This window comes from Pseudochaenichthys georgianus, chromosome 4 (genome assembly GCF_902827115.2).
Source record: "Pseudochaenichthys georgianus chromosome 4, fPseGeo1.2, whole genome shotgun sequence".
Taxonomy (NCBI): Eukaryota; Metazoa; Chordata; class Actinopteri; order Perciformes; family Channichthyidae; genus Pseudochaenichthys; species Pseudochaenichthys georgianus.
Window position 1 is genome coordinate 18,122,053 of NC_047506.1, and position 72,089 is coordinate 18,194,141.

Genomic DNA, 72,089 nt, shown 5'->3' on the forward strand with positions numbered 1-72,089 from the left:
CTGTTGCACTTAGGTAAAATGCACATTTCACAGACAATAAATCACTGACCACAAATTTAATAAACATTTTATTTTTAACAATTTCACCCCAAACAACATTTTTAAACAGAAACATCAAATGTAAAGAATCAACACAAAAAAAGTAACTATTTACAGTAAAAAAACAATGAACTCAATTGCTCAACTACAATTGTTCGTAAAAAGACTCCTGCCATGCTGAGCTACTGCTGGAGGACAGCATGTCTGATGGCCTTGTAGGTGTTGATTGGGCGCGTGGGGGTTGGGGTACACTTGGTCGAAAGGCTACTGGCCTGGAGGTGTGAATGGAATGTTGAGTGGCGGGGGGATGGTCAATGGGCTGCCAATGTTGCTGGTGTTGGGTGTCTCTTTCCAAGTTGTGGAAGGTGTTTAAAATACAGATGTTTGCCTGATGTTTTCTGTCTTTGTCCAGTCTTTGCAACATGGGCACAAGACTGAGAGCAAAGTAGTATGACTCCTCTAATTCTGAGTCTGGCATGTGTGGTGCAGTTGGAGGTTCCTGCAGTAGAGATATCAGCTGCTCTCCAAGGTCTGTGCTCTGTGGCCTCCTCCTTGTGTCCCGTGTGGAACGCTGGGCCGCTGCTGGTGTGGAAATGGGATCCCTGGGGCTACGGGACCTAGAGGGCCTTTGCCTCTCTGCAGAGGTTGTGGGTACCAGAGGTGGTGGGGCTGTAGGTGGTGGGGCTGGAGATCCACATGCTGTCCTGGCATGTTCCTCTGTTTCCAATGACAGGGGTGTAGATGCTCTCTCCATGTCTTCTACAGGGGAAGGATTGCTCAAGCTGCTTTTTGAACTATATGAAAAGAAACAACATGAAAACAATTAAAACCTTTTTTCTGGGGATTAATTTATGCAATAGGAACATATTTATGTAATTTAAAATAAAGTCTTTCATACCCTTTGCAATACATCATCACAAATTACAAAATTATATAAATTAAAATATGTGCATACATACCTCCTTTGCTGTACATAGGGCAAAAGGAAGGACATTAGGTCTGTATACTTCAAGCCCTTTTGCGTGCCGCCTGCAGATCCACTTGGGAGAGATTTCTTCCTGTTTTGAACAAAAGCATCCCGGAGTGACTTCCATCGTGCCTTGCAAATGTCGACTGAAACAAAGAATAGATTCAGATTAATAACATGATTTCACATATTTTTCTTTGCTTTTTTTTACCCTTCAGATACTTGGCTTCCAGGGACTATTGCCTAGGATGCGCTACTGTGTATGTAATACAATTTATAATAAATGGTTTTGTCTGACAAATGACTGCCAAATTATTCTTGTCTTTCCTCACAATTTATCTGACTATAAATGCAAGGTTTTCCACCACAGCATAAGCATACTGTATTTAAACATTATTGAGAGTATTTTGTGTAGTTGTTATAATAACACATGAATAAAAAGAAATTATAATACAAAAATATAATATCATTATAAAGAGTTAAACACAACTGTATTGATCCCTGGGCGAAATTCACAAGATAAAGTATAGTTAAAAAAACAATATTTATAAAAATATAAATACAAAATAATAATAATATAATAATATTATAATCTTGATATAGGAAATAAGATCTTACTTTATTGTGAAATGCAAGTTTACTGAACAGTTTTTTAACGACTTTCACAAGATGTTAACTACTGAATGACTCTGTACTGTACCTACAAGTATTAATTAACTTTAAAACATTAATATGTAGTTGTTACCTTCCACTCCACAAACTGCAGCGACTAAAAACCAGGCCTTGTCCTTTCTGATGTTGTCCTTGTAAAAAGCATTGGTTACATCGTATAAAATTGTGTTTCTCCACTTCCATTATGAACACCTCGTTGTCCATTGTGCGTATCATAGTGGAGGTGTTGTGATGAAGGAGGGGGGTCTGCTAAATTAGTATATATGCGGGATGGGCCTGGCCCGGATGCTCACCTTTCCACTTCCTGCGAGGGGGGGGGCTGCCTGCCCGACCTTACCTTACGGCTGTGCCGTGGCAAAAATAGGATTCATCCTAATTTTAGAGAAGCGCTGCGCCGAGCCGCTTCTGGGACGCATCTGAGCCATAACGCGGCGCGTGTGGTGGAATAGCACCCATTGACTAGAGTGGCCGCGATCCTTACGACCGCTGCACGCGGGCCGTAACGCGGCGCAGCCGTAACGCGGTGCAGACGCTCCTGGTGCGTTTAGGGGGGTGAACAGTCGGAGCTACGGGTCGTTAAACGCGTCCTCCAGGAGCTTGCGCCGGCCTGTGCGCTGTGCAGAGCCTCGACAGACAGGTTTGTGTCAGCTTGTTGCTGGTGATGGCTGTGTTCCACACCCTCTCCCAGCCAAGTGGTCCTGATTACCGTCTTATTGTTTGTGGCTTAGACTTTCTGGTGACGACAGTGTTCCCGCTTCCTCTCCCCATAAAGTTTGCCCTTATGCCTTTTGAAAGTTCTGCTTGTGGCGTTGTGCCCGAGCTATCATTAGCATTTGAGTCCCAGCTTTGGCTGCGTCCCTCATTCAATTTAGTATGGAAGCCCAGAGGGTCATACTTTAAACCCGTTTTTTCGTTTAGATGCAGAAAGTAAGGTAAGTACTTTTGCGGGCTGTTCTCTTTCTTAAAGCTAATTATCTGGTCTTAACATTGTGGTTCTGACTTGGTTGCTTGATTGTTAGCAGCAGCCGCTTGGCTAACACCTTGCATGTACGGTTAGGGCTTCATTATTTAACTCAGCCGGTGAGGGCAGTGCTCTCGCTGCCGCTCCGGTAAACGCATGGTAATGGTTGCAGTAGCGCTATATCGTTGTATTTACTGCTTCCTAGTAACCTAGCCTCTTAGCACTAGAACGATATGCGAGAAACAATCTTCACTGTGTGTGCCGTGTGCTCTGCAATGTAATGGCCATTAAGGAGGATTTCATCCTCCCAATATTATATTGTCTAGTGGGCAGCCGTTGGCTGACACTTTTAGGCACCGGCCACAGTTACTATTGTAACTAAGGTTCTAAGCCGTAAGTACTGGCCATAATTACTACTGTAACTATGGTTCCAAGCTGTGTAAGTACTGGCCATAGTTAGTACTGTAACTACGGGGTTAAGCCGTAAGTACTGGCCATAGTTACTACTGTAACTACGGTTCCAAGCCGTGCAAGTACTGGCCATAGGCAATACCGTAACTACGGCTCTATGCTGTGTAAGTACTGGCCATAGTTACTACTGTAACTACGGTCTAAACCATGTAAGTACTGGCCATAGTTACTACTGTAACTACGGTTCCAAGCCGTGCAAGTACTGGCCAGAGTTACTACTGTAACTACGGCTCTATGCTGTGTAAGTACTGGCCATAGTTACTACTGTAACTACGGTTCCAAGCCGTGCAAGTACTGGCCAGAGTTACGACTGTAACTACGGTCTAAGCCGTGTAAGTACTGGCCATAGTTACTACTGTAACTACGGTTAGATGCCGTGTGAGCCCTGGCCATGGTTACTGCTGTAACTACGGCTCTGTGCTATTCTCTTCTTTAGAAGCTAGTTATCTGGTCTTAAACATGTGTGTTATTTGACTTGATCTCGCTTGATCGTTAGCAGCAGCCGCTCGGCTAACGTCTTGCGTATACTGTTAAGCTTCTTTATTTTACCCAGCTAGGTGAAGGCAGTGCTCTCCCTCTACCGGTAATGCGGATGTAGCTACATCCCTTTTTCTGTTCGGCGAGTAGTAGAACCGCTCTACTCTTCCCGTTCAGCAGGTAGCTGGTGAAGGCTGTGTTCCCGCACCCGCTCCCGGTTACGCTGCATCTGGCGTTCGACTCTAACTTAACTAGTGAAGGCAGTTCTCGCCCCCGCTCCTGGTAGACGCCAAACTGCCTTGTTTTTCTGTTAAGCAGGTAGCTGGTGAAGGCTGTGTTCCCGCACCCGCTCCCGGTTACGCTGCATCTGGCATTCGTCTCTAACTCGACCAGTGAAGGCAGTGTTCTCGCCCCCGCTCCTGGTAGACGCGGAACTGCCTTGTTTCTCCGTTAAGCAGGTAGCCGGTGAAGGCTGTGTTCCCGCACCCGCTCCCGGTTACGCTGCATCTGGCATTCGTCTTTAATTTAACCAGTGAAGGCAGTGTTCTCGCCCCCGCTCCTGGTAGACGCTAAACTGCCTTGTTTATTCCGTTAAGCAGGTAGCTGGTGAAGGCTGTGTTCCCGCACCCGCTCCCGGTTACGCTGCATCTGGCATTCGTCTTAATTTAACCAGTGAAGGCAGTGTTCTCGCCCCCACTCCTGGTAGACGCTAAAACTGCCTGGTTTCCGTTAAGCAGGTAGCTGGTGAAGGCTGTGTTCCCGCACCCGCTCCCGGTTACGCTGCATCTGGCACTCGCCTCTAGCTCAGCCAGTGAAGGCAGTGTTCTCGCCCCCCGCTCTTGGTAAACTGCCTTATTTACTAATCCAGCTAGGTGAAGGCAGTGATCTCGCTCCCGCTCCCTCTGCCGGTAACGTGGGTGTAATTACATCCCTATTTCTGTTGGGCGAGTAGCGGCACGGCTCTACTCTTTCTGTTAAGCAGGTAGCTGGTGAAGGCTGTGTTCCCGCACCCGCTCCCGGTTACGCTGCATCTGGCATTCGTCTTAATTTAACCAGTGAAGGCAGTGTTCTCGCCCCCACTCCTGGTAGACGCTAAACTGCCTGGTTTCCGTTAAGCAGGTAGCGGGTGAAGGCTGTGTTCCTGCACCCGCTCCCGGTTATGCTGCATCTGGCATTCGTCTCTAACTCAGCCGGCAGTGTTCTCGCCCCCGCTCCTGGTAGACGCTGAACTGCCGTGTTTATTAATCCAGCCAGGTGAAGGCAGCGCTCTCGCTCCCGCTCCCTCTGCCGGTAACGTGGGTGTAATTACATCCCTCTTTCTGTTCGGCGAGTAGCAGCAACGCTCTACTCTTTCCATTAAGCAGGTAGCTGGTGAAGGCTGTGTTCCCGCACCCGCTCCCGGCTACGCTGCATCTGGGTACCTACAGAATGGTTCATTCATGTAGCGCCTGTATGGCTTCTCTTGAGCCCGAGGACGGCCACGACCGCTGCCCCTCCTGCCTCGGCCGCTTCTGGCGGTCAGTGGGGACGAAATTCGAGCATCTGAGGGAGGTTCTCACGGTAAACGCACTGCATGAGCTGTAGCTGCATGCCTCGGTGCTCAGAGTGGCTCGAATCACTGAGGTGGAACGTCTGGCAGCAGCCAACAGACACCTCTCCTTGTCACATCCTCCTCCAGATCAATTAGGCCGTTCCCGGCGACTTGAGGGAGCGATGGCGATGTGTGCTCCCCCCAATAGAAGGACTAGAAACAGGCTGTCCTCTAAAGTGGATCGGCTAGCTGCCGATAGGGGCATGATGAAGTCGCCTCTTGGCCCTTCAGCCTGGGCCCGGTGTAGGGGCTGCTAGCGGGCCGCCTGTCCCCCCCCCCCCTCCTTCGGTTGGCGCCCCTCCTTCGGCTGACGCACCTCCTTCGGTTGACGGAGAGTCCTCCGTAGCGTACCAGTCGAGCCAGGGGAGCTGTTTAGATCAGCTGCCCTGGAGGCACTGGAGCGTGCCGCCCAAGCTAGGCAGACCAGGCAGCAGCACTCGGGTCCTCGCAGACCTGTGCCCACTCCCAGCAGGCCCAGGGGCCGCTCTAGCAGCCACACTCAGCCGCTGGATTACAGGGGTGGTCTGCAGAGGTCTTAGCGGCCCACTCAACCGCCTCCCAATGAATTTCGTGCCCCATGTCGCCCGCCTTCCAGGCGGCCTCGTGCCCCAGAGCCTTACCGGAACCCCCCAAGAGGCTCCAGGGTCCGGGGGGCTGGGCTCTGAAATCCCGGGGGTGGTCGGCGGCTGCTTTCCCAGCAGCAGCTCAGTTTCTGGGCAGTCTGTACTTCCGTCCCTCGGGTGGTTTTCACCTTAACCCAGGGGTACGGACCGCAGCTCCGGCCCCTAGCCTTCGGCTGGGTCTAATTGACAGTCGTCAGCGATCGGGCAGGGGCCATACCTCTGGGCCAAGAGTTGTCCGTCCTTTTGTCCAAGGACGCAATCAACCCAGTAAGACCCTCTGCTTAGCCAGGGGGTTCTGCTCGGCATACTTTATCGTGAGCAAGAAAGTCGGCGGATTTCGCCCGATCTTGGACCTCAGAGGAATCAACAGATTCCTGAAGGTGCTGCCATTCTATATGCTGACTACTGCATACGCACAGGTGGAGTGGTTCTCAACCGAGGGATGCCTACTTCCACGTGGGCCGGGCAAGAGGGTGCCTTATATTCAGTTCCTCCGGCCCTTGGGCAGACTGGCAGCTGCCTCGGCCGCTGGGCCCTTATGCCCGCTGTCGTTGCGCCCCATGCAGATGTGGCTGAACAGCCTTCACTTGGACGCCAAGTGGCTCAGGCACAGTGAAGTCAGGGTGTCGCAGCATTGCTCCACTCTCCGTCACGCTGGAGGGGCAGGGCCTATCTCCTGGTAGGCGTGCCCATGGGCGCCATCCCATCCCGCCAGGAGACCATCACCATAGGTGCATGTCTCTCAGGGTGGGGTGCAGTGCGGCAGGGCAGGACCGTTCAGGGTCAGCGGTCTGCCCAGCAGAGTGCACGCCGGGTCAACGTGCTAGAGCTTCGGGCCGTGCAGGTTGCACTCACGCACTTTCTACCCCAACTGGGGGGCGAGAATGTGCGTGTTCCTTGGGGACAGCATGTACATTGTTACTTAGACAACAGTCCCTTCTAGATAGTGGACATTCTCACTCCACTCTGAATTTATGTGGCTGCGATTCTGCCCGACATGTTCGGGTCGACGGCGCCACGGCGGGGTGCCACAGGTCGGTGTCCCTCTTTATGAGAGGGGCTGCCCTATCATCTCCTCCCTTCGAGCCCCTGGCCCGGGTGGGGCTTAGGTGGCTGCCCACGAAGGCAACATTTCTGCTTGCCATAGCCTCAGGGAAGAGAGTCGGGGAGTTGGATGTCCTCTCCATAAACAATACATGCCCGAGGTGAGACTCTCAGGCGTTGCCCTTTGGGCAAATGTGGCATTCCCGCCCGGGGTCCTTCCACAAACTCACTTCAATCAGCCTGCCCAGCTAGCACGCTTGACATTCAGGAGTACGGCACATCGAAGTTGCTGTGCCCTGGGGGTGCCCAAAGGGCGTATATCAAGGCTACTGCCTGTATACGGCAGGAGGAGCAACTCTTGAGTTTGCCCTGGCGGCACTAAAGGAGGTTAGGCCCTCTAACCAGTGGCTGCCCCACTGGGTTGTCGATACCATCTCACAGGCTTATGGGGCCAGTGGCCACCCCCTGCCATCAGGCTGAGATGCCACTCTACAAGGAGCATCTCAACATATTGGGCTGCCCTGAGAGGGGTGCCCCTGGAGACCATCTGCGCCGCGGCCTCGTGGGCGTCTTCTGGCACATTCTCCAGTTGTCATTAGGTCAATGTCGCCACTCCCCATTCTTTGGGCGTGGTCTTTTTGCCGAGCTCCGCTGCTTCCAGTGGTGAGCAAGGGCTTGGATTCTTCATGACATTGTTGGTATAAGTCATCCAGTGCTAAAGCACCGCCTCTGGCGGTCAGTAGGGACGAAATAGAACGATAGTTACGGCTGTAACTACGGTTCTATGAGTCCCGGATGACCGCCAGAGTTCCCTGTCACTCAGAATTCTTGTGTGCTCGCGAGAAGATTCGGGGAACAGATCCTCTGACAATACCGGCTGATATAGCCGGTGTCACGTGGGTCACAGGTGACTTTGTTGTTATTGGTACTCGAGCTGCGCATGCGCGGGATGGACATATCCAGTGCTAAAGCACCGCCTCTGGCGGTCATCCGGGACTCATAGAACCGTAGTTACAGCCGTAACTATCGATTTCGATGGAACTTTAACTCGTCAAAGACAGAAAACAAAGTCCGGGCAGACTCGGGGATATTAGCATTTGTATAGCCAAAGCCTTCTTGTTCCTTATTGGTTGACCTAGTTGAAGGATGATTAGCACAATCCACGATTCTTTTTCACAGACCCTCTTCCGCATATATCTACGTACATGTTACGCTTACACACACGTGTCGATTGTCATGGTCAGATTCCCTGCACTACATTGACCGACACTTGACATTGTTCGTTTTTATAGGGAGCTTTAATTTTCATCCACTTCCCCATAGTATCTTTGTACCTCAATAACTTCAGAGAATGTGAAGAATTGTTTACCTGGACCTACTAAAGGTGGATTTTAGTTTGACCTTAACGCTCTCAATGTGAGGTGTGTTTTTTTAACCTCGACACACACATACACAGAGAGAGACCTGTATACAGACCTGTGACCAGCTTTAGCAGCAGAGCCCACTACTATCCTCTCATGAAGGTAAACACACATTCAAATAGAAACACTATTCTGACCTTGTTCACACCCTAACTCAACACTTCATTATTATACTGTATTATAGTATTTAAGTATTATACAACATATGTATTATTCCCTTTTATTTTCTAAAACGGAGCATTTCTCAAGGCAAGTTCTACTTCAACAAGTTGCACATACTGCGAGAGACGAGATACTGTTGATAGTGTCGCATCTGCTCGTCTAAATCAGGAAACCCTGAACTTCCTGTGAACACAAGCACATACAGCTGAAACGCAGAAGTCAAAAACGAAAGTCCTGGTTTCACAGAAACAAATGATCGCAAAGAGGAGTTCTGCTGTGCAAAGTAAAAGGTAAAAGTAACAAATATCTTGATATAATGTTTACTATTAAATCTGTAAGTAGAAGCTGTGTGTCAAGAAGTGTCAGGATATTATATAAGGATATTTTTAAGTTGACATACTGTGCTTCTCATTCAGCCACAGCCAACATGGTTTGTCTGATACAACGGGAATCCCCATAAATCTACATTTGACTTATTTAGAACAAATGTTTTGAGTCATGGTAGAGTTGTCGACAAATGTAACATACCATTTGTATTTTAACAACATGGCAACACATTATACATCCAATAACAGTAAAAGTCTGAGCCTCAGTTGTGTAATTAATTAGGCTTTGTATGCTTGCTTGTACAGAAAGGATTAGATGTATGTATGTAAGTAAAAAATAAACAACAAACATTGTTAACAAATAACCACAGTGGTTACATAAAAAGTAAGCAAACAACCATTCTTTAATAAACTATTGATGCAATGTATGCAAATGTAATTTTTCTGTAGAATTGTAATGTTATAATATTTCAACTGAATTTAATGAGTCTTCATGTTTTATAGCATTGTTACTTCCTGTGAGCAAAGACGATGCAACTTCAATGAACTCCTAGGAACAGGGTTTAATGAAAACTAAACAATGACTCAACTACCTGAAAAGTATAGTATAGATATATAATATAGAAATATATTCACAAAAGCCAAAAACTATTTTTATGTATGACATTTCTCAAATGATGTGACCCTATCGAGCCTGTAATCTAGATTTGTTCCTCAGAATTACCCATGGATCTCAGCGAGGAGGAGTCGGCCCCTCTGGTGATCAGAGAGCGGGGGGCAGTCAGAGGTCCAGCTCTAGCACCAGTCCAAGTTTACAAGTGCACCTCTACTTCTTCCCAGCCACAAAGAACGCAACCATAATACATATTACAGCCAGCCAAATTTCTGCTGAAAATGTTTGCATCCAAGCAGGCAAAAAATGTGGTAAGATTTCACTGGATAACCATGACTTAAGGCTTCTCGTACCTAAGTGTATAGGTTAAACTGTGATATTCTATGTTACAATATATAACTTTATGCTACATGACATGACATCTCTTTCTCCAGGAATCTTACCAGTTCACCAAAGTCTTTTTGCTTTGGCATCCTCCGATCTCTCATGTTGGTATCCTCCATCGCACATGTTCAACACAGAAGAAAACCTACAAGTCCACTTTAGAGTCAGGTAGGTGTCTCATTTACCTTATACATTTAACACTAGTATGTTTAAATCATTTATGGGATGGTATTTATTTCAGATTTTTTGGAAAGTCCAGGAATGAATAACGTTGTTGTTAAACTTACATAGTATACCAATGGGTACATTTTAAGAACTAGTCATAATGTCATGCTATGTGGAATTTGGATGTATTCCTGGTGAGCAGGTTTTCCTTTGAAAACTGGTTTGGACAAGGACCAAGAACATCGTACCGCTTCAGTCTGACCAGAGACACAATCAGTCCAGTGCTTCACTACAGTGTCATTGACTATCTCTTTACTCAGGTAAAGTATACAACATGTATTAACTCGCTCGAAAGTCCTTTCATGGTATATTTAACTAATATTAAATAAAAAGATATACCATTAATTAATTAATCAATGAGGTTGTAGGCTATGCTAAATCTTTATCACCCACATTTTTTGAAAATGCAGTTGCATGAAATGGATATATCATGAAGACTGTGCTGTCCATTTCTTTTGGGATAAAGTTGTGAAGTGACTTTATTGCTAGTGAAGCAGGAGTGTGCCCACCTCTGAGTTCCCAGGAGGAATGCCTCGGCCTGGCCGTGCTGGACTTGTGGAGAATGGCTAAGGAGCGTCATCAGAGTGTCAGAGAGCTCTGCAAAACTGTCAGGTACTTAGATTAGGATAATATTTCATTTTCCTTAAACCCGGCCTCACAGTTAAAACTTTGATAGATCCCATTTTTCTCTTTCAGAAATAATGATTATATTGATTTGTGACATATTTGTTTTAGTTCAGAGTCAATACAAGTGTTATTCTCTTCCTCTCTCAGCTACAAATCCTGCCTTCCTAAGTTACATCGTAATGACATCCAGCGACGGAACCGGCTTGATCGTTTTAGAATCCGAAACACCCTCAAGCGTTTCCTGAAGAAGCTTGGTAACTGCTCCATAGATGAGAGCAGCTTGAAGCTCAAGTACCTGATCGAACTGGCCAGCATCGAGCCGTCTCTGGGAAGCGAAACCTTCCAAGTGAATTCTTCTCCCTCACATTCAACGTCAGCTTTCTGTCTTGTGCGTGTCACTGGGGAAACTGGGATTGAAACCAGTAGAAGTTGTCACACCAAGGGTGTCCTGGTAGGAATACATTAGACTTAAGTTAGGTTTTAAATGAGGCATGGTGGTTATTCTTTTATCCCTTCCAGAAGATGACAGTGCTTCCCAGTTTCAGCACAAATATGCTTGGCCTTGCTTCATCTTGCTCTGCATAATTAGCCCTTTTTTCATTTCTTTTTAGGAATGGCAAACGTTCTGTGATTTCAAAGATATCATAGACATCAAGATAAAGAGGGTTTGCCATGAGCAGGTCCCCCAAGACAGCAGGATGGTGACAATAACTCGTAAAGATGACAGATGCTTGGTAAAGGACGTATTTGATTTCCCCAATCATTATGTTTGTTTGAGATTTTGCTATTTGGATTTTATGCAAAGAATGATGTCTATTTATTATTGATTTGCACAACAGGAAGCCAACTTCCAGAGTCTCAAGGAAGCCCTTTCATTTGTGTCTCTTGTCGATGGCTACTTCAGACTGACCACAGACTCCAGCCACTACTTCTGCCAAGACATTGCTCCTCCAAGTATTCTGAAGGGGATCAAGAACCATTGCCATGGCCCAATCACGTGAGTCATTTTGATATTGCTAAATCCAAAGCCATCTTTCACACGAAGCTGTTTTACATATTTTCTTCATATCTTGTTTTATCAGATCCGAGTTTGCAGTCAACAAGTTGAAAAAGTCGGGGTTTAAAGGAAGTGCGTTTCTTCTACGGCAGAGTCCAAAAGACTATGACAACTTCTTCCTTACCGTCTGTGTGCAGGTAAAGATTTTGTGCTGAAGCAACACAATACACAAACTACATTTGATTGAGATATTCATGTCCGTGCAGTGTGCACTTTTGTATGCTTATATGACCAATACAAAGATGCTCTGATGTCCTTTAACTCGATTGGCAGCCTGTTTAAGCAATTTGAAATCACAGGATTCAGTCTGTTGCATGGAAGTTTATCTCTATGCAGATTATGCAATTATTTCTGAATAAAAACAATTATATGTGGGTACTTTGCCACACTTAAATGTGTGCAAACGTAATATTCATTCAGTCATTTTGCCCTCACAACATTTGCACTTTTGCTGGAAGTCTACACAAGGATTTCGTTATAGCAACCTCTTTAGTGTTGATAACATTGTGTGTATATTTACATTTCTGCAGACTCCACTTGGACCTGATTATAAAGACTGCCTCATTATTAAGAATGAGCACTACACTCTTCCTGGTGTCCAGAAACTGTTTTCCAGCTTGAGGGAGCTCACCAGCTATTACCAACACAACAAGCTGCTTCTGGCTGAAGTACCTGTCAAGTTGGGCCGCTGCAGTCCACCCCGACCCAAAGTTGATAATAGTCATGTATCAACTTAACAACTAATTGTATTTGCTGAAATTAGATGTGTGTCTTTATGTCTGTAACCTCAATAAACATAACCATGATGTTTTCTGCTCTTTTTACAGAACTTACACATCTGATAATCATACGCAACAACAGCTCTGTAGAAGCTCAAGGGTCTCCAACGCCTGAAAGAAACAAATTCAGTCATATCCAGTTCCACATGATCAAATGTGAAGACCTTCAATGGGTGAGTGTGTATATAGGACTCCAACTTAAAGATGCCTGTTTCTAAAGTATATCTGAATATCAAGACGAGTGTCTTCTCTTCTAATATGTTGCTCCAATTATCCTTCAATCTTTAAAACTATGATGCAAATACCACTACTGTCTAACAAGAAATGTACTTTGTGTTGATTATGATGGAGGAAACTTTGATGTTTTTTTTCTGTTAGGGTGAATGCCTCGGACAGGGATCCTTCACTCGAATTTTCAAAGGCTATAAAACCGACATTCGTGATGGAGAGAAACACGTGACAGATGTTTTCCTGAAAGAGCTCGACGTTGTTCATAAAAATTGCTGGGAGGTGGGTTTCTTCAGATTAAAAAACACTGAAATGTTTTTTAAATTATTCATAGATATAGCACATTAGTTTGGATATCATACACATTATTTGTTTTCCTTCTCTCAGTCATTCTTTGAAGCTGCCAGCTTGATGAGCCAGATTTCACACAAACATCTCCTCCTGGTATATGGTGTTAGTGTTCAAGGAGTCAAAAGTAAGTCTAAACTCAAGTCCGACTTGCAATTTGCTCACACAAGCTGTGATGCCAAGTCTCCAGGAGCTCGATGACACACTCACAGGCTCACAAGCCGAAAGAACACAAGCATCGCTGTTGCAGCTGGAAACTACACTGCAAGGTTATCCAGACGATTGCTTCATTGCTACAGTTTTACTGTCAGCTTCAAGAAACTAATGTGTATTATGTTTTCTGTGTAAACGTAGAGTAATTTACAAGTCCCTTGATGTGCAAACAACACAATTCAGCCTTCATTTTGATCTAACTTCCATATCTGCAACATTAAGAGATTGTATCTTGCACGGTTTGTTGTTGACTATCCACAGACAGACAGGCACACAGAAATATAAAAAGCTGCCTTCGTACTAAAAACCTCTTTGGTGGAAGGTTCAAAGTAGGTTCCTTCAGGTGCAAATTTTGCTATGACGACACAGCCTCTGGAAAAAAATGTCCTCACATCAGATCCTCATCTGACCCGACTCAGTCTGTTATCTGTGGGTGAGCATTTCTGACCCTGTGTCTGGTTTGAAGTACAGCTGTAGAAACAAACCTCCTTGTGCCTCACAGACATCATGGTGCAAGAGTTTGTCAAGTACGGGGCCCTGGACCTTTACTTGAAGAGAGGGGGATCTGTGTCAGTGAACTGGAACCTTGACGTAGCCAAGCAGCTCGCATCAGCCCTCAACTTTCTGGTAAGATAAACGTTTTAATGTAGAGCATTACTGCTAGACCCAGGATTGGCAAGTTAAACTTTGTCAAAGTTGAACGATGCAGCTCACTATAATATGTCAACATATACTGCCTAACAGGAAGAAAAGAACATTGTTCATGGACATATCTACGGAAAGAATCTGCTGCTGGCCAGAGAAGGTGACCCATCACAGGGCAGCTCTCCGTTCATAAAGCTGAGTGACCCGGGCATCAGTGTGGCCATGCTGGGGAAGAATGGTAAATCTTCAGGGAAGTAGAGACACCTGATGAATGATACTGTAGTTATAGAACCATTTATAGTGAGTGAATGGACTTGCTAAGTGTTTGCTGTATACACACACATACATACTGTAATCTCAAGGTATTAAATAAAAACAAAATGACATCCAAATATGTTTAACACATTTAAGGTTGAAACCTAGTCCATGTGCATTATTTATTTGTGTGTGTGTGTGTTTGTTTAGTGATCCTAGACAGGATCCCTTGGGTGGCCCCTGAAATGCTGGAGGCCCCAGACAACCTGACTCTGGAGTGTGATAAGTGGAGCTTTGGTGCCACTGTGTGGGAAATCTTCAACAATGGGAACACACCACTGCAGGGCTGTGACCTGGATAAGGTACTACTTTTATTTTGTACTTTATATAAACTAACTGGTAGCAGTAACAGGTTGTTGTATTACTCTGCTTAAGCTGCTTATGAGTTCAAGTGACTTAAAGAGCCGGTTCAAGAAAATAACTGGTATTGAAGGTAACGAAACCTGTGAATCAGATCTTAAATGCAACCATGCATTTTACCATCGAGCCTATGGGGATAGTACAGTGAATGATACGAGCCACTGATGTTTTCTGCAGAAGCGACAGTTTTACGAGAGCTTCCAGCAGCTGCCTCCCTCCCAGTGGACGGAGCTGGCCGATCTGGTCAGTCAGTGCATGGACTACCAGGTCGCGTTCAGACCCTCCTGTCGCAGCATCATCCGTCAACTCAACAGTCTGATCACTTCAGGTAATCATGTGTATCAATACTTTGCTCATAATGAATACAACCAGTATAAACCACATATCTTATCAAAGGGTTTAGTGTGTTTCAATTCAATAACAAAATGTATCTGTGATCATTCACAAAATGTGTAGTGGTTTTGGAATCAGGTGAATTGAATACATCAGGAAACCAAAAGTCAGTACTTGTGTTTTGTGTTTCATGGCAGACTATGTGATACTGCACGCCACTGAGCCCGTGGCACAGAGCCCTGTGTGGAGAGCCCTCAGCCCCGATCAAGGCGAACAGACTTTTTTTGAGGAGAGACACCTACGATACATCTCCCCTCTGGGGAAAGTAAGTCTGCAGTGCCACAATAGGACTACAATATTTTGAATTTTGGACAATCGGTGCACTTTAATGATCATGATCTTGTGTTTTGAGAAAATCTATTGAATTTTGTCAAGATACTGTGCTAGTATTGTCTGTATGCCCGGGATGTTAAGACAACTTAAAATACACAACCTTTTTTATATTTGTAATCAACCCTTGTCGTTTTAGACTTCCTCAGTGGTGCACAAGACCTTGTGTTTGATGGACTAACAGGTGTAAACAGGCTGTTGTGAGGGCATGGTGGTGAGGTAATTTAAAAGTTTTTGGGATGTGACTGACTGAACGAGTCAAAACCTTTCCAGGGAAACTTTGGCAGTGTTGAACTTTGCCGGTATGACCCGCTGGGGGATAACACTGGTGAGATGGTCGCTGTAAAGAAACTGCAGCCCAACAAGCTGTCGACCCTTGAGGACTTCAAGAAGGAGGTCAAAACCCTCAGCGTTTTGGACTATGAGTACATCGTCAAATACAAAGGAGTCTGTTATAGCACAGGTAATAAAACAATTATTGCAAACATAGCACACGATGTTCTAAAATGTGGTCATCAACTTCGGTAAAAGAACACATTTGTAAGACTGCTTATTTAAATGTATAATTGATTAATCATATATTCTATTTGGAAAGAGTTTGTTTTTTGTAATCACTGTTTAATAGATGTCTTTGCTCCCTTAAAGGTGGGTAGGTAAGTTTGAGAAACCGGCTCGAGATCGCTAGAATTTGAAAATACACAACCGGAGAAAATCTGCCACTTCCTTATAGAGCCCAGTAGTGATACAAATGCCATATCAATCTCATTAGTATGCAGAAAAAGTGACAGGTCGCCCCGCCCCTTTTGGGCCGGAAGTCCCGCCTTATTTGACCGGAAGTCCCGCCTTTTTATTTTTATTTTGAAAACCGGAAGTCCCGCCTCGTTCGACCGGATGTCCCGCCTCGTTCGACCGGATGTCCCGCCCCCGCTTCCGGCGGATGTCCCGCCCCCGCTTCCGGTTTACAAAATAAAAATAAAATAAAAATTTAAAAAATGAGAAAAATAAAATGCCGTTGTTTTCAATCAATTAATATGTCTAGGATATATGTCCCGCCTCCTAACCACTTCCTGTGTGGTTAATCCTGTATACAGTATCGAATGTAACTTACAAATACTTGCAAATAACATGAAATTAATCAAAAGTAAAAGCATCTAAAAACATATATTTAAACCTCTCTGTTTTTGCAAACAGGACATGACAGGACATGAGGGGAGAAAACATATGGTGAAGGAGGGGGAACACACACACACACACACACACACACACACACACACACACACACACACACACACACACACACACACACACACACACACACACACACACACACACACACACACACACACACACACACACACACACACACACACACACACACACACACACTTTCCCCGCCCCTCACCCTCTCCCTCTGTCTAAATAAAAAGCCAGCGTCTTTGGTCACTCTTAAATATTTTTCAAGTCGAGAGAAAATGGCCAAGAGACGTCTTGATATGAATTTAATCAGCGAGACACTGGTGACAACTTACAGCCATCCGTTGGGTGCTCCAAATCAAAGTAAAGCATATAAAAAACAGATATTTTAAAAAGTCAGCCTTTTTGCTAAAGGATAAGGGAGGGGGGAAAACCCCAAACCCCCTATGGAGAAGCCATAAACCCCCTATGGAGACAAACATGTTGTAAACAGAGGGAGGTAGGTAATATACTTAAATATATAGAAAGTCAGTAGTTTTCAGCGTACGGTTAAATCTTTCTACCATACATGCCTTTATGTCAATGGCGGTTATATAATGTTGTATACCGTTTTTTCTTCAACACGTTTTGAAAAACTTTATTAAAGAATTAGTTGGTCCGTTGGGTGCTCCAGTCCAGAAACGAATGCAGTTTGTATGCCGGGTTCAGACACCTACAGCCGAAGATATGCTTCAGTCTCCTCTGTCTTGAAGGCATTCTTAATTAACTAATTTGAACAGTAATTCACATCATCATCATCTCATAACAAAATAAGCTAAGGCAACTACTTGCATTCAGTGACTTGATTTTTTAAATGAAAACCAGGGATATCTTTTGTTTTGCGGTCCATATCTCATTAAAAATATCTAATGTTAGTAACTAGTAAAGAAAGAATGGGGACAATTCTGTGTTAATGTAGTTTGACCATTGTAACTGCTGTGCAGACATACTGATAAAATAGGGCTTCTAACTAATTACCTTAAATAAAATCACTAATTAATTAAACCAGTTCAATTTGAGGAGATTTCGTAATAATGGTAGTTTGTCATTTTGAGGGTATTTCAGTGAAACAAGGCTGTTTTGAACATTTGACAGATTTATGCTTAAATTCTCTGGGAAAGTTACTGAAAGATACACTTTGTGTATAAAAGCTGAAAAGTAGATAATGAAGTACTTTGTGTCAGTAGATTTCGTTAAGAATCTTTGACAGATTTATGCTTAATTCTCTCAAGAAGGTTACCGAAAGATACACTTTTGTATTTAAAAGCTGAAAAGTAGATAATGAAGTACTTTGTGTCAGTAGATTTGGTTAAGAATCTGACTCTTAATGGCAGTTTGTCATTTTGAGGGTATTTCAGTAAAACAATGCTGTTTTGAACATTTGACAGATTTATGCTTAAATTCTCTGAGAAAGTTACCGAAAGACACACTTTTCTTTTTAAAAAAGCTGAAAAGTAGATAATGAAGTGTGCTTTGTGTGTACAGACACACAGAAAACACTGAAAAACACAACAAGAAGGACTGTAATACACATGTATCAGACACGCCCCCCTTGCTATAATGATGACAACAGTTTTTAGATGTAAAAAAAAACACTTTTTTTATTTTTTCACACACAAAATCAATAGTTATACTGATTGTAGCATCCCCAGGACAGTCTCCAGCATAGAATTCCCCATATTACTGGAGATATTGTGATGGAAGTTTTTCACTTCAGTCAAAATATTCACGTGTATGCTGTTTTCAACACACAGATGCATTACATATACAAACAGAGCATACAATGAGAGCACATGATACACTTTTGATGTTTGTTTCATTTCTGAGATAATGTTACAGAATGTTTCGGAAAATGAAGATTCCAGGACCACTTTAAATGTTTCGTTTACAATGGTTTCCCAATGACCCGGAATAGTACTGCCAGAACGAACGATATCCAAAATGTTTTCTAGTTTACAAACTTCAGCCATTCTGCTTACACGGGGGTTACTACTCGTTCTGTTTTCAATCGTCCCCATCACCACACTTATTAAAAGGGTATTGACTACATTATGATCAATATATACAGAGCGTTTTGCATAGTAGTTTCCCATTTTTATTTTACTTTAAAGAAAAGTCAAAGTATCGGAAAAAAAAAATCCCCCGGATTAGTCTTCTTCTTCTCCATACAACTCGGTAAGGATATTTTCAAGTTTCTCCTTGAATTTTGTCTAAAAGTATCTTAGTAACACAAGAAAAGAGAAAAAAGCCTTGATGTCAACAAAACTGTATTTTTCCACTGAAATAGAGTTAAAATAAAAAAAGTGCCTTTAAAGAAAATGTATTCAGACAAAGTATTTTATTTTCAAAAAAAAAAAAAAGTTTAAGGTTTTGCATACATAAAAAGTGTATCTTACAGTTCCTTTGTGAGAGAATTACACACAAATCTGCCAAGTGTCAGGGAAAATTGTTAAAATCACAAACTTACCTTTTAGAGAAACAGTCTTTAAGAAAAAATCTAATCAGACTGTACTTCATTTTCTAGTTTTAAGGTTTTGCATCCCTCAAAGTGTGTCTAAAAGTATCTTGGCAAGAGAAAAAAGCCAAAATCTGCCTTTAAAAGAATCCGAATTCCTTATAAAGTACTTCATATTCAACCAGTTTCAGTTTTCAGACACCAAACTGTATCTAAAAGTATCTTGGTAACACAAGAAAAAGAGTAAGTGTAATTTATTCGGTAATGTTACAGAATGTTTCTGAAAAATGAAGATTCCAGGACCACTTTAAATGTTTCGTTTACAATACTATTACATATAGAGGAGAGTTCTTCTTCGGGAACATCCTCTCCCCTACTTTGTACCATCCAGTCATTAAGCCCATATCCATTATCCTGGTGATAATAAGGGTAGGCTACATCAGACTTGGTTTTTATCAGATCCATGGCTAGTTTTCAACGGTCGTCTTGGTGGGGTCCTTCGTTTTAGATGATTTGCTGAGTGGGGTGGGACTTATTGCGTTGAGTGGGGGGAGTCAGTGTAGAATTGAGAGTTTTTAGAAAAAAGTTCTTTAAGCGTTGTAGCTTTTTCATCTCATCTCCAGCAATAGGTCATCATTTAAGAACAAGTAATAGTTTTGTCAAGATTCTACAGAAAAAAGTCAAAAAAGTATAGTACGTCAGAAATATATAAAAGTCATATAGTATGTTGAAAATCAAAAAAAAGAAAACTCAATTCAATACAAATTAATGAATATTTTACCCTGTTCTAAAGTTTTGCACCCTTAAAGAAAAACCCCTTCCTTACCAGCTACTTCATATTACACCCTTTGTTAAGTGTTGCGTACATCAGGGTGTATCTCAAAGTATCTTGGTAACATAAAATAACTAAAATATGTAAGTTTATCAGAAAAGAAAAAACCTTGCTCAGATAAATATTCTCTGACTTTCTCTACATTTATTTGTTTACCCATTTCATTCTGTACAGCTCTATGGAGTTTATCCACACCTCCTAAACTCCCTGGATTAGATGGATTGTAATACACCCTATGCATAACACGTTTCTCAGACATGTTTCCTGTTACAGCCCCGATGAGGTAATGAGTACAACAGTTTTTCTTACAATGCATTTTATTGATATGTCACACCCATGTATAGAAAAAACATGTTACAAAAGAAGTAAAATATAAAAACAGATCAAAAAAATAAAACATACTTTAACGAAAAAGTATCAAAAATAAAATAAAAACTCTTCCTAATGCTGCCAGAAGGCCCAAGCTGCTCTTGTAATCTTCATTTGGGTTTCGTCGTTCTCTACCAGCTGTTCGTATAGTTTCTCTATTTTAGCCTCAAAGAGTCTGGTGTTTCTGAGGTTGTGCAGAATCGCCTCGGTAGCTCCAAAGACTCTCCTCTCTGACACATGAAGGTGGTTCTGGTGCAGAGCGTCCCGAATAGCTGGAATGAAACGAACGGTCCACAGTCTCTTTACCACTTCATCATAGTGTCGATCCAAATAGTATTCATCGGTAGGGAATAAACACTCGTGCTGCCTCTGACTGGGGTGATCGACTTGACATCCGTTACATGTTTCCTTTCTGTAAAGGTACACGACTCTATCCAACAGATGAACTACAACCGCTTTTACCGTGTTCAGGAATGCCGATGTCCTAATACGCTCTGTAGCATCACCCTTGGGAGCACAAGGAAAGCATGGTGAATCAATGCCTACTGTTGTTGTTGATTCCTCTGGAGACTTGGATGGAGGTTGAGGCATATCCAGCCACCCCGTGATATCAATGTCAGCCATAGCGCTGTCCAGATCTGGTGTCCAAAATGTTGGTGAGGATGGCGGTCCTGTAGGCGTTTGATCCAGGCTGCAGATCGTGTTTTTTCTCAGATCCATGGTTGCTGCTCTCTAAAAATATCCTTGCGGGGTCCTTACTTTTTAAATGATCTGCTGAGGTGGGTGGGACTTGTTATGTTGACTGGGGGGCGGAGTCCTCTGCAAACGTGAGGGTCTTTTTCACCAGTATAATGTCCATCGATGTCTGACTTTGTTTAAAAAGTTCTTTAAGCTTTGTAGCTTTTCCATCAATCATTTCCATCCATGCAGTCAGAGGCACCCTCAAGGACGTTTGAAATACCCCGCAGGTAGAATTAAAATACTCCAAAACAAAATCATCAGAGGAGTCCTTACCCAACGTCACCAAACGGCTTGAGCGGTAATACCAACGCCCAGAGGGTCCGCTTTTAGTTTCCCAGACGGTGCCTGTCAGGACTCTTCTCCCCTCTGGTTGTGTGGGAATATCTCCTTCTTCTTCCTCCATATTGAGGGGTACGGATGTAGGCTCTTCTTTAATCTCGCATGCTGTTTGTGTTTCTTTGTTTTTCTTTGCAAATATCTTGTACACCTCTGGTTCCACAATGGTTTCTTGATGCACTACTTCTTCCGATACAATGGTTGCGTGTAGATCTCGGGAAGACACCAGAGTTAACACAGCCCAATCTGTTGAGGTCAGTGTCGCTTTAACATTACGGGGTCCATACGTTTCTCCATTCTTCAGATTGTAGAAATGTAGTTCATTAGTCATATAGTTGAATATATAACCCCAAACATCGCCATTTTTTAGAATCCATTCTTCGTGAAGTTCTTCGGCTGTAGGCGTCTGAACCCGGCATACAAACTGCATTCGTTTCTTGATTGGAGCACCCAACGGATGGCTGTAAGTTGTCACCGGTGTCTCGCTGATTAAATTCATATCAAGACGTCTCTTGGCCATTTTCTCTCGACTTGAAAAATATTTAAGAGTGACCAAAGACGCTGGCTTTTTATTTAGACAGAGGGAGAGGGTGAGGGGCGGGGAAAGTGTGTGTGTGTGTATGTGTGTGTGTGTGTGTGTGTGTTCCCCCTCCTTCACCATATGTTTTCTCCCCTCATGTCCTGTCATGTCCTGTTTGCAAAAACAGAGAGGTTTAAATATATGTTTTTAGATGCTTTTACTTTTGATTAATTTCATGTTATTTGCAAGTATTTGTAAGTTACATTCGATACTGTATACAGGATTAACCACACAGGAAGTGGTTAGGAGGCGGGACATATATCCTAGACATATTAATTGATTGAAAACAACGGCATTTTATTTTTCTCATTTTTTTAATTTTAATTTAATTTTGTAAACCGGAAGCGGGGGCGGGACATCCGCCGGAAGCGGGGGCGGGACATCCGGTCGAACGAGGCGGGACTTCCGGTCGAACGAGGCGGGACTTCCGGTTTTCAAAATAAAAATAAAAAGGCGGGACTTCCGGTCAAATAAGGCGGGACTTCCGGCCGAAAAGGGGCGGGGCGACCTGTCACTTTTTCTGCATACTAATGAGATTGATATGGCATTTGTATCACTACTGAGCCCCTCCTCCAACACACACGAACATGCACATGACCAATGAGGGCACGAGATAAGTTTGTGCCCCGATGGAAGGCTGACAGGCAGGTAGGCCATCCAATCCGTTTAGCCGGGCCGGCTAAATTGATTGGTTGTATTTTTTACAGTATTACGACTTCTACAGATGACATTTTTCTATGGATTTTTTGTCAAAGCACTGAAGATATTCATTGCTATCGGGATGTTAAGAGCATTCCATGGAATATAACAAAAAGTGTATCTCGAGCCGGTTTCTGAAACTTACCTACCCCACCTTTAAGTGAGAAGTACACACAAGGAAATACAATTGTGGCATTAATTAAATGTCTTAAAAACTATAGGTTACTTACGTAACCCCAGTGTTCAGAGTAACATGAAGTGAGATGTCTCACTCTGGGATGCGCCTCATCGCGGAGCAAACAGAAGCATCAATCTCATTACGCCAATCCTGATTGGCTGGTGATCTTGACGTCAACGTCAGGGGAAATCACCCCCTATAAGTAGCCTGCGCCACGACGCATGCGTCATTCAAAATAAGCACCTCTTCTCGCTTCACCATAGCAAGGAGGGCCGTCTGGTGAGACATCTCACTTCATGTTACTCTGAGGACTGGGGTTACGTAAGTAACCTATAGTTCTCATTCATAACACTCCGTTCGATGTCTCACTATGGGAAATTGTTGCTCCCATATTGCCAGACGAGCTTATCTCGAAAATCACCAAACCAACCAGAACTCAACAGGTAGAGTTCTGACTCAACCAGGTGCCCAGCACTGCTTGAGTCACACCGGGAGCAGAACGCCCAGCCTGCTAAGAGGCGGACAAAAGTGAGTGGTGAGGACCAGCTCGCCGCTGCACCGATGTCTTGGATGGGAGACATCCTGGACAGAGCCCAGGATGCAGCCAGACCCTGAGTCGAAAGAGCTCGCGGACCCGAGGGTGCCTGCGAACTCTGACTCGTATGGGCCCCAAAGCAATAGCTTCCACAAGACAGTGGGAGAGCCGTTGCTTAGTAACAGGCTTGCCCTGGTTAGCCCAGGACACCAGGAGTTGGTCATTATGACAAGTACCCCTGATCTGTCCATACAGGTGCGTAAGCACGAACTGGACACAGCAAATCCCGCTGCTGTTCCCCGGAGGGACCCAGCGGCGGAGGAAATGCCTCAATGTCCATTGGGTACATGTACAGATAGTGCATGAAAACATTACTGGCTCGCCTGGCGGAAGCCAAGACCAGTAACAGCACTATGTTAGAGAGACCTGGTGTAGGAATCTCTCGCACTCTGAATAGTGTTTATCACCCTATGAGGGAGTCTCACTGTATTCAGGTTGTACCACTCACGGGCCAGGCCCATAAGGCCAAGCGCTCTGGGTGTGGGTGAAAAATCTCCCCCCCCGCCTGGGACAGTATGTCCCTGCGTAGTGGGAGCTGCCATGGCTGCCCGCACAGCAGCTGATAAATCTCCGCCAGCCAGTACATAGCGGGCCAGTGCGGAGCTATCAGGATAAGTGTGTGGCGTTGTTCCCTCACTCTGGCCAGAGTTTGGGGAATCAGAGCCAGGGGTGGGAACGCGTACAGAAGGCCCGAAGGCCAAACGTGTGCGAGTGCGTCCACGCCTAACGGTGCGTTTAAGTCGCGCATCGAAACAGCTGACATTGAGCATTTTCTTTTGATGCGAACAGGTCCACCGTGGCTCTACCATAACGCACCCACAGCTGGCTCACAATCCTTGGATGTAAAGTCCAGTCTGCATAAAGTGGTGTACCTCTGGACAGCAGATCTGCCCCGAGGTTCAACACACCCGGTACGTGCGTCGCTCTCAGAGAGAGGAGACGCCCGCTGCTCCATAAGATCAGTTTGCGTGCCAGCATGTGTAACTGGAGAGAACGCAAACCCCCTTGGCGGTTTATATACGATATTGTAGTCGTATTGTCTGTCCTCACGAGGACATGGTGTCTTCTGAGAAAAGGCAGAAAGCGTTTTAGGGTGAGGAACACCGCTAAAAGCTCTAGGTAATTTATGTGCGCCCGCTGGAGGTCTCTGCTCCAGAGACCCTTCACCGGACGGCCTTCATAAATACCTCCCCAACCTGTCAGACATGCGTCCGTGGTGACCACCTTCCGTGAAAGGACAGCACTCATAGGCACGCCCCGTACTAGAAAAGTTGGGTGCAGCCAGTGGCGCAGTGCCGTTACGCATTTCACAGTAACCATTACCCTTTAGTTTAGTTTTAAGGCGGCTACCCAGCGCTGAAACTCCCTCATGTGTAAGCGTCCTAGTCGTACGACCAGGATGGCTGACGCCATGAGCCCCATTAACCGCAGGCATGTTCTGAAGAGAACATGTTTGCGCAGCTGGAATTGAGCGAGACAAGCTCTGAAAGCTTTCACTCTTTCCGCTGACAAGCGAGCTGAAAAGGGCACTGAGTTCAGGTGTAACCCCAGGAAGAGTATAGTCTGCGCGGGGCACAACATGCTCTTCTCTGTGTTTATCATGAAACCCAGGTTGAGCAGGTGCTTTACGAGGACATTTTTCTGCGTAACAGCCTCCTGCTCCGACTGTGCGAGAAGCAGCCAGTCGTCCAGGTAGGTCGCCAAGCGAATACCCTGTTGTCTTAACGGGGCTATCGTGGCTTCCGTACATCGTACAAACACTCTTGGACTGAGAGACAGGCCGAAGGGAAGCACTCTGTATTTGTAACAGATCCCCTGAAATGCGAATCTCAGATATTTCCTGTGTGGATAATATACTGGGATGTGGAAATACGCATCTTTCAGGTCGACTGATGTAAACCAGTCATCTTGTCGCACGAGATGCAGCAGAGATGTGTGAGTGAGCATTCTGAATTTGTATCTTTTTAGATATCTGTTCAGAACCCTCAAATCCAGTATTGGTCGAATTCCATTCCCTCCTCGTTTGGGAACGAGGAAATACTTGGAATAAAAGCCACTCTGACTCGGCTCGGAAGGTACAATAGATATAGCCCTCTTTTCTAGAAGTGAGAGGATCTCTCTCTCTCTAGAATATGGGCTGACTCTCCCCGGGCTTGTGAATACAAAATGCCCGAGAAACGAGGGGGGGTGACAGCGAATTGGAGTCTGTAACCCCGTGTTACTGTCTTGAAAACCCAAGCAGATGTTGTGAGCATCATCCACTGTGTGCTCCTTAGAGCCAGCGGAGATGTCACATCTCTTACCCTCTGAGACTCTGTTTGTTGTGTTATGGGGCCCTCTAGTGTCTGAACACGGTGGTACCCCATTTCAACAGTCCCCACCGTCACTGCGCACGCGCGTGGCGGTGGCTTCACGGACCCGTCAATAATCCGCCTCTTGAGAGATGCCGTAGCTGCTCTTAAAAGGGGAAGGATTGGCGGGCTGTCCTTTACAGCTCTAGCCGGCACTGCGCATGCGCGTGACGGTAATGCCCTTAAAGCCCCAACCGGCACTGCGCATGCGCGTGGTGGTGGTGCCTTCACAGACCCTTTTATTATCCGCCTTTTGAGAGAGGCCGTAGCTGCTCTCAGAAGGGGATTTATAGTTAACGGACTGTTTATTGTTTTTCTTTTCATTTTTTTGAGCTGCGCCCTTGGACGAAGCCTGGATGCGTCAGCGGAAAATGGTTTATTCAAACAATAAGGATGTGACATGTGTTTTATCCGGACTTGAGGATGACGTTGAGGCATCTCTCGAGGCAGCGGGAACACGTTTCGAGCCGGGGAAGGAACTTCCAGCTCTGTCACAGAGGGGAAAAGGAGGGGCTGTCATGCCGCTCGCTTCTTCCTCCTCGACTGCTGGCCGAAATTCTGGGTTGGTTGCGCCTGGGCTGCAGCCGGAACCGGAGATTTTCTAGGCCAACTCGCCCTCATCTCCTGCCTGGGCTGGGGACTCGGGGCGGGCTGCGACCTCTGCTGACCTGGTACTTTAAACCCAGCAGGGTTCGGAGCAGCTTGGGCGAAGGGCCGCTGTTGCGGAGGCAGCGGCTGGACCCTTCGAGGGAGACAGAGGTGGAGGGCCTCGTCTTCCTTCTTTTTCGACTCGCACCTCCTCTGCATGGAAGCGAGAGGGGAGCCGAAAACCCGAACGATGGGCATATCAAGCACATCTTCCTTTTCCCGGTCCGGGAGGTTGGTGAGGTTGAGCCATCTAGCTCTTTCCTGCACCACCATGATCCCCGTTACCTTGCCCGTGGCCTGGACGGCGCAGCGTTGGACACAGAGACAAATGTCTGTGACCGCGGCTATCTCGTCCAGAGTGGCCAGTCCAGAATTGCTCGACAGATCCTCACAGAGCTCCGCTTGGTACGCGGTTAGCATCGAGGAAACGTTCAGAGCCCTGGCGGACAATGCTGCGGCTTTGTAGGACCGTTCAGTCATGGTCGACTGGAATCGGTCGCTGGCAGTGTGGGGTTCCTGCTTGGTGACGGGCCCATCCTCGGTAGGAGGTGGGTTGCCACCAGCGGTTCCATAGGCGGTATGCAGAGCAGGCCGAGCCTCTCCATACCGTCACAGTCAAGGGAGGAGGCACCCTGGATTGGGGCCTTGTTGCTAAAGGGCCGGTCTCTCCATGAGACCGACACCTCATCCCACATCTCCGGGAAGACCGGGAGGAGTTGCTTCTTTGTCCTCGTTGTTTGGGAAAAATGTTTTCCCTCGTAACGGGACCTGGAGGTCTCCTTGGCCACTTCGGGCCATGGGATGTCTAGTCTGGCCGCAGCGCGCTGACACACGGCTTGCAGGTCCATGTTTAGACAGGGCGAAGCTGGTGTGCTATCGCCCGGGAGAGCAGCCATCGCTCCCGGCTTTGCAGCCTGAGCTGGTGACACGAAGATGTCGTCTTCTTGCTCGTCCGAATCAGACAGGAGGAACTCAGAGGCATCCTCTTCGTCCTCCATGTAATCCAATTCTAGGACATCCTCCGCGGGTGAAACCATGGTGAGGTCCAGTCGGGAGCCCCAGCTTGGTATAGCGTGGGGCCCCGTTCCCGCGTCTTTTGCCGCCACCGGGTCCCGGCCTGATATGGCGCGGGAATCCGGTTCCGCGGCTGCCGCAGTTGATGAGCCCCAGACCATAAAGGTGAGGGACTCAGTCTCTGCTGCGGATGCCCCCCGCGTCTTGATTGCCAGCCGGCCAATCAGTGGACATGAGGGGATCCTGTCCCGACAGGCTAGCTTGTCGTGCTAACTGTCGGCGGAGGCTCTTTATGGTGAGGCGGGCACAATGCCCGCACGAGCCAGGGTTGTCAATAGCCTCCTGGGCGTGTTCCAGCCCGAGGCAGGACGAGCAGACCTGGTGTGAGTCTGTGCCTGATATCTTCAAACCACAGCCGCAGAGTCGAGCCTCCGAGTCCCTGACTCCTCTGGTGTGAGGGAGAGAGGCGTCCATCTCGTTCGCCGCGAGGCATGGAGAGGACCCGCTCTTAACAGGTACGTCGAGAAAAAGTGTTCCCAATCTGTCTTTAATCCGGAGAAAAAAAGGCAGTGTGGGTCTTTTTTTCTCAAAGAATATTACCTGGTGTGGCAATATTCTTTTAATCCTTTTCTCCTCCGTGAGAAGAGAAAAGAAAAAACGTCCTCGCTACCGTGGTGTCGGCAGTGAGGGAAAAAAGCACAAGCTAGCAACTGGTGTGTTGCTAACTTGAAAGTCAAAATCTTACCTTAATTCCAGAGGAAGAACGGCGAGGTTGACTATAATTCTAACTGGTGTGTTAGTATCATACTCTTCTGTAAGGCAGAATAGGGTAGCCGGCTAACGCCCGTCGACCGAAAATTAGCTTTGGTTCAGTCTGTGGACTGTTAAGCTAGCCCGGCTACCATTAGAGATGTGCTCTGAAGCGAGAAGAGGTGTTTGAATGACGCATGCGTCGTGGCGCAGGCTACTTATAGGGGGTGATTTCCCCTGACGTTGACGTCAAGATCACCAGCCAATCAGGATTGGCGTAATGAGATTGATGCTTCTGTTTGCTCCGCGATGAGGCGCATCCCATAGTGAGACATCGAACGGAGTGTTATGAATGAGAACAGTTATTTGCCAGACTTGGTGTCATTTTTTGTTATACTATACTATAATTATTATATACATCTTCTGCATAATCCAGGATTTACATTTTACTTCACATTTTAAATCACAGTGTTAGATCATGGTGCCGAGGGACTTATACAGATACAAGAGATACAATTAGAAGTGTTATTTTTCAAGGTTTGTAATTGATTGGGTTGAATAAATTCAATGTTTGTTTGTTCACAGGTCGCCTCAGTATGAGTTTGGTGATGGAGTACCTGCCCTACGGCAGCCTTATTAACTACTTGGATAGTAACCGACTTTGCGTCAACACATGGCGTTTGCTGCTTTTTGCTTCTCAGATCTGTAAGGTAAGAGTCAGATGTATGAACTCAACTCATGCAAACAGTTAGAATTACAACATTTGAGAAGGTTCTGTTTGAATTGATAGTGATTGAATTATTGCCTGACAAAATCTTGCCACTTTTACATGGATCTTTTGAATACTAAGACCTGAGGTCTTTTCAAAACAACCCTGTCTCCTAAAAATTACGTTCCCACAGAACTAAACTGCATTCTCAAGTACGTTTAGCTAGAAACGTATTTTCTCCCACGTTACGTTTGTTATGAACGTATCTCAAATACGTTTATTTTCTACATATATTTGCCATTTATTGTCTTGCTTATAATAATGATAATAGTCATTTATAAATATCATTTTAGAGCACACCTTTGAAATCGAGAATCGGGCTTGATATATGGTTACATTAAAATCAGTAGGCGAGGCTGTAATTTCGCCAGCTGTTACTCTCATGAGCGAGGCAGAAAATAATAGTTTTAACATGACAAAAAGTTGCTGTGTCGTTTATTGCACCTCAAACATTAAAACAAATCCAGAGTTACGTGTTTCTGTACTTCCTCTTAGAAGAAAGGACAGTAACAGAATATATCTGTGGCTTCAGGCTTGATCGCCGTTCAAATGACAGTGTTGGTTTCCCAAAAAGTGGGCGGGGCTGTAAAGTGACGTAGATTTTACTCTCCTCTATTATTCAAAACCATTCTATTTATTCTAACGTAAATTACATGCCAGTGTTTTATCTTTTTATTTATTTGTTTTTGTTTTAAATTGTATAATGTCGGACTTTTTTTCCGTCTGTGAGGAAAAGAAATGGGGCTTAGAGCCTCAAAATACTGAAATCTGTATTTTTTAAAAATCTTTTCCTTCTAATTTGTTATTCTTTTCTAAATAACACACTGTTATTTACTCAACAATAACACACAATTATCCTTGTTTTTATTTATTCATTTAATTCTATAATCTTGGGCTTTTTAGCCGTAAATAAAGTCACCGGAAACAGACGGGACATTTCGAGCGATACACACCACAAACCCACCAAACTGATTACCCAAGATCCTCAGCTTGAAGCTTGTTGATTGGATGTTTTAGCCGCAATGCACGCTGGGATATGGTGTTAATAAGATATGATATCCGACAACGAAAAATAAAATAATACCTAATTCAGAGTGTGCTTGCTTTTCTCTTTGGAAGTCATCACATAACGGCATTGTAATACACGGTTAGGCTGCATTAAATGTTACATATCTGCCGTAGTTCTTTATTTATAGAGCCCTGATGAGAAGACTTCTGGACAAACAGGAGAACTGCTGCCAAAACTGAATACTTGACGTGGATCATAAATATATCAACAATTAAACAACATCTTGCATTTCTTTTCACAAAATACGTCTCCTTGCAGTATCAATAGTAATTCAGCTGACTTTTATATTTGATCCAATTGGTATATAGGTTATATTTACACCATAATGGTGCACAGCTGATAGAAAAGGACTTGTAGTTTTTAAAGATATTACTGATTTTCTTTGAATATCAGAATGTAAATACTGAGTTGAGAGAATAGTCAGGGGATTTGGGTGATGGGAGACACATCTATGGAATCACAATTTCAATAGCTTACCATTAAATGGCGGATATGCCTTTCTGTCTGTGATGTTTTACAAATCAGATATTAATGTGTAGAAGTAAAACAAGAGAAATAGTATAGCAATATCCTGTAAAATTATGTAAAAACATGAATAAAACTACACATCTTCAGATGTTATACATACATAAGTGTCTACACTAATAATACAAAGTTATTATTAGTATGCTGTGTGTACCTTGTGTGCACCGCCTAGTGGTTAAAGCATGTTATTGAATTATTTTTGTTGAATAATGTTATTTGATTAAAACAATATTAAGAGTACATACTTTCATAGGGGGAAAGTAAAAGGTCAATGATAGAAATATAGAATATAAAAAGTCAAGAAGATACTAAGTGATCTCTACAATAAAACAGTTTAGTGCCGGATGTACACGGATATTAATAGGAGGATGTGCAAAACAGAAAAACGAATTAACCTTTATTAACACATTAAAGAATACTTTAGGTTAAGGTATTCTTTTAAACAAGAAAAAAGCTTTGGGGGTATCTATCTACAGATGAATATTAAGCCTGACAAAGTACTTAACGTCTAAAATATTGCTTTCCTGCAATGTTAACTATGTTGAAGCACTTATTTTAACTGATATTATGCACATTAATTATACTCTTATGTATGTAGTAGATAGTATAAGAAATGTGCAGAATATGACAGTTTAATGGTGGAGGTACACACATATTGATAGATGTCTTGTAATGCGCTGTTGAGGAACCTGCGACCCAAGTTGTGTATAAGATTACACCTTAGAACATCTTGAAATCTTGAAAGGGATGTGCAAAATAGCCATTTTACAGTTTTAATTAACTATTAGTAGAGAATAACGAGTAATGAATATACTTTATAAAGATCTGCAGATAAATGTTTAGTCTTCTCAAGCACCAACTAATATCTCTCCTGATTGTTGGCACTTGACAATCACCTTCCCTGAATTTTACTCAGGTGTAACTAAAGTCTGCTTTAAGGGTTGTTTATATTTTACATCATTAATCAGAATCTGCAAAGTAACTAAAATAAATGTAGTGAAGTAAAAATACCAGGTTAACCTCTGAATTGTAGTGGAGTAGAATTACAAAGTAACAATGAGCTGTCATGTGGATATATATTAATGCTGCCCATTATGGATACAAGCGATTTTCACCCATTTAGTAATTACCATGTTTTAAATGTGTACACACCAATGTGTTTCCTATCGCCTAAACCTCCAGGGCGTACACAGTTTAATACTATCAACTTCTAAATTTGGGGAAAACGTCTTTTAAAACTACAATTCCCAGTAGAGACGTGCCATCGAGAACATGTTGCGAAATACAATAGCCAGCATGTGTAGTTCTGGTGGGGCGTTCGAGTCCAGTTTTGAATAGTCTGCCGTGGTTTCGTTCCATTTCAAAGAGCTTGACGCTCGGCGTAACCTTGGCGCAACATCACGGGGTTTGTCAACGGGACTGTAGTCCCAAACGATAGCTGGGGATTATGGGTAGTGTAGTGTCTTCGGCCATCCTAAATCTCGAAATGTCCCGTCTGTTTCTGGTGACTTTATTTACGGCTAAAAAGCATGCTAAAAAGCCCAAGATTATAGAATTAAACGAATAAATAAAAACAAGGATAATGGTGTGTTATTGTTGAGTAAATAACAGTGTGTTATTTAGAAAAGAATAACAAATTAGAAGGAAGAGATTAAAAAATTAAGATTTCAGTATTTTGAGGCTCTCAACCCCATTTATTTTCCTCAAAGACGACAAAAAAAGTCCGACATTATACGATTTAAAATAAAAACAAATAAATAAAAAGATAAAACACTGGCATATAATTTACGTTAGAATAAATAGAATGGTTTTGAATAATAGATGAGAGTAAAATCTACTTCACTTTACAGCCCCGCCCACTTTTGGGGAAACCAACGCTGTCATTTGAACAGCGATCAAGCCTGAAGCCACAGAGCTGATAGGCTTGTTTGAGACAAGCAAGACCTGCGCAGACCTGCGCAGTTGCGATCAACGTCTTGCTAGTGCGTTGCATGATGGTTAGTCATTTTGTCAGACTTGCTCTGAAGGCTCGCCCACATGAGACTTTGAAATCTCGCGGGACAAAGACGCCCGCAGCCTTGAGAGCGAGGCGAGGCGAGTTGGCGCAGTTGCTCTCCACGAGCTGCGGAAGCGAAATGCTTGATGGGAAACGGCTCGCTGGTATCTCGAGCTGAGCGCTCATTGGTGGTTTTTACCATGTGCTGCTGATGAAACTCTCCAATTGGCTGGCAAAGTTTGTTGTTTTGTGTCAGTTTTACGTCGCCACATCCATTCCCATTTTTCATCATTGTTCCACAATGTTTATTCATCATTCAATTCATTCTATATGTTATTCTGTAGATTGTGTGCATTACTTTCCACTTCACTGCTTGTTGCACCTGGTTAGAAGCTAAACTGCATTTCGTTGTCTCAGTACCTGTAATATGTGCAATAACAATAAAGTTTCTCTTTAAGTTAAACCAAATCATTAAAATAAAATCTATTGTAATGTAATGATTTGGTGCCCGAAGGGCAGCAGCCTCATCCGTGGCCGAGGCAAAGCAGCGGGTGTGGGAGAAGTTTGGAGAAGACATGGAGAAGGACTTTCGGGCGGCACCAAAGTTGTTCTGGAAAACTGTCCGACACCTCAGGAGGGGGAAGCAGGGGACCATCCAAGCTGTGTACAGTAAGGATGGGACGTTGTTGACCTCAACTGATGGAGTGTTGGGGCATTGGAAGGAACACTTTGAGGAACTCCTGAACCCGACAACTCCGCCCTCTATGTTAGAGGCAGAGCTGGAGTATGACGGGGGATCAACACCAATCTCCCGGGGGGAGGTCACTGAGGTCGTCAAACAACTCCACAGTGGCAAAGCCCCGGGGGTGGATGAGATCCGCCCGGAAATGCTGAAGGCTCTGGGTGTTGAGGGACTGTCATGGTTGACACGTCTCATCAACGTTGCGTGGAAGTCGGAAACAGTACCGAAGGAGTGGCAGACCGGGGTGGTGGTTCCCCTTTTTAAAAAGGGGGATCAGAGGGTGTGTGCCAATTACAGAGGCATCACACTACTCAGCCTCCCCGGGAAAGTTTACTCCAAGGTACTCGAAAGGAGGGTCAGGCCCAGGGGCGGACTGGGACTACAAATCAGCCCGGGACTCTCGACCGGCCCACTTCGGTACCGCCGGCCCACCGCGGTATACCGGTGATTGTCGGGGGGACTGGGGGGGGTAGACAATTTACTAGCGGTAGACATTAAGGGTAAATAATGTCTACCTCCGGGCCGGTGGACTTGTATTATCACTGGCCCCACCATTGTAACCACTGGCCCCACCATTGTAACCACTGGCCCGGAGCATTCGTCCAAAAAAAAAATCGACTAATAATGAAGAAAATTAACACGTGTGTTGCAATAGTAATGTATGCACTAACTACATTACTACTTGTACTACAACATTTTAATCATCAGTTCTTCCTCATTTTCCTCAATTGTTCATATTTGGTTTATTAAAATAATGATATTGTGGTCATTGTTAAAAAATATCTGCTATTATTATTATTTGTATAATGCACTTTCTGCCTTCCTGTCATTAGGAGTTAGACATGTAATGGCTATGTACTAGATTTGATTAGAACCTTCATTATCCTAAACTGCTGGGACATTTTGCCAATACCTTTATATTGTCTACTCTTCACTTACTTGTCAGCATAGGTCGGCATTGATGTACAGAGCCGACAGAAGACCTTGTTTATATTGGCATCATATTGAGAGGTGCAGCCAGTGACACGTCCTAAAACCAGGAAGTCAGCTGCTGGTTCCCTCGACAAGGGTTTTGGAAAATAGCTGGAAATAAGGTCTGTGGAAAACAAACCCGTTTGATAAATGCACGTTTTGTTCAGCCGGATAATCTCCACATGTCTACCCGACTTTTATAATTGTCGAATCATAATCATGCAGCCAACTCCATCGATCAAGCTGGCTGAAACTTTCTCTCCCTCTTCTTCACATACTCCCTGTCACTCTCCTTTAACTCCTCCGGTGACTTTCTTTTATTTGAAGATTGTGTTTTTCCCGGCGCTTGGCCGGCTACCGCTGGTATTAAAAACATTTGGCGAATGGTTAGGTGGCGCGATAGTCTGTAGTGAAGCAGCGCTTCACTCCCGCTGCGCTCCGGAGCAAACAGCTGTTTGCTTTTCACCCAACAACAACAACGACAACCGACTCACGGAACGCTATGTTGTAGCGTTGATAAACGAAACAATTTAACTAAATTGCTAGTCAAAATACCAATACCACAGGACCATTTTTATATTTTTAGTGGCCCGAGCGGGCAAGTGGAAAGTACGTTATGCTGGCCCGGGGTGTCTAAATAGTGCCTTCGGGCCAGCGGGCCATTTAATGTCGAGCCCTGCCGGTTACCGGCCGGCCCACATCGTCCGACCGGCCCACTTCAGTACCGGCCTATCGGGATTCGTCCCGAACGTCCCGATGGCCAGTCCGCCCCTGGTCAGGCCGATTGTCGAACCTCAGATTGAGGAGGAACAATGCGGATTCCGTCCTGGTCGTGGAACGACGGATCAGCTTTTTACTCTCGCAAGGATCCTGGAGGGGGCCTGGGAGTACGCTTATCCGGTCTACATGTGTTTTGTAGACTTGGAGAAGGCGTATGACTGAGTTCCCAGGGAGTTACTGTGGGAGGTGCTGCGGGAGTATGGGGTGAGGGGGTCTCTGCTCAGGGCCATCCAATCTCTGTACTCCCAAAGCGAGAGCTGTGTCCGGGTCCTCGGCAGTAAGTCGGACCCATTTCCGGTGAGGGTTGGCCTCCGCCAGGGCTGCGCTTTGTCACCAATCCTGTTTGTAATATACATGGATCGGATTTCGAGGCGTAGTCGTGGGGGATGGGGTCTGCAGTTCGGTGGACTAAGGATTGCACCACTGCTTTTTGCAGATGATGTGGTTCTAATGGCTTCATCGGTCTGCGACCTTCAGCACTCACTGGATCGGTTCGCAACTGAGTGTGAAGCGGCTGGGATGAGGATCAGCACCTCCAAATCTGAGGCCATGGTTCTCAGCAGGAAACCGATGGACTGTCCACTCCAAGTAGGGAATGAGTCCTTACCCCAAGTGAAGGAGTTCAAGTATCTCGGGGTCTTGTTCTCGAGTGAGGGAACAATGGAGCGTGAGATGGGCCGGAGAATCGGAGCAGCGGGAGCGGTACTGCAGTCGCTTTACCGCACCGTTGTGACGAAAAGGGAGCTGAGCTAGAAGGCAAAGCTCTCTGTCTACCGGGCCATTTTCGTTCCTACCCTCACCTATGGTCATGAAGGATGGGTCATGACCGAAAGAACGAGATCACGGATACAAGCGGCCGAGATGGGTTTCCTCCGCCGGGTGGCTGGTGTCTCCCTTAGAGATAAGATCCTTGTGTAGGACTAGTATTAAAAAGGTATTTTATTTGTCACTTTTTCTACCTAGCTCTAACAAATATATTGCAATGTTAAGGTAATTACAATGTAAATCATCTTTGGGGTAATGATGTGGCCTCTGTTTTATACAATGCAAGTGTTGCTCAAAATGAAAAAATCATTATGCAAATATTTATCTTAATTCTGGAAGAAAATTACAAGAGTCTTTGCTGTGGATGAAATGTGTTGTAAACATTTTGCCCCATCTTGTTGGACTAGTCACTACAACTCTCATACAAAACCATTTAAATAACAGTTATTCGCTTTGTTGAATATTATATTTTTGTCATTTATGACACCAGGTGTACAGTTTGATGAGGCAGTGCTGGGCGTACGACTTTGAGGAGCGACCTTGTTTCTCCGGCCTGGGAAACCAAATTGAAGCCATCATGCAGGACGAGAGAGAGAACCCTAAAGGCTGACAATCCCTTAAATCCCTTTTAGATTAGCTTGAAAATGCATTGTCACAAAGCTAAAACTGCTATAGACATTTGGTAATATAGAATATGAGGCATCGCTGTAGATTAAACTACCCAGCAGTATATAAAGGAGTTAAAAATAGCACAATCTTACATATTCAGATACACATTAATGCAGCAGTAACATTAATATAGAACATCATATACAAGAGACAGAGACCATCTGACTGCACAAGGACTCAAAGAATCTGTGTATCAGTAAGAGGTCTCTATAATAACAAGGATCATATAGATCTACGCTCTGTACTCTACTTGCTGAAGGCAAGCGCAGTCCAAAAGTCCTAAAGCCCATATGAGAAGCAGGACTTAGTCCTGCTTTGGCCAGACACATCCCCATGTAAACATCGTCAATGGGAAGAATGGTAATAGACCGAGACATCTTGTATATAACCATAGCTGTATAACCAGACAGGAGGAAGCCCCCACCACCACAGTAAGAGGGATATGACTCTGACTCCTGCACCTGTACTGGGATATAGTATTTGTTTTCTTTCTCCCGCACAGGCCCATTGCCCGCGATCAGATGTCCAGCAAAGAGGTGTTTGCTTCCATCGTTGTCCTTTAGGCCTTGGAGATACTCGACCATGACCAAAGACGTCATCGTCACCATTCAGAAGGAAGCGAGTGTTTGGACAGTTTCGTTCCATCCATTCCAGGAAGAGGATCTGCTTCAAGGTGAGGTTGAAAAATGAATCATGAAAGTCCCATTGGATGATGTCATTGTACTCACGTTGCTCCATTTCGAGAATTGTGTTAAATCTCTCTTTCTCAAAACCAGTATCTGTGGTCCCTAAGATGAAGACCCTCCGGATCCACACACCATTGTGTAGCCTCTCTTTAGCCCAGGTTTTACGCAGCACCTCTCGACGGTCGTAGTTGCCAGGGGAACTTTTAATGACCAGCAGAAGGAAGACTTCTGCAGATTTATCAGCTCCTCCACATTTGTAAGGAAGGTCCAGTAGCATGGGGAAATGGTGACAGTGTCGATAATAGAGAAAGTCTTGGATGTGCTGAGGAAGAGTTTTGAAGCCTGTGATGTTGGCGGCAGACATATTTTGTTGACATTCTTGCCAGGAATATACATAGGTGGTTTTTTGTATCATGGTTGACTTCTTCTGACTGTCGTCCATTCTGACTTTAACTTGTAAGTGGTTGGATGTATGGTGAGTCAAAACACCTTTCCAGACATTGAAAATCAACAAACCAAAAGCTCCACATATAAGAAGAGCTGTTGTCCCATTTTCTCTCATTGTTCACTCTCTGCAAAACAAAACACTTTTTATATCAACAAGTCTCAAATCAGTATGAACATTATAATACATTTGAGCAATAAGTCTATACCTATTGCATAGTAACAATAGGCTGATAATATTCAGAATAATAAGTAAGAATAAAACGTTAATCTAAGCAGTGGTGGCCTAAAGATTTGAGAAGCGAGCTTGTGCTGAGAAGCTCATCATCTCAATATACTGGACTTTATATAGTCTAAAAGTGAATGGCAGCCTACACCCTACATATGAGATTCCATATCTATGGTTTTATACTTTCATAATGTGATTTTATGAGAGCTCTTAGTAAATAAATGAAGACTGCAGTATTCAGTATGTAGGGAACAGATTGCAAGAGCAAGTTAATCAGTAACTAACGTTTAAGTTCCTTAAATGCTTGTAAAACTAGAGTCAAGTGAGAGGTAACAGTTGATCATGAGATCAGCAGTGTTTAACTGAAATAATAAACAGGCAAGAAACTCTGAAAGTCCTTCAAAGAACAACCATATTTCTTTTCTCTCCATGCAGCATAAGTCAAGAGGACTGATCCCAGTCTGTCATTTTTAAGAGAAATAGCAACCCTGGATATCTCAAAAATAATTCTCCGACACATACTGACTACTTTTTTAACTCATTATAATTCACCATTACTTATATCGTAAAGGGAGATTTTCAAGATTCAAAGTCGAGGAAAGGCTCATATATTCTATCATTCATTTTAATAGTTCTTATTAAACAAAGCAACATTTAGATGATTACTATAAAGTAAAGTTGTACAAACCTTAAATGTGTTGAGCTGTGTTTGGATTTGACGCTTTCGCTGGTGCTTTTTATCACAAATTAATCCACTCTTCTATTTCCCTCGACAAGTAGAGCATGCTGGTATGAAGGGTTGCTTTGCTGCCGCTCCCTTAAATGCACCAATGAATATGTTGATAGCAGTGATAACAGGGTTGGCTGTGTGATACATGAAGACGTTTATTGTTAAGGCCGCCCTAGAGCATATTGGACTTTGTGTTAGAATGTTTTTGGATTGTTTTAAATGCGGGTTTATGTTATTCTCTTTATTCTACTTCTATTGTAAAGAGAATCTTATAATTCATTATATTTTCTTAAAAAGGAAGTCGTTTATTTTGTAGTTTTTAAGATGCATAGATGATGCAAAAAAGTTGAATATGTATGTCCAACAAAACATTAAAAGAAAAAAAGAAGGTGCATATAGACAAAATCTATTTGCTTGACAAAATGCTATAACGCCTGTGTTTGAATCAACCTGATCTCACCAGAATGCGTGACTCCACCACGACTCCTTAACACCGCATTGCGTGGTGGTGTCACGAACTTTGTTACATTTACGTGTCTGCACCACGCAAACAACCCCAATGTAAAGTGAATGAGGCTCCTTTGTCGTGGTGCACAAACACATTTCTACAACGTCCCGCAGTGAGCTTTTATTCTATACAACGTTTTTAAAATCTACTTTATAGCTTGTAGTAACTCACGGGAGGCTTCTTTTATTTTATTTGTATTCATAATAATTTTAATTTTTCGACAGAATGTATTATGGTGCATTAGTTACGATTTTTTGTTCTCAAAAAACAGTGCATTGTGTGTAATACAACTGTGATTTGTATTAAATTAGTTTGTTTTTAAGGAAGGCCAGAGCTTCAACTGTGTCAAATAGATTGTTCCCTTTAGTTAACGTTTTTTAAAAGAACATTATATTCCGATTTGATCATGTCCCCTTTATTGTATTACGGAGAGCAATGTGAGCATCCATTCCCATTGGATAACGCAGGATTTTACACCCGGAAGTAAGTATTCTCTGTCGATTGATTTCACAGTGCTATCTGCACTACTCATCAACTAAAAAACACCAGATTATCTTTGTTGATTACACAACATTGATTGGTTTAAATTGTGTACAATGCTTTTGTAATTTTCCCCTTCGATTCGGAGAAACAAACATTTGTTCAGTTTAGGATGGCCGAAGACACTACACTACCCAGAATCCTCAGCTATCGTTTGGGACTACACCATGTGCTTTGCTTGACAATGTTGAAGTTTACGCTGAGCGACAAACAGCATTTTGAAATGGAATGAAACCCATCGACGGCACACTATTCAAAACAGGAATCGAACGTCTCCTCCCCCCCCTCCCCCCCTTAGGTTACAGGCTCCTCCAACAGTGCAACACAATAAAACAGATAAACAGAAAAAATAGTGCAAGTCAATACAAAAAGAAAAAAAGTGAAATAGTGCAATAAGAGTCTATACAAGTGATTGGAATATGATATATTAGACAAATCATTTCTAAGTATGGATGTTATTTCAAAGTTCAGGTGTTTAATAGTCTTATGGCCTGTGGGATGAAACTGTCCCTGAGTCTGGTGGTTTTGGTCCGGATGTAAGATAAAATAAGATAAGATAAGATGGTACTTTATTGATCCCAATTTGGGACATTGTTTTTGTTGCAGCAGGCATTTTACAATAAAACAAAACCACAAATAAACAAGAATAGAAAGAAAAGAAAAGAAAATAGAAAATATACGTGTTGAAATAGAAAATATACATGTAGATATTATATATGCAAATATACATATTCAAAAATATATGACAATGGAATATGGAATATCAAATATTGAACAGATTATATATGTGTACAATGTACAGCGAGGTTGTATTAGAGAAACTATGGAGCAGAGAGTTCTCTTCCAGCCAGAGGTGATTTATTGTACAGAGTTATGGCAGTGGGCAGGAATGTGTTCCTGTATCGGTCCTTGTGACAGCGGAGCTGCAGCAGTCTGTTGGAGAAGGAGCTCCGTTGACTGTCCAGCTGCAGGTGGAGAGGATGGGTGGGTTATCCATCATGGACAACAGCCTGTTCAGTGTCCTCCTCTCCACCACAGCTTCAAAGGGGTCCAGCTTGATGCCGATGACAGACCCAGCTTTCCGGATCACTTTATTGATCCTGCTGGTGTCACCGGCTCTGATGCTGCCCCCCCCAGCAGACCGCAGCAAAGAAGAGTGCACTGGCCACAACAGACTAGAAGATCTCCAGCATCTTGCTGCACACGTGGAAGGATCTCAGCTTCCTCAGAAAATAGAGTCTGCTCATCCCCTTCTTGTACACAGCGTCAGTGTTGATCCTCCAGTTCAGCCCATAAGTGCACTCCCAGGTACTGTAGTCCTCCACAACAGCCACATCCCCTCCTAGAATGCGGCTGTTGTGCCAGATGGCAGCAGACAGAACAGTTTGTGGCTGGGGTGATGGGGGTCTTTTATAATCCTGAGGGCTTTCTTTAAGGTTAACCAGGTATTTTTACTCCACTACATTTATTTTAGTTACTTTACAAATTCTGATTAATGATGTGAAATATAAACAACCCTTAAAGCAGACTTTAGTTACACCTGAGTAAAATTCAGGGAAGGTGATTGTCAAGTGCCAACAATCAGGAGAGATATTTGATTGGAGGACTGGCTTATCTAAAGTCAGTTGAGTAGCACTTGAAATGTTTTTGCTCTATGAAGCCTGATGTACTTTATGATTCTGTTTTCTTCAAGCTTGTATTTTGTTGGTCGAACGCACTTATTGTAAGTCGCTTTGGATAAAAGCGTCAGCTAAATGCAATGTAATGTAATGTAATGATTGTTGGTGCTTGAGAAGACTAAATATGTATCTGCAGATCCCTATAAAGTATATACATTACTCGTTATTCTCTACAAATAGTTAATTAAAAACTGTATATAATTGCTATTTTGGACATCCCTTTTCAAGATTTCAATATTACTCTAAACGTGTAATAACGTGCTTTAACCAGTAGGTGGTTTGGGTTAAAAATCTGTCAAGTTTACAGTGTTAACAAAATAAAATATACTGCTGTTTCTGGTTTAGTTTACGACGGATATATTTAGTTATTGTTTTGATATTTGTAACACAAAAGCGAGCAACACAGAAAAGATGGTCTTAACATGAGTAGTTAATAAAAAACAATAATATCAAAACAAATTATTACTACTAACTTTATTGTGAAATTAAAACAGAACGGTAAAAGAATAGTTTCCTATTCTGAGCCAGATCTCTGTAGATAAATACAAATACAGAACTACGACAGATGTGTAATATTTAATGCAGCCAAACCATTTATTACAATGCATTCATGTGATGACTTTAAAAGAGTAAAGCAAGCACTGCTGAATAAAGTATGATTTATCTTTTACGAAACGTTTCTTTCATATGGAATGCAGTTGGAGGTCAACCAATCACAGAGCTTGAGGCAACGCGGAACAATAGCTGAGGATTCTGGGTAGTGTAGTGTCTTCGGCCATCCTAAACTGAACAAATATTTGTTTCTCCGAATCGAAGGGGAAAATTACAAAAGCATTGTACACAATTTAAACCAACCAATGTTGTGTAATCAACAAGGATAATCTGGTGTTTTTGAGTTGATGAGTCGTGCAGATATCACTGTAAAATCAATCGACAGTAAAGAGTATACTTACTTCCGGGTGTAAAATCGATAGTTACGGCTGTAACTACGGTTCTATGAGTCCCGGATGACCGCCAGAGGCGGTGCTTTAGCACTGGATATGTCCATCGCGCGCATGCGCAGCTCGAGTACCAATAACAACAAAGTCACCTGTGACCCACGTGACACCGGCTACATCAGCCGGTGTCGATAGAGGATCTGTTCCCAGAATCTTCTCGCGAGCACACAAGAATTCTGAGTGACAGGAAACTCTGGCGGTCATCCGGGACTCATAGAACCGTAGTTACAGCCGTAACTATCGTTCTATTTCGTCCCTACTGACCGCCAGAGGCGGTGCTTTAGCACTGGATGACCTATACCAACCATGTCATGAAGAATCCAAGCACTTACTCACCTAGTTGGAAGCAGCGGAGCTTGGCCACAAGACCACCCCCAGGGGGTGAGGAGTGGCGACATTGACCCGGTAGAACCTGGAGAATGTGCCAGAAGACGCCCATGACGCCGCGGCGCAGATGGTCTCCAGGGGCACCCCTCTTAGGGCAGCCCACGATGTTGAGACGCCTCTTGTAGAGTGGCATCTGGCCCCTGATGGTGGGGGGGGCCACTGGCCCCATAGGCACATGTGATGGTATCCACCACCCAGTGGGACAGCCGCTGCTTCGAGAGAGCACGACCCTTCCTAGTGCCGCCATGGCAAACGAAGAGCTGCTCTGACTGTCGTATACAGGCCGTAGCAGCAATATACGCCCTCAGGGCACGCACAGGGCACAGCAACTCAGGTGTGCCGTTCTCCTGTGGAATGTTAAAGCGTGCCAGCTGGATAGGCCGATTGGAGTGGGCTAGTGGAAGCACCTTGGGCAAGAACGCCACATTCGGCCAGAGGGTGACACCCGAGCCATCGGAGTTCCACCTCAGGCATGTACTGCTTACGGAGAGGGCATGAAGCTCTCCGACTCGCTTCCCTGAGGTTATGGCAAGCAGAAATGCTGCCTTCAGGGACAGCCATTTAAGCCCGACCTGGGCCAAGGGTTCGAAGGGAGGAGATGATAGTGCATCCAACACTAGGGGCAGGTCCCAAGCCGGGGCCCTTGGGGTGCTAGGGGGGGCGCTGCCGTAGAGCCCCTCTTAGAAAGAGGGACACCAACCTGTGGCGCCCCACTGTGGCGCCATCGACTCCGACATGTCGGGCAGAGATAGCAGCCATATACACCTTCAAAGTGGAGTGAGAACGTCCACTATCCAGAAGGGACTGCAGAAACTCTAAAATGGTGGCCACGGAGCAATGTCCCGGATTCTCAGCCTTACTCACACACCAGTGGGAGAAGAGCCTCCATTTGCACTCATACTGTGCCCGAGTGGATGGAGCTCTGGCATTCAGGATAGTTTCCCTGACAGATGCCGTGACACCGCTCAACAGTGGGTTGGGCCCTGCAGAGGCCAAACCCAGAGCTGAAGGCGGCGAGGGTCGGGATGCCAGATCTGACCCTTGAGCTGTGACAGGAGGTCCTTCCTGTCGGGGAGACGCCACGGTGGGCTGCCGCAGAGACTGCGTAGCAGTGGGAACCAGACTCTCCCCGGCCAGCGGGGGGCGACTAGAAGGAGCCTGTGCCCCTGGGTAAGGACCCTCTGAAGCGTCTGAAGTATCAGAGGCAACGGCGGGAAGGCATACAGGAGAGTGTCCGGCCAGTCGTGCGCCAGGGCATCCTGACCCAATGGGCTGGTCACCTCCGACCAGGAGAACCAGAGGGGGCAGTGCCTCGACTCTTCTGAGGCAAAGAGGTCCACCTCGGCCCTGCCGAAGAGGCTCCAAATTATCTCCACCACCTCCGGGTGAAGCCTCCACTCCCCCGGTGGAGGCTTGCGCCGTGAGAGGAAATCTGCGACCTGATTCAGGTCCCCTGGCAGAAAAACTGCCCGCAGACTGGTGAGGCGGGGGAGCGCCCAAGGCAAGAGGCTCTGCGAAACGCGGAGCAGCTGTGCGGACCTGGCGCCCCCCTGGTGGTTGATTTGGGCAACTGCGGACATGTTGTCCGAACGAACGAGCACATGCCTGCCCGCCAGTTGGGGTAAAAAGTGCATGAGTGCGAGCAACACCGCTCGAAGCTCCAGCACATTGATATGGCGTGCACCTTCCTGGGCAGACCACTGACCCTGCACAGTCCTGCCCTGCCACACCGCACCCCACCCCGAGAGACACGCATCCACAGTGACAGTCTCCCGGCGGGATGGGATGGTGCCCATGGGCACACCCCTCAGGAGATAGGCCCTGTCCCTCCAGCGGGACATAGAGTGGAGGCACCGCTGAGACACCCTGACTCTCTTGTGCCTGTGCCGCTTGGCGTCCAAGTGACGGCTGTTCAGCCACATCTGCATGGGGCGCAGTGACAACAGGCCCAAGGGCACGACGGCTGAGGCAGCTGTCAGTCTGCCTAAGAGCCGGAGGAACTGTATGTAAGGCACCCTCTTGCCTAGTCTGAAGATGCGAAGATGGTGGGAAATGTCGTCCACACGACGAGGTGTCAAGTAGGCCCTCATGGTGACCGAATCTAGGACCATCCCCAGATAAGTGACCTGCTGGGAAGGGTCCAGGCAACTCTTCCCGGTGTTCACTGTCAGGCCCAACCGGGCAACGTGGGATGAGAGGCGCGCCGTATCCTGGGCCCCTTGGGCCCGGGACGGCGCGCAAACCAGCCAGTCGTCCAGGTATGGCAGGACCTTCATGCCCTGTGCCTGCAGGGGAGCGAGTGCTGCCGCAACAACCCTGGTGAACACCCTTGGGGAGAGGGAGAGACCAAAGGGAAGCACCCGAAACTGATAATGTCGACCCTGAAAGACGAACCTCAAGAACCTCCGGTGATGGGATGCAATTGGCACGTGGAAGTAGGCGTCCCTCAAGTCCACGGTTGTGAACCACTCCCCCTGTGTGACAACACGAAGGGTGTCTGCTGTGGTTAGCATATGGAAGGGTAGTACCCTCAGGAATCTGTTGATTCCTCTGAGGTCCAGAACTGGACGGAATCCGCCAACTTTCTTGCTCACAAGAAAGTACGTCGAGTAGAACCCCCCGCTCTGACGCAGGGGGTCCACTGGCTCGATTGCGCCTTTGGCCAAGAGGACGGACAACTCTTGGGCTAGCGCTAAGGCCTTCGCCGGGTCCTTGACAACTGTCATTCTGACCCGGCCGAAGGCTAGGGGCCGGCGTCGGAACTGCAACTCGTAGCCCCGGGTTAGTGTGGAAACCACCCAGGGGTCGGAAATACAGGCAGCCCAGTAGCTGAGCTGCTGCTGGGAAAACCAGCCGACGACCGGCCCCGGGACTTCAGGGCCTAGCCCCCCGGCCCCTGGAGCCCCTCGGGGGGCGCCGGTAAGGCTCTGAAGCGCGAGGCCGCCTGGAAGCCAGGCGACCTGGGGCACGAAAGTCATTGGCCGGTTGAGTGGGCCGCTGGGAACTCTGCCGACCACCCCAGTAAGCCGGTGGCTGAGCGCGGCTGCTAGAGCGGCCCCTGGGCCTGCCGGGAGCGGCCGCGGGACTGCGAAGACCCGAGAGCTGCTGCCTGGTCTGCCTCGCTTGGGCAGCGCGCTCCAGTGTCTCCAGGGCAGCTGACCCAAACAGCTCCCCTGGCTCGACTGGCACGCTACGTAGGACCCTCCTACATGTCTCCGTCAGTGGTGACTGGGCCAGCCAAACCTGGCGACGAGTCTGTACCAGAAAAGACATAACTCGTCCCAATTCCCTAGTCATTAGGGCAAAGGCCTGCAGTGATGCATCACTGAGGCCCAGCAAAGAAGACTCGGCCGGAGCCTGCTGCAGCGAGGCGGAGACGGCCAGCATTAGATGGGAGAGGGAGTTCCCGATACGACCCATGCGTGCCGCTGCGTCGTAGGCCCTACAGAGCAGCCCATCCGTGACCCTGCACTGAGGCTGAGGGCACCTGACCTCAGGCCTTAAAGCCTCGTCAGGAGCCAGAATCAGGGAGGCGATGGCAGGCTCAATGGGTGGCATGCCACCCAGCCCCGCCCTCGCCGGGGCCTGCATGGCAGCCAAGGTCCGGGCATCGGAACCAGTGCGGCTAAAGGCCCTGGTGTCCCTCCAGCATGCCTGGAGCTCCCTCAGGTACTCCTCTGAAGGAGGAACGGTGAGGGGGACACGGGCTGGGTTACGCCTGAAGAAGGCACTAGCCGGAGCCAAGTTGGCCTGCGGAACCGGAATCTGCAGGTGCGCCAAGGCTGTACGAATGATGGCCGCCATGGAGCCGTCCTCCCCGTCCTGCAGAGACCCCTGAGCAGAGGAGAGGGAAAACTCCTCGAGCGGGACCTCGTCCTCCGTCTCTTCATTGAAGAGGTTAGCCGAAGCCGCTAGCGACAAGGCATCCTCGTACAGAGGTGCGGCAACCGAAGGAGGGGCGGCAACCAAAGGAGGGGCAGCAACCGAAGGAGGGGCAGGCGGCCCGCTAGCAGCCCCTATTCCGGGCCCCGGCTGAAGGGCCACGAGGAGCGACTTCATCGTGTCCATGTCGGTAGCTAGCTGATCCACTCTAGAGGACAGCCTGTTCCTAGTCCTCTTATTGGGGGGTGCACCCATGGCCATCGCTCCCTCAAGTCGCCAGGGACGGTCGAACTGATCTGGGGGAGGATGTGACCAAGAGAGGTGTCCGTTGGCTGCCGCCAGACGTTCCACCTCAGTGATTCTAGCCACTCTGAGTGCCCGGGGCATGCAGCTACAGTTCATGCAGGCCCCTACTGTGAGAGCTTCCCTTAGATGCTCGAGGCCGAGGCAAGAGGGGCAACGGTCGTGGCCGTCCTCGGGCTCGAGAGAAGCCATACAGGCGCTACATGAATGAGCCATTCTGTAGGTAGCCAGATGCAGAGAAGCCGGGAGCGGGAACGCAGCCTTCACCAGCTACCTGCTTAAACCAAAACACAAGGCAGTTAGCGTCTACCAGGAGCGGGGGCGAGAACACTGCCTTCACTGGTTAATTTACAGACGAATGCCTGATGCAGCGTAACCGGGAGCGGGTGCGGGAACACAGCCTTCACCAGCTACCTGCTAAACAGAAAACACAAGGCAGTTTAGCGTCTACCAGGAGCGGGGGCGAGAACACTGCCTTCACTGGTTAATTTACAGACAAATGCCAGATGCAGCGTAACCGGGAGCGGGTGCGGGAACACAGCCTTCACCAGCTACCTGCTTAACAGAAAACACCAGGCAGTTTAGCGTCTACCAGGAGCGGGGGCGAGAACACTGCCTTCACTGGTTAATTTACAGACAAATGCCAGATGCAGCGTAACCGGGAGCGGGTGCGGGAACACAGCCTTCACCAGCTACCTGCTTAACAGAAAACACCAGGCAGTTTAGCGCCTACCAGGAGCGGGGGCGCAAACACTGCCTTCACTGGTTAAACTGAAGACGAACGCCAGATGCAGCGTAACCGGGAGCGGGTGTGGGAACACAGACTTCACCAGCTACTTGTTTAACAGGATAAACACGGCAACTTTAGCGCTAAATCAAAGGCGAATGCCAGCTGTAGCTAAAGAAAAAAGAACGGCACGGGAAACTCCGGTGCTCAACCCGGCGTCCGCCGAGTGGCTGCAGCCGCTACTGCTAACTAGCCAGTACAGCTCAATGCCAATGAAGTTTAGCTCAATGCTAATGAAGTTTAGCTCAATGCTAATGAAGTTTAGCTCAATGCTAATGAGGTTTAGCTCAATGCTAATGACGTTTGGCTCAGCGCCACGGCCAAAACAGTACAAAAGCACAGCAATACTCCTGGGAGAGGGAGCGAAAACACCTCCGTCACCAAAAGACTCAGCAAACAGACAGAAATCAGGACAACTAGGCTGGGAGAGGGAGTAGAAACACTGCCGTCGCCAACCAAGCCGACACCAACCTGTCCGAACGAAGTCTCTGCGCAGCCAGCCGCAGCTCCTGGAGGACGGGTAATCCCGCGGCCCCGACTGGATGAGTCGCGAAGCTACACGCAGCCAGCTGTTTGCAGAGAATCCTTAACAAATGTTCCGAACGAACGAACGCTGTAGGCTACAAAAAATGTAGCCAAGGTACTCTCGCGCAGCGAGAAGATGAAAAGGAACAGATCCTCTGTCGACACCGGCTGATGTAGCCGGTGTCACGTGGGTCACAGGTGACTTTGTTGTTATTGGTACTCGAGCTGCGCATGCGCGCGATGGACATATCCAGTGCTAAAGCACCGCCTCTGGCGGTCAGTAGGGACGAAATAGAACCTGCGTTATCCAATGGGAATGGACGCTCACATTGCTCTCCGTAATACAATAAAGGGGACATTATCAAATCGGAATATAATGTTCTTTTAAAAAACGTTAACTAAAGGGAACAATCTATTTGACACAGCTGAAGCTCTGGCCTTCCTTAAAAACTAACTAATTTAATAAAAATCACAGTTGTATTACACACAATGCACTGTTTTTTGAGACCAAATATTCTTAACTAATGCACCATAATACATTCTGACGAAAAATAAAAATTATTATAAATACAAATAAAATATAAGAAGCCTCCCGTGAGTTACTACAAGCTATAAAGTAGATTTTAAAAACGTTTTATAGAATAAAAGCTCACTGCAGGACGTTGTAGAAATGCGTGTGTGCACCACGACAAAAGAGCCTCATTCACTTTACATTGGGGTTGTTTGCGTGGTGCCGACACGTAATTGTAACAAAGTTCGTGACTCCACCACGCAATGCGGTGTTAAGGAGTCGTGGTGGAGTCACGCATTCTGGTGAGATCAGGTTGGTTTGAATAGACATCAGTGTTGAAAAAGAATATTAATGTTTGACCTTTGGCCTTTTATAACCCTGCTACACTTTTAACTAGCAGACCTATAAAAGCAGGGTTATAAAAGGTCCAATATCCAAGATCAAAAATAACATTGACTGCAGAGCTGCTTATCTTTGTTGAGTTAACCAGTGCTTATGTTGACAGGATACTCTCCTACAAAGCTTCTGGTCACTTGCCAAGATAAAAAAAACCTATCCTGAACTGATGAGAAACATTTGTTGAAATGAATATATCGAAAACAAATTCAGGAAAATAATGGAAATAAATAAAAGAGAATACCAAGTAATTTGATACTCAAACAACATTCAAGGTCCCATCATATGCTTTTCTGGATATTACCCGTCCCCTTGTGTGTTCTGTAGCTTTTTATGCATGTAAACGGTCTGCAAAGTCACAAACCCTCAAAGTACACCCTGTAGTGAGTAAAACTCTAACACAGAAAATACCTGTCTATGCTGCCCCAGAACGCCTCGTTGGAGATTTTTCTTTTTCCATTTTTTTCTTCCTGGTCAAACTGACGTAACGCTAGACCAAATGGACCAATCCGCGGAGCTCCACACACACACACACACACACACACACACACACACACACACACACACACACACACACACACACACACACACACACACACACACACACACACACACACACACACACACACACACACACACACACACACACACACACACACACTCAGCCTTATCCTTTCTCAGTCGCGGAGCTCTGCACATACACACACACTCACTCAGGCTTATCTTTTCCCTGTTTTGGAACATTGAACAATGTAAATCTATTCCAGTAGACCTCAACAATGGAATCATGATCAGTAGAAATGGCCATGACATGGGACCTTTAAAGAAATGTCTTAAAACTGTCCAGTGTTTCCCCTATATACAAATAGCGGCGGCGCAGTGCCGCTGTTGAAATATGCGCGCCGCTGCTAGGGCGCCAGCCAGGTACCAATAAAAAAAAAATATATATGTTTTTTTAATTAAAATAATAAGTGGTGACCCTTTTTAATTTATTATCGTTTTTTATGTGGATTTGTAGTATTTGTGTTACTGTATGTTCAATTTATTTTGCTAAATCTTGAGACATTGCCACTGTATTTAGGCAGGGCCGGTTTTTTGGCATCGGCGGTCGCCTAGGGCGCCAGATCTGGGGGGGCTGCGCTGTTAGCTCTGGGAGTGGAAAACATATTTTTGACCGTTGGTGCTCATCCTAACTTTCGGCCTTGATGTAACAACATTCATAATTAAGTAAATGTAACACCCTTTTCACCCCGGTTACACTTTTAATTTGCCCTGTACGATGGGCACTGTAAGTGATGAAAGTGGGGGATGTTGGCTTATCTGGCGCCTGCTGCTCACAGCCAAAGTGCGTGCATGGGAGCGAGAGAGCGAGCGAGGGAGAGAGAAGGGCGCACCGGTACCGGCGCTGTTGTTATTACTAGCATCTGGTGCTAGCTGCGCTAACAGATATAAGAAGGAGATATTTCTACAACAAGAGTGGAGGAGAGCTCTCTCCTGTCAGACTGAGAGTCTCAGTGAGGTAAAGGACTCTCAGTGTTTAGATAGCTCACTTTAGTCTGAGTTATCTCAGTGGGTCTCAAACGTTTTGACCACAAATTATGTAAACACATATTTCCAAGGCACTCCTTGGGATAAATAAAAACAGGTTTGAAATCATTCCAATGTATACTATAGGACAGTAACCAAATATATATTTTAAAACTGGAGAGATTAAAGAATATGCATAAATAAATAAACACATGTTAACTGGTCAAATAAGATATACATAAACAACAAAAAATAAAAAAAGTTACATTTATTTGTTATTGGCTGTAGGTTATTGGTTATGTTCACATACTTATTTGATTATTAAAATGTAAACCGATCTTTTTTATATGGGTGTTTTAGAGTTGTACCCCCTACATCAGGCTGGATTATTGTAACTCTTTATTATCAGGGAGTACCAAGAAGTCAATCAAGTCGCTTCAGCTGATTCAAAATGCTGCGGCTCGTGTACTAACCAGAGTTAGGAAAAGGGACCACATTACTCCTGTTCTGGCTGCCTTACACTGGCTCCCTATAGAACACAGGATAGAATTTAAAATTCTTCTTCTCGCCTACAAAGCCCTTAATGGGCAGGCGCCATCTTACCTTAAAGAACTCATTATACCCTACTGTCCTACTAGGGCATTGCGTTCCAAGAATGCAGGGTTGTTGGTTGTTCCTAGAATCTTTAAAAGTACAATGGGAGCCAGAGCCTTTTCTTATCAAGCTCCACATTTGTGGAATCAGCTTCCAGTTTGTGTTCGGGCGGCAGACACCCTATCCGTTTTTAAGAGTGCGCTTAAGACCTTCCTTTTTGATAAAGCTTATAGTTAGGGCTGATTAGATTCAGCCCCTAGTTTTGCTGATATAGGCTTAGTTTGTCGGGGGACATCTTACTTCTTCCTTCTCTCTGTCTATACCCGTGTACACTCATGTTCCGATTAACCCAGCTTCCCCAAATGTCTTTCTTTTTGGTGTCTATATACGCTGGGATCCGGAGTCATGGATGATCCTGCGGTCCTGTGTCCTGGATCGCGAGCGCTGGATCTTGAGTCGTGGCTGTGGTCCTGGATCATAGGTCCTGGATGGATATCCTCGTGGATTCATCTTCCTATTATACACACATGCATTTCCAAACATTTGGACTACCTATGTTGCAAATGTATTATCTTTTCAATTTACACACGGCATCTATTGCACGTCTGTCCGTCCTGGGAGAGGGATCCCTCCTCTGTTGCTCTCCCTGAGGTTTCTCCCATTTTTCCCTTTAAACTGGGTTTTCTTTGGAAGTTTTTCCTTGTACGATGTGAGGGTCTAAGGACAGAGGGTGTCGTATTGTCATACTGATATTCTGTACACACTGTGAAGACCACTGAGACAAATGTAACATTTGTGATATTGGGCTATATAAATAAACATTGATTGATTGATTGATTGATTGATTGATTGATTGATCAGGACTCTAGTAATTCTCCTCAAAGTGCACCAGATTGAAACATTTTACTTTAAAATGTTCAAACAAATCTTCCCGGGGGAGCATACCCCCGGACCCCCCCTAGAGGATGTGACATCCACCCGTCAATTCAAACATGTTCATACAATATGGAATACATTTGAAGCCATTTTGATGTATACCTATGTCAATAAGTTTCTGTTTTTGTAGTGTATGTCTTTTGTAGAGATTTTTCATTTATTCTTTATATATAAAATCTCGCCTAGGGCAGCAAATTGGCTAGAACCGACCCTGGTACTAGGCCTCAAGAGCCTTTCTTGTGCTGGCAGACACATAGAAACATATTGGCGGGGCGCACTTCGCACGCGCACACACTAAAAAATGCCACATGCTCCACGCTCACATTTAGCTGGGCCCTCGTGCCTTAGCACCGCTGCTATGACTCCATCATAGGGAAAACACTGCTGTACTATCATGCAAAATTCACTTTCTGATGTCTTTTATACATAAATATGTGTCCCCGGTGTGTCAGGGAACTCAAAAAGTGTCAGAAAATAAAACCCTCTCTTTTTTCCTCCGTAGGCCTACCCACATCTCTAAAAACGGGGGTACAACGGAGCTAAACCAGATTTTAGCCGAGAGCGGCGGAAAATATGTCTCAAAATTCCGTGTGTGTAAAAAGACGATCCAAAAGCAGAAATGTGAGATCCATGAGCAGAGATTTGAGATCTGCAAGCGCATTTTTGGTCGACAAATATAAAATGGATTCACAAATGCCTGATCGAAAGTTGTAAATGTTAAAGAGATATTCACAGATCTTTTTTTTATTTGTAAAAATATTTAGCGTATTTGCAGATCCGTTTTAGACTTGCACATTTATTTGTGAGTTTGCAAATCTTTTAAAAGCATTTGTGGATGGTGTTTTACATTTACAAATCACATATTTACACACAAATTATTTTTATGTTCACACAAATAATTATGAGACATATCTATGCCCATAGAAAGCCTTCAGCTCAAATGCAGAGCAGCATGGTAGCTCAACCCAGTCTCGTGTAAAAAAAAAAAAAAAAAAAAACGTGTAATAACTACGTTGGTCCACAACGTAGGACGTAGTATTTCTACAAAAACACCTCTGAAATTGTAGGATCCCTACGTTTTTTTTCCCATTCATTCCAATGGCTGGCATCTATGTCACGTGATCTTCACATTTCTCCCTGCAGAAAAAAAAAACATGGCCGACATTCGTTTTATTCTCGGTGGAAAATGCCTATTTTAAGGTTAGTTTGGCAATTAAAATGCCTTTTGATGTCATTTGATGCGAGAAATATGAGTTTTTATTTCAGATTATGTGTGCAGTGGATGTACATGATCTTTAGTTTGCTAGTTATTACGAAGATTACTTCAGGACATCGCGACGTTTTCATTGTTACCAAGGTGGTTGCTAGGGACGCTGCTATCGATATTATTTCTGTTATGTTGTGTAACTGTTTAATGGTGTTATTGCTACCCCCTTCCCCGTCAATGTATGGTGTTGGTCCACAGCCTAAACATATTAGTTTAACAAAATCCGCATCTAAAGATAGCCTACGTTATCTTCCCCCTGTGCAATTCCAGGCTCACATCTCACAGCACATCGTCATTAACAAATACCGGAAACAGACCGAAAACATTTCAAAAAAATAATAATAATACCTTTTTCCGAGTGTGCTTGCTTTTCTCTTTGAAAGTCATCACATAACGGCATTGTAATACACGGTTCGGCTGCATTACATATTACATATCTGCCGTAGTTCTGTATTTATAGAGCCCTGATGAGAAGACAAACATGAGGAACTGAAAACGTGACATGGATCATAAATATATCAGCCATTAAACAACATCTTACATTTCTTTTCACACAATACGTCTCCTTGCAGTATCAACACTAATTCGGCTCACTTTTATATTTGATCCAATTGGTAGATAGGCTGTATTTACACCATAAAGGTGCACAGCTGATATAAAGGGACACCTGGTGGTTAAAGCATGTTATTGAATGTAATTATTTTTATTATTAGATATTAATACGATCCCTATAAAGTATATTCATTACTCGTTATTCTCTACTAATAGTTAATTAAAGACTGTATGTAATGACTATTTTGCACATCCCTTTCAAGATTTCAAGATTTTCTAAGGTTTATTGACATATCATATAGGCTTACACAACTGTGGTGTAGTTCTGCACTGAATGAAAAACTTGGGTTGCAGGTTCCTCAATAGTGCATTAATTTACAAGACATCTATCAATATTTGTGCATACCTCCAGCAATGTTAACTATGTTGAAGCACTTATTTTAACTGATATTATACATAATGTATTATACTCTTATAAGATGTATGTAGATATTTCATCTCCGGCCTTGTCAGGTATTGAACAATCAATAAATAAAGAACACAGAATTGTTGAATATAAAACACAGAATTTGTGTGATTATACTAAATGATTTTCAAATAAACACAACTGCATATTTAACTGTTACACATGCTGATGTAACGCAAATGTTCCAACTTGGGATCAATAAAGTATATCTTATCTTAAGCTGATCGATGGCTACTGCCATATTTGCAAAATGTGCCTCTGAACCTTGACAAGTGCATGTTTCAGGCTTATCAATTAATGTAATGTAATGTTATCACAGGGGTCACACACATAAGACCAGCTGTTAAATAAAGCTCTTCTGACCTTAGCTGGCATGTGGGTATATATATTAATACTGCCCATAATGGGCACAAGCAATTTTCACCCATTTATTAATTATATGTTTTAAATGTGAGTGTTTCCTGTCCCCTAAACCTCCAGGGATGTACACAGTTTAATACTGGCAACTTCTTATTATGGGAAATACGAAAACGTCTTTTAAAACTACAACTCCCAGTAGAGACGTGCCATAGAGAACATGTTGCGAAACAGAATAGCCAGCATGTGTAGTTCTGGGGACGGGGTGGGGGAGGGGGGACGCGGTGGACCCGTTAAAATCCAGTTTTGGACAGTCTGCCGTGGTTCCATCCCATTTCAAGTGCTGTTCGAGAATCGGCTTAACCCTCGGAGCACACTCACCAATCACAGAGCTTGAGGACTATCACGGGGTTTGTCAAGAGCACATGGTGTAGTCCAAACGATAGCTGGGGATTCTGGGTAGTGTAGTGTCTTCTGCCATCCTTTACTCCTGGGAATGGACGCTCACATTACCTTTAAGGGCAGCCAACATAAACGAATGCCGTGCATCCATGAGCGTCAAATCCCGACGCAGATGGGAATACATTGCAATCAGTTGAAAGCTATTTGCGTCCCTTTATGAAGCTGAAGGAGCCTATGAGCGTCACAATTGGACGCCACGGACACTGACCAAACGTCGCTATTGGACGCTTAGGGAGTGAGAGTGTGTTGCATTATGTCTATGGTGCACTATTGAAATAACCGTAGATTGCTCCATTTTCAACCAATTTTCAAACGGTTTGGTTCGTTATAAACATCAAAGATGTAGTTATGATACTGCATACTTATAATTATAATCATTAACTTTTTTTTCAACATGTCTTGTTGTCTCCTGTATCATAGCCATGATAATAACCTTTATAATAAACCAAACCGTTTGTAAATCAGTCAAGATTTCAGTGAGTTAAGAGTATTTTTGTGCAGATCACTCACCTCACAACAGCTGTAGCAGTAGTTGTTGACTGTGGCAAGATGGCCGCCGGTGAGCTACACTGGCGACTCCCCCTTGAGCCATCTAGAGTTTATGGCCCCGTCTCAGGTCGACTATTTTCATTTCCTCGCTCCTCGCTCCTCGGTCTCACCGGAAGTTGATTTGTCTGCGCCATCTTGAGTAGCCTACCGTCCCATGGCTCTTATTTCTGCCGGAGGATCGAGGAGCGATAATGGAGGAGCGATAACCGAGGAACCACCAGACCGTGGGCCCTTTTCACTTCGGTTAAATGGATTCCTTGCGTCCCTCACTTGCGTCGTTTCCCTGTGACTAGTCCCTCCCACCAGGGAAGCATGGAGGGACGCAAGGAAACCACGAGAAGCAGGGAAATTAGTTTTAAGAGCAATGGGATGTCCTTTCCTCCGGAGCGTCACGTGAAGCGATGTCCGTTTGTGATGACGCCGCACAGCTGTTCGTCTGACAGCAGCCCTGTCCAGAGGCGCGGGAAGGTATTTTGAGTAGGGGTGCTGAGGTGCTGGACTCCAGTGAACACTATTACGGGCACTATAGAGCACGCACAAAAGCAATCCCCACACGCAAACACACAGTACACCCGCGACTGTTACAATGAAGGCTCGATAATCAGCTCATGGCATAGCCTATAGGCAGGGGTAAAGTACTTTTTTTGTATGAGTGGGGAGCGGACCTCACCTCCTCTAGGGGGGTCCGGGGGGATGCTCCCCCGGGAAGATTTTTTTTAAATATTGAAGTTAAAAGCATCAATCTGGTGCACTTTAAGAGCAACATTAAGAGATCTATGGATACATCTCTCAACACCCAGATGAAACACAACTGTAAGCAGATGTTCTTTTTCTTTATGGATATTTTACAAATCACTCCCCTTTCAAACTGTATTCTTGTTTTACTGCTATATAGTATTTCATAACTGTTTTTCCTTTATTCTCTTATTTGTTTTATAACTATAATGATCATATGAAGGTGTGCCGCGGAAATAATCTTTTGAATAATTTGTGACCAAACCGTTTGAAACCCACTGAGATAACTTAGACTAAAGTTAACTATCTAAACACTCAGAGAGTCCTTTAGCTCACCTGAGCCTCTCAGTCTGAGAGGAGCTCTCCTCCAGCTTGTTGTGGAACCAACAGCAACAGCTCCGTATGTCCGTTAGTGCAGCTAGCTAACCAGATGCTAACAACACGGTCCCTGTCACCTCTCCCCCTCTCTCCCTCTCTCACACACACACACTCAATGCGCTATGTCCGCACACACACACACACACACACACACACACACACACACACACACACACACACACACACACACACACACACACACACACACACACACACACACACACACACACACACACACACACACACACACACACACACACACACACACACACACACACACACACACCACACACACACACACACACACACACACACACACACACACACACACACACACACACACACACACACACACACACACACACACACAGAGGGTTTGAATGACACAAGCACACTTTTATTTCCATGCAACTCTCTGATTGGTCTGGTGTCTTGCCTCTGTTGCATTCACTGAACACGGGAAATTACAGTCCTGCCATCCTCTCGAGTGTCATGATGAGGTTCACGTAAAACACGGTTAATGTATTATATTATTGAGGTAGAATTGTCCGGTGCTACAGAAAAAACATTCGGGGCAGGCCAAAATATTATTTTACCAACAATGTGGAATTTATTGGCTACATATTACACAGATTATGCACAGCGGGAGCAGCAATAACCGTCAAATAATAATTCAGACAGGGGAGCTCCGCACCCCCTGCCTGCCGCTAGGGGGTGCTGCAGCACCCTCAGCACCCCCCTTCCCGCGCCCATGGCCCTGTCCCCGTTGTTTTCACAAACACCCCCGCCTCTGTTAGTACACATTTACTGACACAGACATTTGTATCATCTGTTGTAGACCCCAATAAATAAAATCAAATAAGAACTCATACTCAAAAAAGATAAACGCCATTCTTAAAATGTATAAACGAACAATAGTTAGATTAATATTGATTAGAGTGCACAATAGAAATAACATAATTGAGAGAATTTCCAGGATTTCCAGGATTTTCAGGATTCAAAAGTTGAGCAATGTTCTACTTTTGAAGCTGAGCTGGAAGCGTCAGCCAATCAAATCCCGTTTATGCAAATCTGACAGTAGAAGCGCTAGCCAATCAAACCGCGTGTAAGCAGGGAGAACCAGACCGCAGTTCATTTCCTCATATTCCAAACGAGAAATTACGGTAGCAAATCACCCGGTTCTTTACGACCAGAACTATTAACGGGATACAAACCGGAGGAACCAGGCATGGAGGGAGGTGGCAGAGACAGTGGGTGAAACTGGTAGGTTTTCGCCTGTTTGGGGAGTTTATATATATATATATATATATATATATATATTGCTCGCATAAAATCCCTGGGGTTTTTTGCTTTGTATGTCGGGGGCGGGAGATTCATGTGATTGGTTGTTGGTCGCGTTGCTCGCAAAAAATCCCCAAGCTTTCAGACACGCCCAGCTCCAAGATTTTCAAGATTTTTTCAAAGCTGCTGTGTGGACGTACCCAGAGCCATATAATAGAAGAGTTACGACATCTCCGTTCACTCCAATGGACCAGTTCTTTACAGCAATGGCGGATCGTGGAGCTAACAACGCCGATCTGCGGCTAGCAGCGCAGCAGAGTTGCAGCATAATAGACCGTTCGTGATGGACTTTTGAAGGTAAGAAGACGTTTAAAGATTTATATTGTGGATATTATCAGAACATCTGAATCAAATTAACTACACAGGTGTATTAAAGGATGTTAGTGGATTATCCCTTCAATCAGTATATTTAACGTTTACAGATAACAGATTAGGCTAGGATGCCGGATAAAGTTAGCAACACACGTTAACCACGAACAGCCTATTAATCCGTTCTCCTAATGTTATTTCCTCCAACGTTGTGGAATTAGAGAAAAGGGGCTTCTTAACGTGCTTTTATCCGGGGTGGAGCGAGTTACATATGAGTTAAATATAACATTGGGGCATGTGATTGTAGTGGGTGGAGGTGGTGAAATAAGGATATCCATCTTGGAGTTCAAGCTAGTATAATATAGTTAACGTTACACAATAATAAGGAAGAGAGCTATTTTTGTGATACATTGCTATTGATATGGATTTAGAGTGGATATTTGCAGCCTGTCCTCCGACAAAAAACGACCATATAGGTTGATTGTTCAGCAGCTAAATACGACCCAGAGTCACGTTTTAAAGTGTAGCACCTCTAGTGGTCGTGTAAGAAACAACATGCCCCTGTTGATTGCAAACGCTCCGGAGGGTCGTTTATTCACAAATAACCCTCTCTGGAAAATCCTAAATTGTGGAATAGTTTCGCCATTAAAATGCTTTGTTATTAGATTTCTAGCGAGAAGTGTATATTGTACTTTTATAATCTACGTCCAGTGGATGTGTAGGATCTACAGTTTGATAGATATACGAAGATGATTTGAGGTCTCGCCAGGAGAACGTGTACTGTATATGGGGCAGCTTCCATGTAAAGTTAGCGTGGGTGAAAACAGTATTTCCGGTCTCGAAGTTTTCATAATAAAACCGGAAGTATTCCCCACACTGTCAAATGATTAAACAGTGATATCTCCATTACTCATCCACTAAAAAACATCAGTTTATCCTTGTTAATTACACAATATTGATTGGTTTAAATTGTGTACAATCCTTTTGTGTTTTTAACCTTCGATTCGGAGAAACCATTTTTTTTCCCGGAGTTTAGACACGACAGAGTTTCCGAAGACACTACACTACCCAGAATCCCCAGCTATCGTAACATCCGCTTTGCTTTATAAACCCCGTGATTAGCCCTCAAGCTCTGTGATTGGATGTTGGAGTGGCAGTGTGACAAGGTTACGCCCAGAGCCATATAATAGAAGAGTTACGACATCTCCGTTCACTCCAATGGACCACTTTTTTACAGCAATGGCGGATCGTGGAGCCTCTCAATCGTTCCCCGGAAGTTAGCGCCAAGGCTGGCAGAGCTGTAGAGTTGCAGCATAATAGACCGTTCGTGATGGACTTTTAAAGGTAAGAAGAAGTTTAAAGATTTATATTGCGGATATTATCAGTACATCTGATTCAAATGAACATGTGTATTAAAGGATGTCCGTGGATTATCCCTAAATTAGTAGATTTAGGGAACGTTTACAGATAACAGATTAAGCTAGCATACCGAAGCAAGTTAGCAACACACGTTGAACAGCCTTTTAATTGTAAATTCCGTTCTCTTAATGTCATTTCGTCCAACATGTTGAATTAGAGAAGAGGGGCTTCTAAACGGGATTGTATGCGGGGGTGGAGGGAGTTAAATATTAGATAAATATAACTTTGGTGCGTGTAAGAGTGAGTGTTTTTAGCAGTGCCATATTGTGTCCTTGTGATTCTGTTGATTATTACCTGTCTGTATAATATTGCAGCTCAGCTGATTTTGGATTGATGGCAAAGGGAGAGGGACTTAAGTGAGAGTGAAAACACAAGGTAAGTTTAATACTACTGTTTTATATAAGTAAACACCTTATCTCCCCAAGGCATTTCCCATCCAATAGGTGTGCTGTGTGTGTATAACCCTTTCTCCTGTCTGTTACTCCCTCTTTCAGCACAAGAACCAGAGGGGGATTAAATGGAGCCTGAATACCTGCACTGAGACCCTCACCCTGCACCCTGAGTCTCAACTCTCAGTGTTTTTCAAGCCTTTCCCTGTTTTTTTGTATTAAACAAAACATTAAGCTTTCCCAATGGTGTGGTTTTCGTTTTGTGAAAAAGTGCAAATGCAGTGTTTGTACATCACATATTTTGTTGCTGTTGGTAGTGAAATTGCTCCTGCTGACTTGAGCCAGCCATCTTTTCCTCCGCTCTGTGTCAGTGGGGAAGCCGTACATTCGTACTCCTTTCTCTGAGCGATTTGAGCATCCCCAGGCAGCACAGCAAACCATGGTGGCAACTAGGAGGCAGCACAGCAAACCAGGACAACACGGAGGAAAAGGCACCGACAAACTGCATGATATGCTATTCAATGTTTATTGAATTCCATGTATTTGCAATGGATGTTCCTAAAACAACACATTTAACATCATCATCATATGCTGCTGCTGCTGCTGCTGCTGCTGCTGCTGCTGCTGCTGCTGCTGCTGCTGCTGCTGCTAGTCCTTTGATAGTCACCTGTCGGTCTCCTGTCCTTTCTGAAAGCCATAACGATGACATTAGTCATTTAGATAGCTTGTGTCCGCAATTACCAGGGGATTACTGAAACTACCATGAATTTAAGAAAATGGTAGAAATGAATCTAATCTGAATTTTAAAGCATTACTTTAGATCCTCTCCCTCTAAATGTATCAATAAACATTAGAAAGTGATGCTCCTGACTACCATACAAGTTTAAGAAGATAATATTGGTTTGAAAGAATTCAAAGCTATAAATAAACAGCAACAGGCTCTTTAACCAAGGCACTGTTAGCCTAACATGTAAACTAGTTGTTCACACTAATCCTAATATTATCACTTAATATTAGCAAATTCGATTTGATTTTTTAAAACATATTGATGTAAATACATACACATATCGATTTGTTGTATAAATATTGCAAATCAAAACCTTTATTCACTAATAATTACCAAAAATCGTAGTTCTATCTCCTGTTATCAATGCATTCACATTGCCCGCCATGAACTTCCGGGGAACGATCCTCGTCTACATGAACCACGTGACGATAACCGTTTTTGGACTTCCGTTGTCGTAACTCTTCTATTATATGGCTTTGGTTACGCCGAGTATCAAACAGCTCTTTGAAATGGAATGGAACCACGCCAGACTATCCAAAACTGGACTTGGACGGGTCCAGCCCAGCCCTCCCCCCCCCCAGAATTACACATGCTGGCTATTGTGTGTTTCGCAACATGTTCTATGGCACGTCTCTACTGGAAATTGTAGTTTTAAAAGACGTTTTCGTATTTCCCACAATTAGAAGTTTCCAGTTTTAAACTGTATACATTCCTGGAGGTTTAGGGGATACGAAACACATTGGTGTTATCAAATTTAAAACATATAATTAATACATGGGTGAAAATTGCTTGTGTCCATAATGGGCAGCATTAATATACCCACATGACAGCTAAGGTCAGAAGAGCTTTATTTAACAGCTGGTCTTATGTCTGTGACCCCTCCTGTTGTTAATTGATAAGCCTGAAACATGCACTTGTCAAGGTTCAGATGCACATTTAGCAAATATGGTAGTAGCCATCGATCATCTTAAGATAAGATAAGATATACTTTATTGATCCCAAGTTGGGAAATGTTTTTGTTACAGCAGCATGTACTACTTTGTTCTACTCCACTACAATTCAGAGGTTAACCTGGTATTTTTACTCTGCTACATTTATTTTTGTTACTTTGCAGATTCTGATTAATGATGTGAAACATAAACAACCCTTCAATCAGACTTTAGTTACACCTGAGTGAAATTCAGCCTTATCAGTGTGTCTGTTTTGCACATCCTCCTGTTAATATCTTTGGACGTCCTGCACTAAACTGTTTTATTGTAGAGATCACTACAGTATCTTCTTGATATTTTCTATTCTATATTTCTATCATTGACTCCTATTTTGTATGTAGGCTACTCTTAATATTTAAATGATTTCATCAAATATAACTTATTCAACAACTAAATTCAATAACGTGCTTTAACCTCTAGGAGGTGCGGTTTAGACCAGTGGTCTAGTTATTAAAATATAATAATGTCAAACATATGACTATACACTTTATTGTGAAATTAAAACAGAACGGTAAAGGAAAATACAGTTTCAGTCTCTCGATGTGAAGCTTATGCATTGTACTATGAACCTGCATGAGGAGTTGGAAAGGTAGTTCAGAAAATCAGTAATATCTTTAAAAACTACAAAAAAAGTCTCAGCTGTGCACCGTTATGGTGTAAATACAGACTATCTACAAATTGGATCAAATATAAAAGTCAGCCGAATTAGTGTTGATACTGCAAGGAGACGTATTGTGTGAAAAGATATGGAAGATGTTGTTTAATTGTTGATATATTTATGGTCCACGTCACGTAATCTGTTTTGGCGGCATCTCTTGCAGTTTGTCAAAAGGTCTTCTGATCAGGGCTCAATAAATAAATATCTAAGGCAGATATGTAATATTTAATGCAGCCGAACCGTGTATTACAATGCCGTTATGTGATGACTTTCAAAGAGAAAAGCAAGAGCACTCGTAATAAAGTATTATTTAATTTTTTAAATGTTTTCCGATTTCATCACATAAACACCATATCCCGACGTGCATTGCGGCGTGATTTTAGCCTATCAAAACCTGAAAAAATAGATGTGTCTTTCAGAATCGAAAGAGAAAAACCTATGGGAAAAACACAAAAGCATTGTACACAATTTAAACCAATTAATGTCGTATAATTAACTAGGATAAACTGATGTTTTTTAGTGGATGAGTAGTGCAGATATCACTGTTAAATCATTTGATCATTGGTTTTATTATGAAAACGGCGAGACCGGAAATACTGTTTTCAACCCGTAACTTTACATGGAAGCTTATATACACGTTCTCCTGACGAAATCTCAAATCATCTTCGTAATATCTATCAAACTATAGATCCTACATATCGACTGGACGTGGATTCTAAAAGTACAATATATACTTCTCGCTAGAAATCTAATCATAAAGCGTTTTAATGGCCAAACTATCCTATAATTTAGGATTTTACAGAGAGGGTTATTTGTGAATAAACAACCCTCTGTAACATTTGCATTCAACGGGAGCACTAGAGGCCGACAATTTTAAAAAGGTAATTATAGTTCGTATTAAGCGCTTGAACAAACGACATATTTGGTCGTAATAAGGGCTTAAACAATCGACCCATTTGGTCGTATGAGTTGGAGGACTTGTTGGATATTTGAGACTTCCAAACAGTAAACAAAAACGTAATTTATGGGTGAGTGTTTTTAGCAGAGTCATATTATGTCTTTGTGATTCTGATGATTATTACCTGTCTGTATTATGTTGCAGCTCAGCTGATTTTGGATTGATGGCAAAGGGAGAGGGACTTAAAGAGCCTGTGTCACACGAGTTTCCCCCATCATCCAAACCCATCAATTTGAGTAAATATTGTCCCCTTGAAAACCGTTACTGAACTGATTTTGGATATTTGTACTTTGATAACCATTAATCTGCCCTTCAATGTTGACCATTTTCTGGATCTTCTCGGGGATTCTTCAAGTCATTGCGGGCACAGCGCTCCAGCTGCACCGTTCAGGATCCCAGCATCTGCATGTAAACGCACGACGGCGCACACAGCAGCAAGCTCAGACAGCGATGACAGTTTAATTTTAAACGTGTGTAAGGCAAATGTCAGCCTTATGAACGGAGGTACCGTGGGACTTGCCCTTCCCATGTACGGGAGTCCGCTCAATGGAAATGCGATGTCAAGTTCCGATGTCAAGTTCCTGTCAGCGGCTAGACATATGTTACCAGTGTTTACCAGTGTTGCCAGGGGCATGATAACATCCTCCACTGGAGGTTGGGTGTTGCTGCTGTGAATAAGGCCGACTATGGGTGCCGATGGGCGGACGGTAAAGCACCGCAAAGTAGACCCCCTTTAAGTGTAAGGCAAATGTCAGCCTTATGAACGGAGGTACCGTGGGACTTGCCCTTCCCATGTACGGGAGTCCGCTCAATGGAAATGCGATGTCAAGTTCCGATGTCAAGTTCCTGTCAGCGGCTAGACATATGTTACCAGTGTTTACCAGTGTTGCCAGGGGCATGATAACATCCTCCACTGGAGGTTGGGTGTTGCTGCTGTGAATAAGGCCGACTATGGGTGCTGATGGGCGGACGGTAAAGCACCGCAAAGTATACCCCCTTTAAGTGTAGCCAGGGGCACGAGAAACATCCTCCATGGAGGTTGGGTGCTGCTGCTGTGAGGAAGGCCGACTATGGGTGCTGATGGGCGGACGGTAAAGCACCGCAAAGTAGACCCCCTTTAAGTGTAGCCAGGGGCACGAGAAACATCCTCCATGGAGGTTGGGTGCTGCTGCTGTGAGGAAGGCCGACTATGGGTGCTGATGGGCGGACGGTAAAGCACCGCAAAGTAGACCCCCTTTAAGTGTAGCCAGGGGCACGAGAAACATCCTCCATGGAGGTTGGGTGCTGCTGCTGTGAGGAAGGCCGACTATGGGTGCTGATGGGCGGACGGTAAAGCACCGCAAAGTAGACCCCCTTTAAGTGTAGCCAGGGGCACGAGAAACATCCTCCATGGAGGTTGGGTGCTGCTGCTGTGAGGAAGGCCGACTATGGGTGCCGATGGGCGGACGGTAAAGCACCGCAAAGTAGACCCCCTTTAAGTGTAGCCAGGGGCACGAGAAACATCCTCCATGGAGGTTGGGTGCTGCTGCTGTGAAGAAGGCCGACTATGGGTGCCGATGGGCGGACGGTAAAGCACCGCAAAGTAGACCCCCCTTTAAGATTCCCAGGGGCACGAGATTCTTGAGGGTGTGATCATCTTGGTTTAGTCCGTGGGGGAGTGCTTAAGTTCGGGGGCCCGGGGACCCAAGGTGCTCGAGGTTCTGGAGGTACATGGGAGGGATCCTGGAGCTCCTCAGTCCGTGTTTTGGGGGTCTTGGAGCGGCCACAGAGAGGTGCTTTTCCCCGGGGTATGTCATGGAAGTCTGAAATAACCTGTTTGCTCATGTCAGGGAGAGATGCTGGGGCTGCTGCGTCCGTGTTTTGGGGGTCTTGGAGCGGCCCCGAAGAGGTGGCTTTGTCGGTGTACGTAATGTAAGTGTGAACTAGCCTGTTTTCTCAAGGCAGGGAGGGATCCTGGAGCTCCTTAGTCCGTGTTTTGGGGGTCTTGGAGCGGCCACAGAGAGGTGCTTTTCCCCGGGGTATGTCATGGAAGTTTGAAATAACCTGTTTGCTCATGTCAGGGAGAGATGCTGGGGCTGCTGCGTCCTTGTTTTGGGGGTCTTGGAGCGGCCCCGAAGAGGTGGCTTTGTCGGTGTACCTAATGGGTAAGAAAGCCAGTCTACACAGGTCGTGAAATGTGATTGAAATGTACAGAGTGCTGTACATTTCAATCACTTTGAATGGGAGTGGTGAGGTGTGGATGAAATGGCCATATCTCCCTTAAATTCACATCAAACTCACCCATCTTTCACACACTAATTCATGGGTAACAGAGCCATGTACACCATGCATTTAAAGTAATGTTAGCCAGCTTTCAGACACTAATTCGTGGGGAAGAAAGTCACCCTGGACGGGTCATCAAATGTGATTGAAATGGACAGATTCCTGTACATTTCAATCACTTTTAATGGGAGTCGTGAGGTGTGGATGAAATGGCCATATCTCCCTTAAATTCACATCAAACTCACCCATCTTTCACACACTAATTCATGGGTAACAGAGCCATGTGCACCATGCATCTAAAGTAATGTTAGCCAGCTTTCAGACACTAATTCGTGGGGAAGAAAGTCACCCTGGACGGGTCATCAAATGTGATTGAAATGGACAGATTCCTGTACATTTCAATCACTTTTAATGGGAGTCGTGAGGTGTGGATGAAATGGCCATATCTCCCTTAAATTCACATCAAACTCACCCATCTTTCACACACTAATTCATGGGTAACAGAGCCATGTGCACCATGCATTTAAAGTAATGTTAGCCAGCTTTCAGACACTAATTCGTGGGGAAGAAAGTCACCCTGGACGGGTCATCAAATGTGATTGAAATGGACAGATTCCTGTACATTTCAATCACTTTTAATGGGAGTCGTGAGGTGTGGATGAAATGGCCATATCTCCCTTAAATTCACATCAAACTCACCCATCTTTCACACACTAATTCATGGGTAACAGAGCCATGTGCACCATGCATTTAAAGTAATGTTAGCCAGCTTTCAGACACTAATTCGTGGGGAAGAAAGTCACCCTGGACGGGTCATCAAATGTGATTGAAATGGACAGATTCCTGTACATTTCAATCACTTTTAATGGGAGTCGTGAGGTGTGGATGAAATGGCCATATCTTCCTTAAATTCACATCAAACTCACCCAGCTTTCACACACTATTTCATGGGTAACAGAGCCATGTGCACCATGTATTTAAAGTAATGTTAGCCAGCTTTCAGACACTAATTCGTGGGTAATAAAGGCCTGTACATCTCCCTGTTTGAAAGGGCCATATCTCCCTTAAATTCACAGCAAATTTACCCATCTTTCACACACTATTTCATGGGTAATAAAGCCATGTGCACACTGTATTTAAAGGGCTGCAGGAACACTTTACCCGCCTTTTAAACACCTTTTCCTGGGTAAACAATCCATGTATTTCCGCCTGCTTTCCATCAGCACCCGCCAGTCATTTCAAACGGTTTCAAATCGTTTTTTCACTTTTAAAAACAGCTTTCTGCCCTGTAAATGATTTCTAATCATTATTACCGTCATGGAGGAGCTGCAGGGACACTTTACCCGCCTTTTAAACACCTTTTCCTGGGTAAACAATCCATTTATTTCCGCCTGCTTTCCATCAGCACCCGCCAGTCATTTCAAACGGTTTCAAATCGTTTTTTCACTTTTAAAAACAGCTTTCTGCCCTGTAAATGATTTCTAATCATTATTACCGTCATGGAGGAGCTGCAGGAACACTTTACCCGCCTTCTAAACACTTATTCCTGGCTAAAACAATCAATGTATTTCCGCCAGGGTCACAGCCTGCTGCTGCTGCTGCTGCGGCGGCTGCTGCTGCTGCTCTCCCTCCCTAAATTCACATCAAACTCACCCAGCTTTCACACACTATTTCATGGGTAATAAAGCCATGTGCACACTGTATTTAAAGTAATGTTAGCCAGCTTTCAGACACTAATTCCTGGGGAAGAAAGTCACCCTGGACGGGTCATCAAATGTGATTGAAATGGACAGATTCCTGTACATTTCAATCACTTTTAATGGGAGTCGTGAGGTGTGGATGAAATGGCCATATCTTCCTTAAATTCACATCAAACTCACCCAGCTTTCACACACTATTTCATGGGTAATAAAGCCATGTGCACACTGTATTTAAAGTAATGTTAGCCAGCTTTCAGACACTAATTCCTGGGGAAGAAAGTCACCCTGGACGGGTCATCAAATGTGATTGAAATGGACAGATTCCTGTACATTTCAATCACTTTTAATGGGAGTCGGTGTGGATGGCCTGTTGAATCCGATTTTGAGCACTCTTTTCCCCGCATAAACTAGTTTAAATCACCGTTAAACACTTATTCTGTTGATGTCTATATAACCGACTTCCCGCTATGCATTAAGTCGGTTATATGGACCCTGTACACTAGGCATACCGCGGCCGGTAGTAAATGTCCAACCATTGTACCCTCTGGTCCCTAGGGTATGTAAGAATATATCAGGAAATAAGAAGCATTTGGTTTAAGCATATGAAAGATATAATAAGGATGATAATAACTAAAAATTTCCACTACATTCTCCCCTTTTGATCATACTTGATCAATAGAAAAAACAAATGATAGGATAGACTGATATAACACATCAATGAATACACTCCATCGCTGGTTTAAGTAAACACATCACAAATATATCATAGAAAACTGGCTGTTTTTGTGGAGGACAGACTCCAATATAATGTAAGCATAAGAGAGGAGATACACACATGATTATATTGATAAATCGGAATCAGACTCTTCTGATTCTAGCTGATCTATCTCACTGTGGCGCAAAGGATTGTCTTGTAATGGAATAGTAGTATACTGAACGAAAGCTGAGGATACCATACTGGAAACGCATTTCTTCAGTATTGGGATAATCAAACAGGTACAACTGATTAATAGGCCAAAAATGATCGCCAGGGGTGTAACTATACTAGCCAGCCATGCTTTCCACCCGCCTGATGTAAGCCAGGCCCACCAGTCCCAGCCCCCTGCGTTGGATATGTCATTAGCTTTCATGTCAGCTAACAGGTTGTTAAGATGCAGCACGGTGTCAGTGATGTTCTTGGTGGCGTCGGGAATGTAAGTGCAACAGGAGTCACCGATCACATGACACAGGCCACCCTTTGAGGCGAACAAAAGGTCAAGAGCGAATTGGTGCTGCATGAGCATGTTCCTAGAGGCTATTATGAATGGGGTCAATGCCTGGAAGCCTTGCGTTGTCTCGTAAGTGAGGTTCTCTAGCCGGACGTGTAAGGTATCTATTTTATGGGCATTGTTTACTGTACCCCACCATGGGAACAGGCCACCCATGAATTTAGCTCCAGCGGACGTCATATCTCTTTTTACCTTGTGGTGGTCGGGGTGTTGGAACTCTGGGTAATGATGTGTCGTGTGCATTAAGGACGTGAGTACAGTGACTGCTGGATTCAAATCCACTAGAGTGCATGTACCTATCCAAAGGGGAGCCAGAACTTGATAGAGCTTGTTGCCGCACAATCAAACGTAATCTTCTGGCGCGCTTAACCCAGCATCACTGGGCCACGCCAGTTGGAGGGAAATATGTTTAACATCAGGGAATGCTACGTTAGAAAGGATTCTCTCAGGGGCACCAGATATGTGACAATACGAGATTTTGTAAGCACCGTCACCGCATGTGTTCCGTAGGATGCGGGTACAACCAGTAGTAGTGCCTAGGAAAAAATAAGGTGGTGTAAGAGACGTTTTGTGGTAAACTCTCTGGATGCATAGGCTGTGTTTCATCCCTCTCAAATGACTAGGGTGCACATGGCTGACGGGTTGGTACTTTGCGTATGTGGTGTCAAGCGTGGATGCACACAAAGAGGAGTTAGACCGATTGCTGCATGGTGGGGGAAGCTGCCTAGCATAACGCCACTCGGTTACGCTGTCTTCACCCTTGATGGGCCTTGTCAGAGCCATAAACGCGCAGAGGTGTTCAACCTGGGTCAGAGAGCGCGGACGAACTGGCACGGACATTGATGAGTCCTGGGGGAAAAGGGTGCATGCATAACATGACCCATTTTGTCCTGCGGCCTGCAAGAATGATCTCAGAGTGTGCCACCAGACGTTACCGGTGATCCCATTACTGGTCTGACCCACATCAATGTTGCTATGGTCGCCTATGTATAGATTAAATGTAGATGTACCTATGGATGTCAACAGTGGCGTCAAAGGTTGCTTACGCTTTTCCGGGGTCTGAGTTTTGGGCGCGATGTCTATGTAAAATGTGCCACACGGGTCGGCGCCGGATACATACATACAGACAACAAAATAAAATAAATGTGGTTCGCCCTGCTTTCCCCATGTACCTCTTAGATACCTCGATTTTGGCTGACATGCTGTATGCTGAAATGGATACATAAAATATAGGACTAGTCCTAACACAACTATCATGGCAAGTATGCAGAGGAACCATTCTATGATTGTCCAGGCTCTCCAGTAGCATTTACATTGCTCACGGTTGCGTTGTCGTCTCTCCAGGCGAGCCCTCATCACGAGGGGGAAATGTTCCATGGGGTGTGTGAGTGTATTCTCTCGGTCGATTTCGTGACACGGACCGTCAGACTTCGCACACTGATAACACAAACGAGGAACCAGAGAGCATATGGAACCGCTCAGCTGGCACTCGCTCGTGACACCTTGTGTGTAGTGTGTTTTGGTGTATGTAGTGCAAGTGTGGTGCTGGTGGTGACTAGGACACGTCACTTGCTGTCATCTCTGTTGGTGACTCGGACACCTCACTTGTTGTCATCTGTTGGTGACTTGGACATGTCACTTGTTGTCATCTGTTGGTGACTTGGACATGTCACTTGTTGTCATCTGTTGGTGACTTGGACACGTCACTTGTTGTCATCTGTTTCTATCGTTTCTCCTTTCCTGTGACTACGACCTTGCAGTGGCTGGCGTGGACCCACGTAGCTCTCTCGGCGACCTTGACCGCTGTCTGGGTGACGAGAAGTACCTGGTAGGGACCTTGCCAACGATTGGATTTGCAGCTCTTTCTCCGGAAATCCTTGACCAGCACGAAGTCGCCCGGTTGAAGGCGGTGAAGCGGACCAGTGGCAGGAGTAGGCAAGGCTGCGGCTACCTGACGTCGGATGTCTGCTAAAGTGGATGATAGGTTAACACAATATGACAACATAGCATCCTCACACAAAGTTGTGGAGGGAAGAGGACATCCTGGAGCCTTGAGTCCAATCTGTGGAGGAGCCCCAAAAAAGGATTTCAAATGGGCTGAGTTGACTCCGTGTTCTTTTCCGCATCCGCATGTACATCAGCACAATGGGCAGAGCTTGTGTCCATGACAGACCTGTGTCTGCACAGCATTTTGCTAGTTTGTAGAACTGGTCTACCAGAATTTTGCATAACGCAGATTAGGCATACTTCACAGTGCTTTTGAGCTGTTACTGTGAACCCCCTTGTGAACCACTCCTGATTTATAGACTCTAACATCCCCCCTTTTGACACATGATCCCACCCATGTGTCAACTTAGCGAAATGAGGGAAAAAATGTCTGGGAAGACATGGATTGGAATTTGGGCCAACCCAGGTGCTGGATTTTGGGTCAAAAAACAGCCCCAGCAGCCTTCCATTGAGCCTTCTCAACTGGCGTAGCTAGCTGCTGCATGGAAGTCAGTGATGACATTTTGTCAGTGAAGGAGGAGACAGGGATTTTAACAGCAGCTGCCTTTGCGGCTGAGTCAGCAGACGCATTTCCTAGGGAAACTGCGTCTGTACTGCTTGCGTGTGCGGCACATTTACAGACTGCAACCTCAGATGGGAGCAAAATGGCGTCTAGTAAGCCTGCAACCAGTACATGGTTAAGTACTGGTTTGCCATCACATTTCAGAAATTGTCTACACTTCCAAATAGCCCCAAAATCGTGTACTACCCCGAAAGCATATCGTGAGTCAGTGTAAATAGTCACGGTTTTGCCTTCTGTAAACGTGCAGGCTTCAGTTAGTGCGATGAGCTCTGCTGCCTGTGCTGAGAGGTGACATGGAAGCGGTCCAGAACGGAGTACAGCAGAATCTGAAACAACAGAAAAACCCACCCGATTAGTGCCCCCTTGGTCGCGAGAGGCAGACCCATCAACATACAAAATGAGGTCAGCGTTGGTCAGAGGAACGTCTTTTAAGTCCGGTCTAGGTGTGCACACAATGGAAATTACGTCAACCGTCTTCAGGCAATGTTCAAACTAAATGAAGTCTCTCCTTTTGAAACATCATGTGTTGAAATAAACACCTGCAGTTCAAAAATAAAAATAAATGAATTGCCTAATATTTTTTTGTTGTGGAATCAATTAATTTCTTTCTTTAAAAGCAAAAACATGAAAAAGCTAAGAGGAAAACCCTATTGAATACAATATTATTTGGAGC

At 44.7% G+C, this 72,089-nt stretch overlaps 1 protein-coding gene, 1 long non-coding RNA gene and 1 pseudogene across 4 annotated transcripts; 1 reads left to right on the top strand and 2 right to left on the bottom strand.

Moving 5' to 3' along the window:
- Positions 1–431: 431 nt before the first annotated feature.
- Positions 432–1,829, bottom strand: LOC117446034 (uncharacterized). The gene is made up of 3 exons (XR_004552071.2): positions 1,752–1,829; positions 1,047–1,152; positions 432–833 (listed from the first exon to the last, which is right to left on the bottom strand). It is a non-coding gene; the product is annotated as an uncharacterized lncRNA (long non-coding RNA).
- A 6,810-nt stretch (positions 1,830–8,639) lies between these two features.
- On the top strand, positions 8,640–33,246 carry LOC117445230 (tyrosine-protein kinase JAK2-like). Of its 3 annotated transcripts, none has more exons than XM_071202901.1 (21): positions 8,640–8,718; positions 9,473–9,678; positions 9,802–9,919; positions 10,119–10,236; positions 10,500–10,588; positions 10,751–11,054; positions 11,215–11,337; positions 11,443–11,600; positions 11,686–11,797; positions 12,191–12,380; positions 12,488–12,612; positions 12,818–12,949; positions 13,055–13,142; positions 13,731–13,855; positions 13,973–14,111; positions 14,339–14,490; positions 14,726–14,876; positions 15,079–15,206; positions 15,545–15,734; positions 28,638–28,762; positions 32,931–33,246. In XM_071202901.1, the coding sequence occupies exons 1-21, from the start codon at positions 8,681–8,683 to the stop codon at positions 33,099–33,101; spliced, it is 2,982 nt and encodes a 993-aa protein (XP_071059002.1). In that variant the 5' UTR covers positions 8,640–8,680; the 3' UTR covers positions 33,102–33,246. The 3 variants fall into 3 exon arrangements, with proteins under 3 accessions (XP_071059002.1, XP_071059003.1, XP_071059004.1); XM_071202902.1 differs by having other exon boundaries at positions 10,751–10,949; XM_071202903.1 differs by lacking the exons at positions 8,640–8,718; positions 9,473–9,678; positions 9,802–9,919 and having other exon boundaries at positions 10,150–10,236; positions 10,443–10,588; positions 32,931–33,245.
- Positions 33,247–36,164: 2,918 nt separating this feature from the next.
- On the bottom strand, positions 36,165–39,162 carry LOC117445231 (N-acetyllactosaminide beta-1,3-N-acetylglucosaminyltransferase 3 pseudogene; annotated as a pseudogene).
- Between the last annotated feature and the right edge of the window lie 32,927 nt (positions 39,163–72,089).

Bases quoted from the DNA above. Each gene is read 5' to 3' on its own strand.
- LOC117445230 (XM_071202901.1), top strand. From the start codon at position 8,681: ATGATCGCAAAGAGGAGTTCTGCTGTGCAAAGTAAAAG. The intron at 9,679-9,801 runs GTAAGATTTCAC...CTCTTTCTCCAG, and splicing joins CCAAGCAGGCAAAAAATGTG to GAATCTTACCAGTTCACCAA. The intron at 11,055-11,214 runs GTAGGAATACAT...ATTTCTTTTTAG, and splicing joins GTCACACCAAGGGTGTCCTG to GAATGGCAAACGTTCTGTGA.